Below are 71279 nucleotides of genomic sequence, written 5' to 3'. Positions count from 1 at the left end.
TAATGATAATGATCATGAAACTTCAGATCAAGTTACTACTGAACCTCGTAGATCAACCAGAGTAAGATCCGCACCAGAGTGGTACGGTAATCCTGTTCTGGAAGTCATGCTACTAGATCATGATGAACCTACGAACTATGAAGAAGCGATGGTGAGCCCAGATTCCGCAAAATGGCTAGAAGCCATGAAATCTGAGATGGGATCCATGTATGAGAACAAAGTGTGGACTTTGGTTGACTTGCCCGTTGATCGGCAAGCAATTGAGAATAAATGGATCTTCAAGAAGAAGACTGACGCTGACGGTAATGTTACTGTTTACAAAGCTCGACTTGTTGCAAAAGGTTTTCGACAAGTTCAAGGGATTGACTACGATGAGACCTTCTCATCCGTAGCGATGCTTAAGTCTGTCCGAATCATGTTAGCAATTGCCGCATTTTATGATTATGAAATTTGGCAAATGGATGTCAAAACTGCATTCCTGAATGGATTTCTGGAAGAAGAGTTGTATATGATGCAACCAGAAGGTTTTGTTGATTCGAAGGGAGCTAACAAAGTGTGCAAGCTCCAGCGATCCATTTATGGACTGGTGCAAGCCTCTCGGAGTTGGAATAAGCGCTTTGATAGTGTGATCAAAGCATTTAGTTTTATACAGACTTTTGGAGAAGTCTGTATTTACAAGAAAGTGAGTGGGAGCTCTGTAGCATTTCTGATATTATATGTGGATGACATATTACTAATTGGAAATGATATAGAATTTCTGGATAGCATAAAGGGATACTTGAATAAGATTTTTTCAATGAAAGACCTCGGTGAAGCTGCTTACATATTAGGCATTAAGATCTATAGAGATAGATCAAGACGCTTAATTGGACTTTCACAAAGCACCTACCTTGACAAAGTTTTGAAGAAGTTCAAAATGGATCAAGCAAAGAAAGGGTTCTTGCCTGTATTGCAAGGTGTGAAGTTGAGTAAAACTCAATGCCCGACCACTGCAGAAGATAGAGAGAAAATGAAAGATGTTCCTTATGCTTCAGCCATAGGCTCTATCATGTATGCAATGCTGTGTACCAGACCTGATGTGTGCCTTGCTATAAGTATAGCAGGGAGGTACCAAAGTAATCCAGGAGTGGATCACTGGACAGCGGTCAAGAACATCCTGAAATACCTGAAAAGGACTAAGGATATGTTTCTCATTTATGGAGGTGACAAAGAGCTCATCGTAAATGGTTACGTTAATGCAAGCTTTGACACTGATCCGGACGATTCTAAATCGCAAACCGAATACATGTTTACATTAAACGGTGGAGCTGTCAGTTGGTGCAGTTCTAAACAAAGCGTCGTGGCGGGATCTACGTGTGAAGCGGAATACATAGCTGCTTCGGAAGCAGCAAATGAAGGAGTCTGGATGAAGGAGTTCATATCCGATCTAGGTGTCATACCTAGTGCATCGGGTCCAATGAAAATCTTTTGTGACAATACTGGTGCAATTGCCTTGGCAAAGAATCCAGATTTCACAAGAGAACCAAACACATCAAGAGACGCTTCAATTCCATCCGGGATCTAGTCCAGGTGGGAGACATAGAGATTTGCAAGATACATACGGATCTGAATGTAGCAGACCCGTTGACTAAGCCTCTTCCACGAGCAAAACATGATCAGCACCAAGGCTCCATGGGTGTTAGAATCATTACTGTGTAATCTAGATTATTGACTCTAGTGCAAGTGGGAGACTGAAAGGAAATATGCCCTAGAGGCAATAATAAAGTTATTATTTATTTCCTTATATCATGATAAATGTTTATTATTCATGCTAGAATTGTATTAACCGGAAACATAATACATGTGTGAATACATAGACAAACAGAGTGTCACTAGTATGCCTCTACTTGACTAGCTCGTTAATCAAAGATGGTTATGCTTCCTAACCATAAACAAAGAGTTGTTATTTGATTAACGGGATCACATCATTAGTTGAATGATCTGATTGACATGACCCATTCCATTAGCTTAGCACCCGATCGTTTAGTTTGTTGCTATTGCTTTCTTCATGACTTATACATGTTCCTATGACTATGAGATTATGCAACTCCCGTTTGCCGGAGGAACACTTTGTGTGTTACCAAACGTCACAACGTAACTGGGTGATTATAAAGGTGCTCTACAGGTGTCTCCAAAGGTACATGTTGGGTTGGCGTATTTCGAGATTAGGATTTGTCACTCCGATTGTCGGAGAGGTATCTCTGGGCCCTCTCGGTAATACACATCACATAAGCCTTGCAAGCATTGCAACTAATGAGTTAGTTTTGAGATGATGTATTACGGAACGAGTAAAGAGACTTGCCGGTAACGAGATTGAACTAGGTATTGAGATACCGACGATCGAATCTCGAGCAAGTAACATACCGATGACAAAGGGAACAACGTATGTTGTTATGCGGTCTGACCGATAAAGATCTTCGTAGAATATGTAGGAACCAATATGAGCATCCAGGTTCCACTATTGGTTATTGACCGGCGACGTGTCTCGGTCATATCTACATTGTTCTCGAACCGTAGGGTCCGCACGCTTAACGTTACGATGACAATTTCATTATGAGTTTATGTATTTTGATGTACCGAAGGTTGTTCGGAGTCCCGGATGTGATCATGGACATGACGAGGAGTCTCGAAATGGTCGAGACATAAAGATCGATATATTGGAAGCCTATATTTGGATATCGGAATCGTTCCGGGTGAAATCGGGATTTTACCGAAGTACCGGGGGGTTACCGGAACCCCCCCGGGGGTTATTGGGCCTACATGGGCCCTAAAGGGAGAAGAGGAAACGAGGCAAGAGGTGGCCCGCGCCCCTCCCCTCCCTAGTCCGAATAGGACAAGGAGAGGGGGGCGGCGCCCCCCCTTTCCTTTCCCTCTTCCTTCTCTTTCCCCCCCTTCTCCTTCTCCAACTAGGAAAGAAGGGAGTCCTACTCCCGGTGGGAGTAGGACTCCCCCTTGGCGCGCCCCTCCTTGGCCGGCCGCCCCCTCCCCTTGGCTCCTTTATATACGGGGGCAGGGGGGCACCCTAGAACACACAAAGTTGATCTTCGTGATCGTTCCTTAGCCGTGTGCGGTGCCCCCTCCACGATATTACACCTCGGTCATATTGTAGCGGTGCTTAGGCGAAGCCCTGCGACGGTTGAACATCAAGATCGTCACCACGCCGTCGTGCTGACAGAACTCCTCCCCGAAGCTTTGCTGGATCGGAGCCCGGGGAGCGTCATCGAGCTGAACGTGTGCCAAGAACTCGGAGGTGCCGGAGTAACGGTGCTTGGATCGGTTGGACCGGGAAGACGTACGACTACTTCCTCTACATTGCGTCAACGCTTCCGCTTCGGTCTACGAGGGTACGTAGAGAACACTCTCCCCTCTCGTTGCTATGCATCACCATGATCTTGCGTGTGCGTAGGAATTTTTTTGAAATTACTACGTTCCCCAACAGGGGATTAATAGGCTAATCGGCAAGTTAATCGGCCATTTAATCAATCAATCGGACGATTTATCAGTTTATCGGCTACTCCGTGACCCTATGAGTAGGAATTAATCGGCAAGTTTACTGGTTAATCGGATGAATTCTTGAACAGGGCTTGTGGGTCATCACTCTCCTGCACCGAGCCATCCAAATTTCACGCATCCACATGTTTCATCGCCTTGCTCAACACATCCTCATCGTCATTGATATCTTTCTCCTTGCATCAATGGTCTTTTGCAGGGGCGACGTGCGTCTCCCTATTGTCGTTTTCAATATGTTGGTGTCTGACAAAATAGCCGGATATATGTGCTACTGAGACATAAGAAACTTCTAAAAATAACACTTCTCCTACCATTGAAATCTCGTCCAACGTGCCACATGAACATGTTGCATTGGGAATTGTCGATCTATCAGCGGGGATTGGTGAAACCTTCCTCTCCCTTTTACCCCGCTTGGATTGTTGGGTTTGAGCACGTGAAATTTACACCACTTCAAGTAAGGTCTAGCCGTATCATCTATAAAAGAGTGTGTCCCGTAATGATATTGGACCGAGAAACATAATCTAGGTAATCGGCTCATATGCGGTTTTGAGCCATGTCATGGAAATCCAAAACAACACATAGCTTGGATTTACTAGATGAGTAGATATGCACTTGATCTTAGCCAAAAGAGAGAAATGTATCAAATACATAACCCGGTTTACTCAGTAAAAAAATAAAAAATATTCAGTAGTTAGCTTAAACCAAAAGGGGAGTAACTAACTTAGCGGTACCTTGCCATTCGGGGGCAGCTGCATCGGACATCGTGGGAAGCACCCTAGCGCGCCATGTGTTACATTGGGCACACCCATGGGATCGGGTTTTTTTTCATGTGTTTTTGGGTTTTTTCTGGTTTTCTTGAATTTTTTGGATTTTGCTTGTTTTTTTCCCTAGATTTGTACTTGTGCTCTTTTGTGAAGCGTTGTTTGCTTCCCGAAAAGTGAAGACCACAACTACGATTTTGTGAGGAACATAGTTGTGCTTCTCGAAAAGTGAAACACACAGCCGCGCTTCCGCGTGAAGCACACATCTGCTTCTCAAAAAGATGAAAAAACACAACTGTGTTTCCGCGGAAGCACACATCTGCTTCCTGAAAAGGTGAAAAAGCACAAGTGCGCTTCTAGTTTTTGTTTTTAAGGTTTTATTTTTGGTTTCTGTTTTTTTCTTCTGTTTTTCCCTGGTTTTTGGTTTTTCCTATTCTTGGGGTTTTTTTTGAAAAAATCCGTCAGAAGCTTATCCACATGTGATCTAGTTTTAAAGATCTCAACTTGAGAAACCCAACGATGACTGGTGGATGCACGGTACAAGACATAAAACGTCTTGAAAAAATAAATCTAAAAAAAGAGCGCAAAACTCTTAGATTGCAACAAATGTCGCTCAACCCCACTTATCACAACAAGGGGAGGTTTTTTTTTTTTTTGCCTTTGCAAGAGTGCATTCTTATTTTATTTTTTGCAAGAGTGCACTCTCTCTCTCTCTCTTTTTCTCTTTTGAAGGGGGCAAGAGAGCGCACTCTAACCAGTGATTTCGGTGAACAAAACGAACTCGGCCTTCCAGTTTGTTGTGCAAGCGGCCCAGCAGCCCAGCAACGGCGAGCTCTCCCCAACCGACGACCCACGACCCCGTCACGGCCTCGCCGGCGGCGGCACGCTCACTGGCCTTGCCGTCGCTGCCTCGCCTCCGGCTTCGCCCCGTCATCCGGCGCTCGCCGACACCCCGCCTAGACCCCTCCTCCCCCTCCTACTCTCAAGTCTGACCCCCTCGCTCGTCCCCGGCTCCCCGACGCCCTGCGCCCAACGGCCGCCGACGCTCCCTGCCCTTTCTGGCAAAGCCACACAGGTAACGATTCCATCACCACTAACCTTAATCGTTTCACCGCTCACTGCTGGTGCTCCAGCATACCTCGATCGACGTCGATGCGCTCCGCCTGTGTGCCATGCACATGTCCTGTTTGCGGTTATGCCTCAAAGACCACTGAGAAGTGAACCTTGTAACAGATTGTGCTGTTATGCGTTGTTATGGGTGCGGCGGTCGTGCTGAGGCGAATGTGGCATGGCAGGTGCCTTCTCCGCGATGAGCGTTTGAAGGCTTCGTTTTGCATCCTGTGACGCGTGCCTTGAGCCGGGCGGCATGCTCTGCTCTCAAATACAGCTCTGTTTTTTTTTTGTACGGAGCCTGAAGTAGCAAGTCGGGTGGTTTTGTTTCTGGTGGAATTTGAACCGGGGAGCTCTGCTCCATGGTAATCTAAAACGAATCATGCCATAAAAGTTGTTGACACTAGACAGGAATGTACTCATCATATACGACGTGGAATTGCTCAAGGACTGAGATCCGTGTTTAGAGAGTAATTGATATGAAGATTTTTGGTCACGACATATAGAAACAGAATTAAAATATCGTTGCCTCCGTTTTTTGAATTCATTCTAACTCTGGTTAGTTTCGTACATACCTCTGTAACTAAATATAAGGCATTTTTGCAGTTCAAATTGAATTGCAAAAATGTCTTATATTTTAGTTACAGAGGTAGTACATACTGAAACTGAACTGTATTTTCATTCCATATCACATTTGCCAAAGTTTTGATCATATATCTTCCTAAACGAACTAACTGAATTAGCTGAATGCACAGGCCTAATCATATATAAGTCCAAAACCATTACCAGTTCTGCAACTCTTAGGTGAATTATATTTTGTAATTTGCATTGATTGTTTTCTTTTTTTTTACAATGCTCAGTTCAGGTGTAAATCTTTGAAGTCTCTGAGTATCAAACATGTTCCTACGTTATATTAGCATACCTGTTTGACGGAAATGCTGCACTGAAAACCCCTTCACTTTTGCCCTTTCCTGCAGGTGAGCACTATGCTGCGCAGCTTCCCCCAGGCCCATCGGCTTCTGAAGTAAGCGAGTTCGACTAGCCTTCCATAGCTGGCTTGCCCTGTCTACAGTTCTTTGGCTTTTGAACAGATTGATTCTTGATGATGTCTCTGTTCTTGTTGATTTGTGGGGTTCAGGAGGCTGGGTTTTGAGAAGGGGGACGCCTACTTCTTTAAGCAGATGGGCAAGGGCATGCTATGCACATACGCGCTTTTTGGCGCCGCGTGGTTCTGGAATGAGACATCGCCGCTTGGCTGGTGGACGCTCAAGCCACGGCCCAAGGTATGGCCGTTGGTGACCTTTAGTTTATTTCTTGGATGGGGCAGGCATGAATCGCTGAGGCATTTTGTTTTGCTGCACGATATGTGTTCAGTACAATAAGTTAATCCTGCTGTATGTTTAGTTTTTGGTGCTGCGGTTCAGAACTTGCAATAGATAATGTCCATACAGTGCATACTGTGACTTGAGACATGAATTGATCCAGCAGCGTCCATTCTACAATTTCGTTGTATGAGACTCGCATAATTGCAGCAGTATACATAGACTATAACTGATTTGCACCCGTGAACTGCCATAACTGGTTGCTGATTAAAGCATAGGCTGCAGCATATTAGACACTTGTATTATGGTTCTGAGATGCAATTTAGACGACCTTTATTGCGGGGATTATATTTTGTCTGCAAATATTTCATATGCCTCGTTATGCTTTACTGAAATAGTTCACATTTCCGGTTGTCCAATATCAACTAATAAGCACTCCTTACATGTCACATTGAACACTGAAAACATGGGACTGATATGAAAAGGAACTTAAGTTCTATCGGGTTATATGTTGCGACATCAAATGTGGCACGCTTGGTGTTATATGATCATCCATAGTGATCACTCAGAGGAGGTGAATCTCTCTTGTACAAGGTTGTTGAAAACAGCCCTGAGCAGTCATTTACGCCAATGCTTATGTTCCTTTCACCTGAATGTTGAGTTTATATTTCTTGCTTTTAAAATTCTATTTCCAAATCATTTACCTAGGAAGAGAAGGAGATGGCGCATCTGTACGAGCGCAGGGAGTTCCCGTACCCGGGTGACGAGGAGGCGGTGGAGGAGTTCATAAAGAGCGGGGGCGCCCTGGGCACGACGATCGGGCCCAAGGGGTTCGCGGACGCCAACATGGACTCGGACAACATGCAGAAGCAGCTGCAGTCGAAGAAGTTTGACCAGGAGGCGCGCAAGCTGTGGTTCCGGATGCGCAACGAGGTGGTGCAGGAGCTCCAGGAGAAGGGGTTCGACGTCGACTGAGGCTCCTGTGTCTGTTTGCTTGTTTGTCCCCCTGAAAGAAAGAAAGAAAGAAAGAAAGGATCAAGTAAGTGTTTTGCATTGCGAGGTGAATAATCAATCCCCTGTTGCTGACATCTCGAGACTGTTTGAATTTTGTGTCCCCTACTCTGTGCTGATCGCATATTTGATTTGAATTTCCTTTCCACATACATCAGTTACATCACCCATTTATTTTCTTATTGGAATTGTTATGGCTTCCGTTGGGATGAAGGGAAAGTGGTGGTTAGGAATTGGGTTGGCAGGGCTTGAGTTGGCAAATTGATTAGTGATGGGGACTAACCATTAACTAACCTGCTACTGCTACTACTACTACTAGTACTAGGTGTGTGTATATGCGAGGTTAGGTGGGGGAGCAGATCGGACGGCCACCGTTCGTCTGATCTGCACAAAAACACGTTTGGAGCGCACATGCATGCTTGCCGCCTGTTTTTTCTCATCAGAAAATTTGATTATTCACCTTGTTTTTGCGCGGAGTTTTGACCTCTCACGTTTTCTTTTTCGAGGCAAAATTTTGATTTCTCACGTTTTTTTGAGGGGTGTTTTGATGATTTCTCACGTGGCCGGCCGGTCGTCGCACGGGCTGGGCCTAGAAGCCCATCGTCGATGTCGACTGGGCCGTCCCGGGTCGCCGTTAGTACTTATACTCACTAATTAACCCGGCTTGACCAAAGTCAGAAACGATTAATAACTCGCAGGCAGCGAGAGGGAGCGACTAGTCGCCTATTCATACTCTCCTTGTCATCTTCTTCCTCCCCACTTGTTCCCCGAAGCTTCTCGTCCCCTCCCCTCCCCTCCTCTCGCACCGCCGGGCCGGAGGGAGGCGCCTCGCCGTCTCCTCGCCGCCGGTAAGCAGTCCCACCCTCCCCCCTGATCCGCCCCGCTCGCCTCCCCGCGGCCCGGGCCGGCCAGATCGCGCCCCCCGATTCGGATCTGCCGCCCGATTCCTCGTCCCGGCTCGCCGAGCGCCTCCCTGCGCGGGGCCCGTCCCCCTCGGATTCGGCCGCCGGGCTCGGGGGAGAGAGGAGCTTCTGGCCCTAGGTCTTTCCTGTGCCGCTGCCGCTGACGGTTTAGTCTAGCCTAGGTGTCTTCGTCGGAGTCGCTGCGCTGTCGGTGCTCCGGTCCGGTCCTGCCTCCGCGTGCTGGCGGGTGGCCGAGCTCCAGATCTCGTAGGTGGCGTGTCCCTGCCCAAAAGGGGTAAAGGGGAGGGTTGGGGATGTTTCTGTTTTCTCCAATGCATCGAGTAGATTCAAGTTGCCACTTCTGCAGTTCCGCTAGTCGCTCTCATTCATTCCTTGTTTGAGCAACCTTATTGTGACAGACCTGGTTGCTTATTTGCTGTCACGAATTTACACATAAATCTGACATGTAAACCTCTACCTGCGGATAGATTTGTCAGGGATTCCATCCTTTCTTGAGAAGATAGCGCCGCATCTGCCTAGTCTTGCTTTGGTAATCCTGTGCCTGTACATTGATAGATTTGTCAGCGATTCGATCCTTGCTTGGGAAGATAGCTGCACATCTGGCTAGTCTTGCTGTTACCGCACGTCTGGCCGTCGAAATACGCTGCAATTTTACAAGCTGTTGGTTGCTCTGCGTTGTTGAGTTGCTGATGACCATAACCATTTGATCCGTTGCAGCTCGTCGTTGGTGGTTCCTGGCGCGTGAGTGACGCCCAGCCGGCATGGCGGCCAACGTGGGGGAGTCCACGAGCGGGAGCAGCAGCGTGGCCGGCGACGGCGGGGGCAGCTTCGAGTGCAACATATGCTTCGAGCTGCCGCAGGAGCCCATCGTCACGCTCTGCGGCCACCTCTTCTGCTGGCCCTGCCTCTACAAGTGGCTGCACATCCACTCGCACTCCCCCGAGTGCCCCGTCTGCAAGGCCGTCGTCGAGGAGGACAAGCTCGTCCCGCTCTATGGCCGCGGCAAGGACCGCGTCGACCCCAGGTCCAAGGGCGTGCCGTCCGGGGCCGAGATCCCCAACCGGCCGACCGGGCAGCGGCCTGCCACCGCCCCGCAGGCCGACCCCAACAACCACTTCCCCAACGCCAACCCTAACCCCTGGTTCATGGGTGGAGGGGGCGTCCCTTTGGCCAACGCGCGGTGGGGGAACTACACCTTCTCGGCCGCGTTTGGCGGCCTGTTCCCGCTGCTGAGCTTCCAGGTGCATGGATTCCCGGACGCGACCGCGTACGGGCAGCCTGCCGGGTTTCCCTATGGGTACGGACATGGCCACGGCCACGGGCATGCTTTCCATGGTGGGAACGCCCACGCCGCCGCCCCCCGGCACGCGCCGCCCGGGCAGCAGCAGCAGCAGGCGGACGTGTACCTCAAGGCGCTGCTCATCCTGGTCGGCTTCCTCGTGATCGCAAGCCTCATCACATTCTAGGTTTGTCGGTTCCCACTATTGTCATTTGTCACCGTCATAATAAGAGAAACGATTGTCGTGATACTTCTCAGATGTTGTGTGCATTACCTTGGCCCCCCATACAAAGCCCTGGTCTAGATCTGAGTGGTGCGTTTTGAGCGAAAGTGTTCATAGAACTCCTGTATATATGTGCTATTTAGACGCGGTCCTGTGGGGGGCGCCTGTGTACCGTAGTGGTTTCGCGCTGATTCGCGAGTGATTTGGAAACCTCTGTTTGGGGTGGATGTACCAGACCAATTATATATCATGTGTAATTTTGATTCGACTGTCCAACTGAGTGGGGTGTGCAGCTAATTGGAGTCCATGTCTTTTCCTCCTCTTCTGTACTCTTATATGTTAAGATGCTTTGCGACGATGGCTGTAACTCTTGTCATGTCGGTGTTCATGTTAGAATACTGAATTCTTACCTTCTTTTTTTTTTGTACTAGTAAGTATAATTTTGGTTCGGCTGTCAAAATGATGAGTGGGGTATGCAGTCGTTTAGAGTCCATGCCTTTTTCTCTTATCTGCAATCTATGTAAGATGATGATAGTAACCTGCTAACTGCATCTTTGTCTGGAGACCAACAACCATGTTGGTGCTCATGTTAGAATGAGAACTGGCTCGTTCATATCTTGGTTCCTCTCTCTGCAGACCCGAAACCATAAACCATCGACTGTGAAGACCATATATCTTGTTCCCCAGAGGTCCGATTATAGAGAAATTAATGGGCAGCGTATATGGTCGGTCGATTTCTGAGGTCCTGTGTAAGCATTTTCCAGTCTTGAAACAGGCGTCGATGTTGTGAGCCCATCACCTGTTTTGCACTGCCTGGGATGCTTGATAGATAGATGTGGCCTGCTCGGCGTCACTTGTGTGATGTTTTGGAAGGGTAGGTCATCTGGGTATGTGGGAGACCTCTGGAGTAGCCTGGTCCAGCATCAGGAGAAACTCTTCTTGTTTTCAGCCAACAACCTCCTGGACAAATTTGAAGTTCACGGAGGCTGTTTATAGCTGCACCTGGTAGCTTTACAAATGGTTCAAAAACCATTATTAGATGGAATCCACGGACCGTCCCAAGGCCTGATAGAAGATCCATCCCCAACTCTTTTTATTAACCCTACTACTACTTTCAGACCCTCTCTGCCATGCAGGACGGCCCTCCAAATACGTGAAGACCCTTTTATGTTTTTAGCTTCCATAAAGTCATGATCATGAAACTATTTTCCTTTCGGAACTCTTGCACACAAAGTGTTCGGTGCCGTAATCAGGTTCCATCCTTGTTTTGCTAGCATCGCCTGGTTTAAAAGTTCAAAGTCTCTAAAACCCATACCTCCTCCTCCTTACCGAGCCACAATATTGGTCAGTTTCTTGCATAATTTCTAACGAACCCAATGTCACCTCACTGGGGATACGACGATGCGCAGCGCAAAAGTGATCATGCAAGATCAGCAAGGGGCCATCGGCAAGGAAACCCTCCAAGACAATGGCGCGGAGACAGGCCTAGGGCAGCTATGGCCGTAGCCCTCGGCCTAGTAACAAATGTCCTTTGTACTTCTTTTTTTATTTACTTTTCACATTAGTTATGTCTCGGGTCAAACTTTTTAAACTTTGACCAAGTTTATATAGAAAACAGAAATAACATCTGATATACCAAACCAATACTATTAAAATCATCATTCAGTACATTTTCATACCATATTTTATTATTATGAAATTTTAGATTGTTTTTCATAAACTTGGTCAAACTTTATAAAGTTTGACTCGGGTCAAACCTAACACGCCGAGTAAATAAAACGGATGAAGTAATTCGTTCTTACAAAGTACAGAAAACCACGAAATTTCATCGCTCAAGCTAGTTCAGCACTTGGCGTGATCCGTTGGCCATTGCTCGTAGACTCTAGGCTACAAAGAGCCTACACACACTAGAAGAAACAGACTCCAAACCCAAATCCTTACTACTCGAAAAGAGCAAATAATTGTTAATGACATTATATTGTTCATCTCACTATTTTCTTTTCACAAGGTTGATCTATTTGTCCATAGATTTCCTTTCGAAACAACGGCCCCATAGTCGATTACCCTTGACAAAACTATTTTAGGGCATCTCCAACGTTGACCTGCAAATTTGTTCCCGCATCCGTCTGCGGACTGGTACAGTGATGCGGGAGACGGCTATCCAAAGCTAGTCGCATATGTCAGGTTACATTTCAAATGAAATTTAACAAAAGTAAACAAATATGATTCAAACTCAAACAAACCAGACAATATTCATTCACACCGGGATGAGTTTTACATAAAACCATATGCTTTTCATCTAAACCAGAGCAAATTCATTACATTTAGACATATTTCAATTAGACCGGACTCTAAACTGAAGGAAATTTGCCCTAGAGGCAATAATAAAGTTGTTATTTATATTTCCTTATATCATGATAAATGTTTATTATTCATGCTAGAATTGTATTAACCAGAAACTTAGTAGATGTGTGAATACATAGACAAACAGAGTGTCACTAGTATGCCTCTACTTGACTAGCTCGTCGAATCAATGATGGTTATGTTTCCTAACCATAGACATGAGATGTCATTTGATTAACGGGATCACATCATTAGAGAATGATGTGATTGACTTGACCCATCCGTTAGCTTAGCACGATGATCGTTTAGTTTGTTGCTATTGCTTTCTCCATAACTTATACATGTTCCTATGACTATGAGATCATGCAACTCCCGAATACTGCAGGAACACTTTGTGTGCTACCAAACGTCACAATGTAACTGGATGATTATAGAGGTGCTCTACAGGTGTCTCCGATGGTGTTTGTTGAGTTGGCATAGATCGAGATTATGATTTGTCACTCCGATTGTCGGAGAGGTGTCTCTGGGCCCTCTCGGTAATGCACATCAATATAAGCCTTGCAAGCAATGTGACTAATGAGTTAGTTGCGGGATGATGCATTACAAAACGAGTAAAGAGACTTGCCGGTAACGAGATTGAACTAGGTAATTGAGATACCGACGATCGAATCTCGGGCAAGTAACATACCGATGACAAAGGGAACAACGTATATCGTTATGTGGTTTGACCGATAAAGATCTTCATAGAATATGTGGGAGCCAATATGAACATCCAGGTTCCTCTATTGGTTATTGACCGGAGACATGTCTCGGTCATGTCTACATAGTTCTCGAACCCGTAGGGTCCGCACGCTTAACGTTCGGTGACGATCGGTATTATGAGTTTATGTGTTTTGATGTATCGAAGGTATTTTGGAGTCCCGGATTTGATCACGGACATGACGAGGAGTCTCGAAATGGTTGAGACGTAAAGATCGATATATTGGAAGCCTATGTTTGGATATCGGAATGGTTCTGGATGAGTTCGGGCATTTTCCGGAGTACCGGGAGGTTACCGGACCCCCCCCCCCCCCCCCCGAGTATATGGGCCTTATTGGGCCTTAGTGGAATAGAGGAGAGGAAGGGAAAATGTGGGAGGCGCGCCCACTAGGGCCCGAGTGCCATGATTTCAGATCTGAACCTATTATGTTTTCATGAATATATGAGAGTTCTTGATCCTATCTTGCAAGTCTATAGTCACCTACTATGTGTTATGATCCGGCACCCCCGAAGTGACAATAATCGGGACCACTCCCGGTGATGACCGTAGTTTGAGGAGTTCATGTATTCACTATGTGTTAATGCTTTGGTCTGGTACTCTATTAAAAGGAGGCCTTAATATCCCTTAGTTTCCATTAGGACCCCGCTGCCATGGGAGGATAGGACAAAAGATGTCATGCAAATTCTTTTCCATAAGCACGTATGACTATATTCGGAATATATGCCTACATTACATTGATGAACTGGAGCTAGTTCTGTGTCACCCTAGGTTATGACTGTTACATGATCGATCGCATCTGGCATAATTCTCTATCACCGATCTATTGCCTATGAGCTTTCCATATATTGTTCTTCGCTTCTTTACTTTTCCGTTGCTACTATTATAATCACTGCAAAACTCAAAAATATTACTTTTGCTATCATTACCTTTTGCCACCGTTACCACTATTATCATATTACTTTGCTACTAAACACTTTGCTGTAGATATTAAGTTTCCAGGTGTGGTTGAATTGATAACTCAGCTGCTAATACTTGAGAATATTCTTTGGGTCCCCTTGTGTCGAATCAATAAATTTGGGTTGAATACTCTACCCTCGAAAACTTTTGCGATCCCCTATACTTGTGGGTTAACACCGGTGTTAGTGTTATGCCTCTTTATTTATATCGTAGACTTGATTTGAATAAGTTGACACCTACTGAAATATCTTTGCAAATGGCTGATAAATCAACTGCTATACCTGTCGGTATTTGTGATGATGTGCCTGTTGTGGTTGCAAACGTTACTATTTTAACGGACTTTGTTATTCTTGATATTCCCGAGGACGATAGTATGTCTATTATTCTTGGTAGACCCTTTAGACCCTTTTTGAATACTGCATGGGCTGTCATTGATTGCAACAAAGGCAATGTCACTTTTCATGTTAATGGTAATGAGCATACGGTACACTTTCCGAGTAAACAACCTCAAGTCCACAGTCTTCTATTGGAAAATTTTCAACGATTATTATTGGAGGTTTTGAATTTTCTCTTCCTACTGTCAAGAAGAAATATGATATTCTTATTGTTAGGGATGTGCATATCCCCGTTGAGGTAACCTAGTGTGATTCAAAAATTCTCCGGTTTCATGTTATTCGAAAAGAGTTTGTTAACAAGACTTGATCAACCTTATTAGTGGATTCCTTTTGATGAGCATGAGATGGATGAAGTTAGAAAACACAACTTTCTGTACCCTCCTTTTACTTTCTGTTATTTAGTTTAAATAAAGCAAAAATAGTATTTTCTGTCTGTTTTCTGAATTATCCTTGCAATAAAAAATACCTCAAAAATAAAAGTTCTCCAAATGCCCTGAAAATTTAATATGATTTTTTCTAGAATATTAAGAATTATTGGCACCGAGAACACACCAGGGGGCCTCACCATGTGCCCACGAGGGTGGAGGGCGCGTCCACCCCCCTGTCTCATGGACCCCACGTGGGTCCCCTCCACTTATTCTTGCACCCACACACTTCACCTTCCTCCAGAAAAAATCATCCACCAGCTCAAACCCGAGTTCTAGCTCATCTTGCTGCCATCTTCGATCTCCTTGCTCAAATCTCCATTCATAGAACTGCTTTGGGGGATTGTTCTTCGGTATGTGACTCCTCCAATGGCCCAATTAGTTTTTGTTCTAGTGCTTTATTTATTGCAATTTTTTGCTGCTTAGGTGACTCTATTCTTGAGCTTGCATGTCAAATTTATGTGGTCAAAAGTAGTTTTAATGCATGATATAGCCTCTAGTCACTTGTAGGAGTAGTTGCTATCAATCTTGTTGAGTTTGGTTCACTTTTATTTTGAGTTACTAAAAATTTCAGAAATTTTTCGAAGGAAGAAATATGTTTAGGAAAATGTACCAAGGTGGTTCCTCAAGAAAGCAAGGACCCAGGGCCACGATACGTGAGCCGGATTATGAACTACTAAGAGAAGCTCAAGTGAGGCCTTGTGAATGGCCGTCAGAAGATTTTATGGTCCAAGCAGGAATTAAGAAGGAATTTGACGCGTATGTGCGTACTGCTGAACTTGAGGGCTTCGTGTCAGATAAGTGCCCCCAATATTATCACCTAAATGATTCCTTTGTGAGAAGGTTTAAATTTACATCATCACGCAATTCTCACACTGTCCTATTTGATCTCTATGATAAATCTTATACCATGGACTTAGAAGATTTTAATACTGCTTGTAAACTCCCGTAGTGGGGGAGTGTTAGTGAACCTTGCAAATTTGAATTTAAAGAATTTCTTACTATTATCACTGTGGGAGAATCTAGAGAAATAACACAAGCTACCATAGGGAGCATTCATTTTCCTGCCATACATTATTTTGCTCTCTTCGTGGGTAGATGCATTAACGGTAAAGATGAGGCTTGCCACATGTGTGTTCCAGATCTTAGTGTCCTCAAGAGTGCGGTATTGGGCGATAAACAATATAACTTGGGGGCTAATGTTGCACGTAGGTTGCATCTTAATAGTTTAACTAGAGACTTGTTTGGTGGAATTTATGCAACTCGTGTAGCTAATTTTCTTGAGATACCCATACATGATAATGATATTGAATTGCCTCCTGCTTATCTAGATTATAATGCTATGGTCCGTCATCAGTTGTTGAGAGGAACGATCAGTTCCTCCAGTACCGACTAATCTTTGACAGACGGCGCACCGTCCATGTTGCTCTCCCTGCTCCTACTTTCTTTGACTTTCAGGCAAAAAGGGGATAATTTATAACCAGGGAGGAGGCGAATGAGTACGAGAGGAGGACGGAGGCAGCCCGCCTCCAAGCTGCAGCTCTTCAGGCAGTAGCTGCTGCATCTCAGTACCACCCCAGCTTCAACTTCGGATATCCACCAGGCCAGCCGTGACCATAAACCAAATTAGGACAAAAGACTAAGCTTGGGGGAGTACGTATTTCTCACAAACATTATATTCATATTCACACACTCATGCCAGTTGTCGGTGCTCTTACTTTTTCATTGTATCATCCATGCTAATTTATTTTCTTTTCCAACCTTCTTCTTGTGTGTTTGAAAAACCTTAAGAAAAACAAAAAAATAGTTGTAGCTTTTAGCTAGTTTACTTTCCATGCTTGTAGTAGTAGTAGTAATTAAAAAGAAAACCCAAAAAGATTTCTTGTTCTTCTTTTGCTTGTTGGGAGCTTTCTTGTGTAAATAGTTTTGTTTATTTTCTTTTCTTTGGGGGTCGAGAGGAGAAGACCTTAATGAAAATGTTTAGTGGCTCTCATATGCATTATTATTGATCTAGCAAAGAGCCCATATTTCCTTGTCTTCTCCCATGTATTGAATGCTTGCAGATTCCAGCTTAGTCCAATGCACGTGCACTATTATTATTATCCACACTATTTGGTTGTGCAAGTGAAATGCAATAATGACGATATATGATGGACTGATTGAGGTGAGAGAAGCTGGTATGAACTCGACCTCTTTTGTTTTTGTAAATATGATTAGTCCATCGTTTCTGATTCAGCCTATTATGAATGAAACATATTTGCAATGACAATTAGAGATTATAGTTGCTCATGCCATGCTTAATTTGCTAGGAGTTTATAATGGTTTACCTTGTGTGCCAACATGCTATTAAAATGGTTGCGATGTGGTATGATAGGGTGGTATCCTCCTTTGAACGATTCGAGTGGCTTGACTTGGCACATGTTCACGCATGTAGTTGAAACAAAATCAACATAGCCTCCACGATATTTATGTTCATGGTGAATTCTATCCTACTGATGCTTGCATTCAGTGTTGATTAATTTTAATGCATGTTCATGACTGTTGTCGCTCTCTAGCTGGTCGCTTCCCAGTCTCTTTCTAGCGTTCACTTGTACTAAGCGGGAATACTGCTTGTGCATCCAATTCCATAAACCCCAAAGTTATTTCATATAAGTCCACCATACCTTCCTATATGCGGTATCTACCTGTCGTTCCAAGTAAATTTGTATGTGTCAAACTCTAAACCTTTAAATGAAATTCTGTTTTGTATGCTCGAATAGCTCATGTATCAACTAAGGTTGTCTATATCTTCCATGATACGCGGGTTATTCTCAAGAGGAGTGGATCTCCGCTCCTCACTCACGAGAAAATGGTTGGTAACCGGGATGCCCAGTCCCATGCTCAAATCAAATCAAAATAATTGCAAACAAAACTCTCCCAGGATTGTTGTTAGTTGGAGGCACCCGTTGTTTCGAACAAGCCATGGATTGATGTTTGTTGGTGGTAGGGGAAGTATAAATTTTACCATTCTGTTTGGGAACCGCCTATAATGTGTGTAGCATGGAAGATATCGAGATCACTCGGTTGTTAATTTGACAATGAAAGTATACCGCTCAAAATATTATTCATCTCTATTTGAAAATCGAGCTCTGGCATCTCTACAAATCCCTGATTCCCTCTACGAAGGGCCTATCTATTTACTTTTATGTTGAGTCATCATCCTCTTATTAAAAAGCACCAGTTGGAGAGCACCGATATCATTTACATGTATTACTATTAGTTTACATTGATTATGACTGTGACTGGATCTCTTTTACCATGAATTACAATTTGCAGTCAGCCCTTGATCTTCAGAGGTGCTCTGCATTTATGTTTTGCGGTCTCAAAAAGGGCTAGCGAGATACCATCTTGTTATATCATATTATGATTATTTTGAGAAAGTGTTGCCATCCGAGATTTACTATTATTGCTCGCTAGTTGATTATGTCATTGATATGAGTAAACATGAGACCTAAATGTTATTGTGAATATGGTTAGTTCATAATCTTTGCTGAAAACTTGAATGTTGGCTTTACATATTTACAACAACAAGAGCAAACAGAGTTTGTAGAAGTTTTTCTTTATCACTTTTAGTTTGTCAATTGAATTGCTCAAGGACAAGCAAATATTTAAGCTTGGGGGAGTTGATACGTCTCCAACATATCTACTTTTCCAAACACTTTTGCCCTTGTTTTGGACTCTAACTTGCATGATTTGAATGGAACTAACCCGGACCGACGCTGTTTTCAGCAGAATTGCCATGGTGTTATTTTTGTGCAGAAATAAAAGTTCTTGGAATGACCTGAAAATCAACGAAGAATATTTTTGGAATATATATAAAATACTAGCAAAAGAATCAAGGCCAAGGGCCCCACACCCTGTCCACGAGGGTGGGGGCGCGCCCCCTGCCTCGTGGGCCCCCTGGTGCTCCACCAACCTCAATTCCAACTCTATATATTCACATTCGGGGAGGAAAAATCAGAGAGAAGGATTCATCACGTTTTACGATACGGAGCCGCCGCCAAGCCCTAATCTGTCTCGGGAGGGCTGATCCGGAGTCCGTTCGGGGCTCCGGAGAGGGGAATCCATCGCCATCGTCATCATCAACCTTCCTTCATCACCAATTTCATGATGCTCACCGCCGTGTGTGAGTAATTCCATCGTAGGCTTGCTGGATGGTGATGGGTTGGATGAGATTTATCATGTAATCGAGTTAGTTTTGTTAGGGTTTGGTCCCTAGTATCCATTATGTTCTGAGATTGATGTTGCTATGATTTTGCTATGCTTAATGCTTGTCACTAGGGCCCGAGTGCCATGATTTCAGATCTGAACCTATTATGTTTTCATGAATATATGTGAGTTCTTGTTCCTATCTTGCAAGTCTATAGTCACATATTATGTGTTTTGATCCGTTAACTCCGAAGTGACAATAACCGGGATACTTACCGGTGATGACCATAGTTTGAGGAGTTCATATATTCGCTAAGTGTTAATGCTTTGGTCCGGTACTCTATTAAAAGGAGGCCTTAATATCTCTTAGTTTCCAATAGGACCCAATAGGACCCCGCTGCCACGGGAGGGTAGGACAAAATATGTCATGCAAGTTCTTTTCCATAAGCACGTATGACTATATTCGGAATACATGCCTACATTACATTGATGAACTGGAGTTAGTTCTGTGTCACCCTATGTTATAATTATTGTATGAGGAATCGCATCCGACATAATTATCCATCACTGATCCATTGCCTACGAGCTTTTCATATATTGATCTTTTCGTAGTTACTTTTCCGTTGCCACTGTTACAATCACTACAAAACCAATACCGTTACTTTTGCCACCGTTACCACTACTATCATATTACTTTGCTGCAGATATTAAGTCTTTCAGGTGTGGTTGAATTGACAACTCAGCTGCTAATACTTGAGAATATTCTTTGGCTCTCCTTGTGTCGAATCAATAAATTTGGGTTGAATACTCTACCCTCGAAAATTGTTGTGATCCCCTATACTTGTTGGTTATCAGGCGCGAAGGTGCTGGCGGCGTCGTTGGTCTGCGTGAAGCCGACTTCTTTCTTCGCTGGTAGGGCACGGTTTCCGTGCGCATTGATGGCTGATGGCGTGGAAGGAGCAATACAACACTGCTTCTTCCACGCCAGCAACTTTGCCCATGCCGCCGTGCTCCATCGCGTGCCGGCCTAGAGCAACTCGGCGCTCCTCGGTGAGCTGGTTTGGAGCGACGAGTTGCTGAACCACGCGCTAGCTTGGAGTGGCCACTTGCCCGTCCGCATGCCAGCCTGCAACCTCGTCCATGGTGCTGATGGCCTCGAGCGACAGGAGGGGTGGAGCAGCAAGTTGCCTAGCTCATATCTGGCGGGCTTGGCGGGCCACCCAGTCGGCATTTATATTGGAGAACACCTCTTCCTGCACGCCGGATGCCATGTAGAGTGTGGAGAATATGGTGCAAGGAGGAGATGGGGAGCAGACGTGTGGTGCGGTTCTTTGCCGACGCTTGGGCTCATTTAAATAGCTAGTGGACGCAAGAAGCCACCTGACGTTGTGTTTAATGCCAGCCGGTTCACGAACGAATATGTGGTCGGAGTAGGTTTCTCGGCACACGCGTGGCTTTAATCGAGGCAGGCGAGGATGCGTTTCAGCGGGGCATGCAGCGGGTTGCGCTCTCTCAGCCACGTGCCGCTTCAATGACGACGCCGACGAGAGGTCGCGTCCGCTCTGGCCCATCATCAATGTGGAGCGGCCGCTTTAATGACGAAGCCGATGAGAGGCCGCATCCTCTTTTGTGCCAACATCAATGTGGAGCGGCCGCTTTACAGCGGCATGAATGCAGGCAACTGGCGCCGGACAGGAACGCACACGGGCGAGGGAGAAGGGTTTTGGATGGGCCACGGTTGCTAGACGCAGACGTGGTAGCGGTCCGGACGCCCGCAAACGCCCCTCCCTCACTGTCTCCGGTTTGCGGGAAAAAGCGACCGGCATGCAGACCGATACAACACCGCGTTGGATGGCAAAACACGTATGAGCCGTGCGGTCCGGACGGTTTGAGGGTCGGCATTGAAGACGTTTTTTTGATACAAGCATGAACCATCAAAGCTAAGGCCAACTCCACCACACGACCCATTTCGACCCCAAACGGATGTTCGCTTCTGTCCGTTTGGGGTGCGATTTGACGGACGTCCGAGGGCGTACAGGCAGACGAAAGTATCTGCGCCCAACGCGCAGGATGCATCCTGACCGCAAACGGACATGCCCCGCCCGTGCCGAGCCCCTCCGCCTTGCCTCGTGCTCTGCCTCGCCGGTGCGCGCCCGCCCCAAGCTCCTGGGCTATCCCGCGCTTGTCAGAGCGTGCCCGCCGCGCAGCCCCACCCCAAGCTTCCCGGCAGCCCCGCGCTGCGCGCCGCCCGGCGCTCGCCGGAGCGCGCCTGCCCCGCCCCGAGCTCCCCACCCGTTGCAACGCCGCCAGAGCGCGCCCCGAGCTCCCCAGCACGCGCGCCCGCCCTTTCCTCTGTCGTCGCCGCCGCGACCCCGTGCGGCGGGGGCGCGTCGGCGCAGCACGCGTGGCGGGCGGGCGGCGAAGCAGCGGCGGGGGCATGGGCGGGCGGCGGGGGCGTGGTAGGCGGCGGGCGGGCGGCGGAGCGTGCGCGCGGAGCAGCGGCGGGGGCGCGGGCGGCGGTGGGGGCGCGACAGGCGGCGGGCGGGCGGGCGGAGCGCGTGCGGAGCAGCTGCGGGGGCGCGGCTGAGCAGCGCGGGCAGCGCGGCGGAGCGCGCGGGAGCAACACGGGCAGCGCGGTGGGCGCGCAGGAGCAGAGCAAGCAGCGCGGCGGGCCTGGCGAGCAGTGCGGCGGGCCTGGCAGCGGGGCGGCGGCGGGGCCCATCCAGCCTCTCGGTCTCACTGATTTGTGGGCCAGAGGGAAGGCACGGGCCGACAGGAGCGGACGAGAGGGGCGAGGAGAGTGTCTGTTTTCTGTCCGTTCGGAAGCATTTTTGGACCAAGTTTGCTCCAGGTTTGGGGTTAGGCCGGAAAAAAAAGCGTCCATAAGACAACTATGTCCATTTGGATATTACCACTGGGGCGTGTTTTATCCCAAATGAATAAAAGCGGACCGGATGGGACATGGATAGGTCACGCGGTGGAGTTGGCCTAACGGATTTTCTCCCCCAACTGCCCGTCCAAGAAGTAGAAGCGGTGGCGTGAGGGAAGTTCAAATTTCGAAATTTGAATCGAAGAGGCAGAGCAAAAGGGGAGGGGTGAGGGCGCGCCCGTGGCTTGTGTCACGAGTGTCAGATCGTACGGTCAGCGGGAGGGCGCGTGTCGACCTCCCATTGCGTCCCCCACCCACTCCCTCCCCCGTTTCCCGCCCTTTTTATCCCCCCTCTCTCCCCGACTCCAGAAGCTTCCTCCCTTCCTCAGTCCCTCGCCTGGCTCTGCTCTGCCGCCCACCGCCATCTTCACCGCCGGCGAAGAGAGAGGGAGGATGGGGACCCGGGAACTGCCGCTGCCGATGTGCTTCGAGCTCCTCCTCGGCAAAGGTGACCGAATCCATCGTTCTGTCTGTGCCTCCCTTCGCCGGCCGGCCGTACGTCTCACCGTTCGATAGATTTTTCTTGTTATTCTGCAGAGCGTGACCGGTGGCCGCTGGAGGCCAGGCTCATCTGCGCCGCCCACAACGGCAGCGTCCGCAAACTCAAGAGTAAGCCCCCCCCCCCCCCCCCCTCTGCCCCCGCCGCCGTCCGTCTGCTCTAGATCTGTCCGGGCCGGGCGCATAGGGTCGATTCAGCCACCGTACGTGCGCGCGCCGGCCGCTGCCTTCCCATTTCGTTGGCCGACATGCGGCGGCTCCGGGTGCCTGATGCTGGGGTTTTCTAGCTGCAGACCAGTGCCGATTTCTTTCTTTTTTTGCTACGGGATTCTTGCTGCGATTTCTACGATTAGCAGCGAAGCTGGGAACTTGGGGGGCTTTTCTAGTTGCAGAGCAGTGACATTTCTTAATTAGTACTCCAATTTGATGGAACTGCAGTATACCATGGGATTCTTGCTACGATTCGTAGCTAAAAAAAGTGCCCCCTTTTTCATGTCTGAACTGCAGAGATCGCAAAGGAGCTGGACGTGCATGGGCACGGCATCCCGGCGACGGTGGCCAACACCACCTACATGGGAATGAACGTGCTGGACGCGGCCGGCGGCTGTGGCAGCCTGCCGGTCTACCGGTACCTCGTCGAGGAGCTCAAGATGGACGCCGGGAAACCCGACACCGCTCAGGGTAATCTGTGCTAATGAACACGTGCATTTCCTTTCTCGTCTTAGATAAAATGTACTCCCTCTGTGAAGAAATATCAGATCGTTTAGATCACTACATGGTGGGTACTTACTACAATGTGAGAAAATGGGTCTAATTTATGACTTAACCATCAACTGGCTTCTAGGTTTTACGCCCTTGGAGTATGCTGTCCAGAATGGACACCTCCCTGCCGTCAGGTACCTTCTTGACCACGGCGCCGATCTGCACCAGGAACGTTCCACCCTCACTCTTCTTCATACAGCTGCAGTTCATGGTACAGACAAGAGGATCTTTTCCCTTTGTTGTTATATATCTGGCCTTCCTTCAGTGCCAGGATTGGTTTCTGAGATATCTGTCCTTGTTTTGCTTCAAGCTGTTAAAAGCAGTTTACACCTACCTAAACGAGCATTCATGACTACCAACTTATGGTAACTGATAATAGTAATTCTTCGCGTTCCGAATGTTTGCTCAGTCAAATGTGAACCAACAAAGCTTGAAAGTTGCTTTCCCCCCTCTAGCTACTGAAACTTTGTTGCCCAAAAACAGTCGTAGAACTGCACTGTGTAGCAGCAGAGGTTAGTTGAATGTGGAGACGAATGATGTGGCGATGAAGTGAAATCATTTTACAAGGGCTAAGCTAACCTAAGATAAACAATTTTCCTACTGCTGTAAACCGAACACTTTTTCTTTTCTTGTTGCTCTAAATTAAAACAACTCTGATCTTTTTGGCTTCTCATGTTTATCAGCATCTGCATAAGGGCCAATCTTGTAAAATTTTCTGCTGCTCTCAGATATGCGAAAATGAAAATCCATGTGCCATCATATTGCTACCAGTTTTTGAAGGCAGTATATTTACCACATTTGTCGGTTGATGTACTTATATGCCATATTTTATTTTGTTCTAGCGGCCACTGAAACTTGCTAATGTCTGTTTTCTTCTTATATATATATATGTCATATTTCATTTTGTTCTAGCCATTGAAACTAGTAAATGTCTGTTTACTTATTATGTTTCTTATCGATGTTATGAATGTCTGTTTCTGAAATATATGTTGTTAGCAGCAGCATAGATGAGACCTGAGAGGTATAACAACAAAAGTATGAAATCCCAAGTTGTGGTAACTGCTCATAGTAATTCTTCGTATTCCGAATGTTTACTCAGTGAAATGTGAACCAACAAAGTTGCTTCCCCCCTCTAGCAATTGAAACCTGGTTACCCAAAAACAGTTGTAGAATTCTACCATGTACCAGCAGGCGTTATGTCGGAGAGCCTTCTGTTGAATGTGGAGATAAATGCTGTGGGGATACATTTACTTTACCAAGAGCTAAGCTATCCTAAGATATAAAAAAATGCTGTCGAAAAAGAATAGTTTCCTTGTTGCCATAAATTAAAACAACTCTGATCTTATTTGCTTCTCATGTTCATCAGCATCTGCATATTGAGTCTTTTTAGCCGTAAACTTTTAACATAGTCGTCACATTAATTTGGGTTTCTATCTCTCACAAATGTAAAATACTCCATTGTCATCATGGTGGTACCAATTTCTTTAGGCATTGTATATACCTTATTTGTCTGTGGATCTTCTTGCGGAATATCTATTTCACATACTATTTTGTTCTAGCCAGTGAAACAAGTTCCCAAAAAATGTCTGTTTACTTAGTATGTTAACTGTCTATTTATGCAAGTCTTTCCGGATAACTATTTGATACACTATCTTGTTCTGGCTGTTAGAAGTAGTTTTCCCTCAGATGACTGTTTATTTACTATGACTATGTCTTATGGTAACCGATGATGGTAATTCTTTGTTTGCCATATGCTTATTCAGGGAATTGTGGAGCAGCAATATTGCTTATCCCTTCTACATACTGAAACTTTCTTGCCCAAAAACATTTTCATGTACTGTTATTAGTGGTATAATCTTTGTTTTCCTTCTTTTTCTCCAGGGCGGTCTGAAATAGTAAAGTTTCTTCTTTCTAAAGGAGCTGATGTTGATGCACTATCAGATGCTGGGACACCACTCACTCTTGCTTCTCTTAGAGGACATGCTAGTATTCTGAAGATCCTTTTGCAGCACAATGCAGATGTACTTTTCAAATCTTTTGTTATGTCATCTTTTAACTCCTGTTCTCTTTTTTGCTGGGTTTTTGCTATGCTGTCCAATTGCCCCACCTGTATTTGAGGGTCTTTTTGGTTAGTGACTTTGACTTAGTTACTTACCTGTTTGTTCGACATCTGCGCTTGCCGCATTATTCTTTTCCTGCAACATGTGTCCTATGTTACTGACTCCAAAAAAGTGTGGTCGGCTTCCCTTAGGCTTGGCAAAGTATGACACTCATTTTCATCATCGACATGCTTAGTAAAAAGTATGGCAAATATCAGCAACCTTCGCAAACCAGTCAAGCATGCTCTGCTAATAGCTGTTATGTGTGAGCCACACCAGGCGTGGTGGCACTGGTGACCCACACAAGAACTCTGAAAAATCACTGGTGACCCACACTATATAAGCTATGCTCTTAGAAAGAAGTATCAGCTCAGCTTTTTTTTCCCTTACAAATGTTGTCTTTCTCTTGGGTCATATTTTGACATGGCATTAATTTATTTTATTTATTTTTCCAGCCCAACAAGGGTAATGGTGTGTTTGTACCTTTAGACGTGGCATTAAACAAATCCTTTGTCTCCTGTGTGAAGCTATTGGTTCAGGTACAGTATCCTCTGTTTATTAATTATATTTCAGTAGGAATATAGGATTTCTATAAACCGATGTTTGATTTAGTTATCTCTGTATTAGCAACTAGAAAATTGTTTGATGGGCTTGTCTTCTATGTTTGCATCTGATAGGGTGGGACTAATGTGAACGGCGATAATCCTTTGGCAAAGGCTGCAGAGAAGGGCCTAACTGAAGCTATTAAGTGTTTGGTGGAAGCTGGTGCAAACCCAAATGTTATTGACAGGGTGAGAATGCTCTCTTTTTGCCACATATTCTTGTGTCTTGCTTGGCTTTGTAGTTTCAGTATACATGTCTTAAATTGATATGCAACATCCTTACCAGTTATGACATAAGTACAGCAACATTATGCTAAGCTGCATTTTTTTACATAAGCTTGTCGCTGTTTCGCCTTTCCCCCTTTGTGCCATGTATTTTGTTAATTTGGTCAGTTGAGTAATACGGTTTTAAGTAGTAGTGTCGACAACATTGCTTATTTCCTAAATGTTGAAAATCTCTTTGCTAAAGCTTCGCTTGTCCCTCGCCAGTTTGGTAGATTGCCAATAGAGTTGGCTGCTGAGTATGGTACACGAGAAGATGTCGAGATTCTCTTTCCTTTCACCTCTCCCATTTCAACCGTGGCCAATTGGACTGTTGATGGAATCATTAAGCATGTGGAGATGGAAATCAAGCAACTCGAGGTACGTAGTTGTGGCAAATTTCTTGCATGCCCATGGCAATTTTGTCCACCTTAACTCTCTGGACGATGTTGGCATCGAGTAGGCATTTAACTAAAACTTCATAGAACAAGAATCTGAATTTCCCGAAGCTTAGTTTCCTATTCCTGCTCGTCAAACGCACATGTATTTTCTTGCATCTGCATCACTGTTTAAGCTCTGTTCTGAAAACTCATTTTATTGGATATCTTGTTTTTCTCATATGTCACTCTGCTCAAATTGTAATTCATGAAGTCTGTTTTTTTTTTTCAAAAATAACAAGGAGGCAGATTCATCTTCTTAAATAGTTCTCTCCATTTCCTGTCTGCTTAGCAAGTGAGAACTGATTTTTTAAATCTTGCATTGATTACAACTATTTCTTGGATTCATTCACTTCACATTAACATCTTAGTAGAGTAATGATTCTTCCTCAAATGCATCTGACCTCCCAAGTTGAATATGTATATAAGAGGTCTGACTCAAGTTATTGTGAGTTGTCCAGGATGGTAGTTTTGTGAAAAAGAAGATGTCTGACTTAAAACAACAAGGGGATGAAGCATTTAAGAAGCAGGATTATCAAAATGCATCAGTGTTCTACACACAGGTATATTGTCAGGCTATTTTTTTCTTTCTAGACTGGAGGTACAGCCATGAAACATGTTCCTCCATTACAATTTGGCTGATCCATATTATTAAAATTGATTGACCTTTGCAATGTGTAAAAACTGACCAGTTATCTTGTAATGCTATCACATGAACTTGTTGAGAGATTAGTCACTGGTGTGTGCATCTTGTCACAGTATGTAGTATTAGCTAGACAGCATAGTCTTGAGAAGTTCCATTCTAGAGCTAGTGGTAAAAAACAATGGGGACACTTTCATTGAAAATAAAACAAGAATGCATTGATGTCGATCTTCCATTTCGTCGGGAGGAATTTTGTTGGAATTAAACCTGACTCATACTATGTGTCGATTAGAACTCCGAATAGGTAAAGAGCTAGACGAGCCTGTGGCAATAAGCCAAGCCTCCGTGTGTGTGAGTACTAGTGCTACTGTTAGATCGATACTTCAATTGATCAGTTAGCTATACGTACGTGAGCTTCTGCCGGACTAATCAATCTGGTGCGCTGCTTTTGCTGTTTACGTGCACGACCAACAGCGAGGTTGATCGGTAGCGGAATAAAGCTCAGCGTTCGTTGTCTTTCGTGTCGGTCGTCGCGTGTCATCGGAAAGTATTCGGTGGCGTTGTCTGGGCCAATAAATTTCAGGTGGCAGATGGCCTTCTATCACTGTTTTCGTTTCTTGGTCATTGTACGAGGACAAATGACAAATGATTGGTCGTGTAAAGTGATCCAAGCATTTCTGGAATGTGGCAACTAGAGCAAGTTTTCACCGTATCATCTGGTGTAGGCACTGAAGATGGATAACTTCGACACCAAGCTGTTATCAAACAGGAGCCTCTGCTTGCTTCGCATGGGTGAAGGGCGAAGGGCTTATGAGGATGCAGCTGACTGCACAAAGCTGCGCCCGAAGTGGGCAAAGGCGCACTATCGGGCAGGGGCAGCTCTAATGTTCATGAAGGTGCATGCAGTGGGGGGGTTGAAACTGACGATTTCATTGCTGCTTTCACATGTGTCACGTCATTTGATTCCACCGTGCTCTTGTGTTGCGCAGGAGTATGATGCTGCGTATTCCTCACTGTCGCGGGCTCTGGAGTTGGACCCGGAAAGCGAAGAGATCGAGAAACTATTCTGGTAAGGAATCCATCTTCCATCTTGTGCTTTCTTGAGGTTAACACTGCTAGCTGCTGCAGATTCTTGTTGTTGCTGTAACTGGTAGAATCTGTTCCTTGCTTAAATGTTTTGGTCAACCGAATTTTGCAGGGAGGCGATGGAGCTGAAGTGATCATCGTGCAACTGCGGAGGGAAGCTCAGGCAGAATGGGAGCTCTTTCGTGTGTGTGTGTGTGTGTGTGTGTGTGTGTGTGTTCTCAGACAAAATACTGGACTTTAAATTATGGCGCCTTTCTGTGCACGATTCATGGAGGACCTTAGCAGATGCTTAGGGCAAATCATGTTGCTGGCTACTTATTTTGAGTTCTCTGAAACTTGCATCCTGTTAGTATGCCGAAGTGTGGCAGCAGTGGATGATGAAATTCCTAACTGCGCTAGAGTGAAATGTTTGGCAGAAGATCAGTATATTCAGACCTTATTGTGTTCCGTTATCTTTTGGTCCATTTTGGATCGCATGGGAAAAAAATTAGACCTTATAGCGACAAGCTGAAAGTTGTAGGGCAGATGCTAGTTAAGTAGCTTGTTGTACAGGGTTATCTGGACAGCACAAACTGGACAAATTGCATGCCTAGAGTCAGTGGTATTAAAACATGGTGATAATTTTGTTCAAAGTAAAATAAGGATGCATTGGTGTCGGTCTGCCATTTCATTGGGAGAAATTTCAGGTGGGAGATGCTATTTTTACCAGTTTTTGTTCTTGGGTCAGTATACTGTGGACAAATGACAAATGATTGGTGGTGTAAAGCGAGGACCGTATTGGTGTTTTTTGGGTACAAGGACAAACCTAGTATGTGCCAACAAGTTTTTCATTTCCCTCTTTCTCCCTTGGCCTTCTTTGTAAATACTTTCTGTAATACAAAAATCAATAAAATGAGTTCAGGATGGCTTTGCCCGCCCTAGTTCCCTCAACAAGAAAAAACGTGTAATTTTTTTCCAGCCACTAGTGACGATGAGGAGGCCCGTTTCTCTAAATAAAAAGTAGTCTTTGGACGAATATATCAGGTTTGTGCAATGAAAGCAACAAGATGAGTATCACAACATAATTTTTATTTTCATTACTCTCTCCTTATAAAGATTTGAGAGAATCTTCCTATTTTCCTCCCGCTATACAAATTCGCCCAACACCCGTCCCTCCAATCTTCACGCCAGCCTGGATTAGAGTTCAAGTCCAACAATGGCTACCTTCATTTGTGCCAAAAGCTTGTCGAATCTCGAGAGCGAACCTTCGTACCCAAGCCTACCAAGGTGGCTCATGGGCGTGCCCAGCATGCCCGCGGCCATATCCCTAGGGAACGTCCCAAACGGCAGAAGCCAAGGTTCCAAAATCTATGAACGGATCAATGGCAATGGTTCGAGCAATCACCTCTTGTGCATGATTTTCCAGCCTCAGTGGTGATACATCAGGACCACTTACACAAGATTTGGGGGATGGCAGCATTTAGGGATGCCCCTTTAGTCGGTACTGAAATCTCTAAAAAGACCTATATTTAGAAACGGAGGGAGTACATTGCTACACTTTTCATAGGATAGGTAGTCAGTTCATCATCCACTGTCACACTTCCATACTAACAGGATGCGAGTTTCAGAGAACTCAAAATAGGTAGCCAGTAAGATGTTCTGCTCTAAGCTGCTGCTACAATCCACAGATCACGTACAGAAAGGCGCCATAATTTGAAGTTCAGGGTTTTAATCCGAGAACACACACCCACAAAAAAAGGAGCTTCTCTCCGCAGATGCATGCGGGGTTGATCATACCAGTTCCACCTCAATAGTCTCCCTGCAAGAATCAGTGGATATAAACATGTAATATACCTGTTAAGAATCCGAAACAGCTGACAATGTTATCAATCAGTCAAGGAAAAACAAGATTAAAGATGAAATCTCTTACAAGAGTAATTTCGCAATCTCTTGACTTCCCGGGTCCAACTCCAAAGCACGCAAGAGTGAGTGATAAGCATCATCATAATCCTACGGAACACAAGCGCACGGTGGAATCAAATGACACGGCACATGTGAAAGGAGCAATGAAATTGTCAGTTTGAACCATCCCACTGCACCTCCATTAAAATTTGAGCTGCTCCTTGCCGATAGTACGCCTTTGCCCACATTGGCTGCAGCTTTTTGCATTCAGTTGCATCATCATAAGACCTTTCTCCATCACCCATTCGAAGCCAGCAGAGGCTCCTGTTTGATAACAACTTTGCGTCAAAGTTATCCATCTTCAGTGCCTGCAACAGACAAAACAGAGGAAAATTGTTGTTGCTGCCACATTCCAGAAGCACTGATCAGTTTAGACATTCCAGACTAGACACTAGTGTGTGCGACAGGATGCACACACTAGTGACTAGTCTTTCAACAAGTACATGTGATAGCATTACAAGGTAACTGGTCATTTTTTACACATGGTTAAGGCCAATCAATTTTCATAATAAATCAACTAAATTGTAATGGAGGAGCATGTTTCATGGCTGTGCCTCCAGTCTAGAAACAAAAAATACTTCAGCAGCGTACCTGTGTGTAGAACACTGATGCATTTAGGTAATCCTGCTTCTTAAATGCTTCAGCTGCTTGTTGCTTTAGGTCAGAGATCCTCTTCTCCACAAAATTATCATCCTGGGCAACTCGCAATAACATGAGTCAGATATATATACATAACTTAAGAGGTCAGATGCGTGTGAGGGAAAAATCAGTACTCTAGCAAGATGTTAAGGTGAAGTGAATGAATACAAGAAACAAATGTTCTAATCAATGCAAGATCTGAAAATCCAGTTTTCACTTGCTACTCAGACTTTAGAAGGAGATCACTATTTAAAAAATGAATTTGTCTCCTCGTTATTTTTAACAGAATCAGATTAAATGAACTATAATTCAAACAAAATGTTATTTAATAAAGCGTCATTCAAATAAAACGACTTTGCGAATTACCATTTGAGCAAAATAAGTAAAATAAAAAAGAGTTTTCAGAACAGAGCTTTAACAGCTATGCATATGCAAGAAAATACATGTGCATTTGACTAGCAGGATGAGGAAACTAAGCTTGGGCAATTCTTGATCTATGAAGTTTAGTTAAACATCGACTTGATGCCAAAACTTCTCAGAGAATTAACATGGAATCAAAATCGCCTTGGGTGTGCAAGAAAATTGCTACACTGACATACCTCAAGTTGCTTGATTTCCATCTGCACATGACTAATGATTCCATCAACGCTCCAATGGGCCACAGTTGAAATGGGAGAGGTGAAAGGAAAGAGAATCTCGACATCTTCCCGTGTACCATACTCAACAGCCAACTCTATTGGCAATCTACCAAACTGTTGAGGAAAAAGGTAAATAAGCAATGTTCCAGGCACGATTAATGCAAACCATATTATTCACCTGACCAAAATAACAAAGACACGACACCAAGGGGAAAAGGCGAAACAGCAACAAGTTATGCAAAAAAAAAAGGTAACTTAGCACAGCCTTCTATTGTTATTTTGCAGATAGCATGATGCAGCTGTACTTACATCATAACTCGTATGGTTGTTGCACATCAGTATAAGACGTATACTGAAACTATATAGCTAAGCAAGACACGAGAATATGTGAAAAAAAGAAGCATTCTCACCCTGTCAACAACATTTGGGTTTGCACCAGCTTCCAACAAGCACTTAATAGCTTCAGTTAAGCCCTTCTCTGCAGCCTTTGCCAAATGATTAATACCGCTCACATTAGCTCCACCCTATCAGATCAAATATAGAAGGCAAGCCATCATACCGTTGTCTAGTTGCTAATACAAAGATAACTAGATCAGAGATAAGTTTATAGATATCCTACATTCCTACTGAAGTATAATAAACAAAGGATGCCATACCTGAATCAATAGCTTCACACAGGACACAGAAGATTTGTGTAATGCCACGTCTATAATTCCAAACAGACCAGCAACCTTGTTGGGCTGGAAAATTTAAACAAAGTACTTCATTTTCATGACAAAATATGACACAGTTTCAAGAGAAAAATGAATTTGGAAGGGAAAATGGGCTGAGCTGATACTTCTTTTCTAAGAGTATAGCTTATATAGTTATATATCCCTTTGTTCCCAGTGATTTTTCAGAGTTGTTGTGTAGTTCACCAGTCCCACCATGCCTGATGTGGCTCAAACAGTAACAGCTACGAGCAATTTCTGCTTAGTTGGTTTCTGAAGGTTGCCAAAATTTGCCACTCTTCTGAAGGTTGCCAAAATTTGCCACACTTTTGCCTAAGCATGTCTATGGTTGGATGATGAAAATGATTGCCATACTTTGCCAAGCCTAAGGAACCCTACCCAATTTTTGTGAGTCAGTGACACGTGGTACCCATGTTGCAGCAAAGAATCTTGCCACAAGTGCGGTTGCCAAACAAATTGTCTAACTTTTGGCGTGGCATGGTTAGTTACCGGCCAAAAAGACCCTCAAATACAGGTGTGTGCAATTGGAGAATGTAGCAAAGACCCGGCAAAGAGAGAACTGGACTAAAAAGACAACATATCAACAAAACATTTGAATAGTACATCTGCACCGTGCTGCAAAAGGATCTTGAGAGTACTAGGATGTCCTTTAAGAGCAGCAAGAAGGAGTGGTGTCCCAAGATCTGATATTGCATCAACATCAGCTCCTTTAGAAAGGAGAAACTTTACTATTTCAGATTGCCCTGGAGAAAAAGAAGGCAAACAAAGATTATAACAGTGTTAATAGTACACGAGAAAACATTTTTGGGCAAGGAAGTTTAAAATAGCTAGGAGGGAAAAGCATTATTGCTGGTCCACATTTCCCTGAATAAACTTATGGCAAACAAAGAATTACCATGATCAGAGTACCATAAGATGTAGTCATACTAAGTAAACAGTCATTTAAGGGGAAATTACTTCTAACAGCCATAACAAGATAGTGTATCAAATAGCTATCCCAGGAGATTTGCATAAAAAGACAGTTAATCTACTAAGTAAACAGACATTTTTTGGGAAATCCGTTTCAATGGCTAGAACAAAATAGCATATGAAATAGATATCGTGCAAGAAGATCCACGGAATAAAAGAGTATATACAGTGCCTTAAAAAATTGGTACCAACCTGACGGCACAGGGACTATTATCACATTTGTGAGACAGAAACCCGAATTAATGTAACAACTATGTTTAGAAGTTTCTTAAGACTGAAGAATATGCAGATGCTCATGAACATGAGAAGCAACTAAGGTTGGTGTTGTTCTGATTTATGGCAACAAAAATCTGTTTCTTTTTTACAGCAACAAATAAAATTGTTTATCGTAGGTTAGCTTAGCTCTTGGTAAAATAAATCCACTTGCATCGCTACTGCATTCCTCTCCACATTCAATGGAAGGCTCTCTAACATAATATCTGCTACTACATTGTAGTGTTCTACGACTGTTTCTTGGCAAGAAAGTTTCAATAGCTAGAGGAGGAAAGCAACTTTGATGATTCACTTTTCACTGAATATAAATATACAGAAAACAAAGAATTACTATGATCAGTTACCATAAGTTGGTAGTCATACTGAATACATACTCATTTAGGGGGAAACAGACTACTTTTAACAGCTTGAACTAGATGGTATATTAAATAGTTACTTATCAAGCAAGACTTACATAAGAAGATAGTTATATTTAAATACCAAGTAAACAGACATTTTGGGGTAACTAGTTTCAATGGCTAGAACAAAATAAAATACAACATATAAGAAGATCAGCGGACAAATTCGTAAATGTAATGTCTACAATGTTTTTTCATTCATAACTGAGCAGGATTTCGAATTAATGTGACATGCTTAAACTTTCTTCCCCGCAAAAGAAAAAACTATGCTCAACACATCATTAGACTGATTGATATGCAGACGTGGAAGAAGAGATATTTATCACAGCAGCAATTTCATATTTGTTTGTACCACGAGATGTAGCTGAATGAAGAAGAGTGCCATCTCCGCGTTGCAGATGCAGATCAGCACCATGGTCAAGAAGGTACTTGATGGCAGGGAGGTGGCCATGTTTGACAGCATGCTCCACGGGCGTAAAATCTAGCAGCAAGATCCACATGGCCAGGTCAAAGTCGATGGTCAAGTCATCATAATCATAAGTTAAAGCCACGCAAATTGTCCAAGTGGAGAGGACAATGCATTTTCATTAGGATCAGGAAGCAGATTACCAACAAGGGTGTCAGGCTTGTGGATGTCCATCTTGACCTCCTCGACGAGGTACCGGTAGACTGGCGGCCTGCCGAGTCCACCGGCGGCGTGGAGGGCATTCATGCCCATGTAGGTAGTGTTGGTCACTGTCGCTGGGATCCCATGCCCCTCCACGTCCAGCTCCTTTGCAATCTCTTCAGTTTATACAAAAAAGGGGGACACTTTTAGTTACCAATTGGGACAAGAACGTGGTATGTGAATACTGCAATCAGAATCGGAAAAAAATCGCAACTGATTCTTAGGAAGGGGGCCAAGAATTTGGTCTGAAAACCCCCATTTGCGACCAGAAAAAACCCCAAGCCCCAGCACTCCAGCCTAAATCACAAGCAAAATTGAGACCCCTGGAGCCGTATCTCGCCCACAATCTGCGGTAAATCGGAAGCGGAGCACACAAGGCAGCCAAACCCTAAGCCTCCGGCCAGATCTAGCGAGCGAAATGACCCGGGACGCCGGGGAGAGAGAGGGAGGGAGGGAGGTGCGGGGATTTGGTGAAATGCGGCGCTTACTCTTGATCTCGAGGACGTCGCCGTGGTGGGCGGCTTCGATGAACCTGGCCTCCGGCGGCCACCGGTCGCGCTCTGCACAGCAAGCGAAATCGAACGATGAGACGGCCGGCGGAGGGAGGGTCGACGGTCGATTGGGTTAGGTTAGGTTGGGGTGTCAGTCGCCTTTACCGAGGAAGAGCTCGTACAGGCGAGGCAGCGGCCACTCCCGGCTCCCCATACTCCCCTCACTCTCTTCCTTCGCCGCCGCCGGCGGCGGCGGCGGCGGCGGCGGCGGTGGCGGAGGAAGGCAAAGGACGAGGGAATCTTCTGGAGTTTGGGGGAATCTTCTGGAGAAGGGCGGGAAAAGGGAGGGGTTGGGGTTGGGTGCCGTCGTCCCTTCCCTTCCCTTGCTTTGCTTTTCAATTCAAGTTTTGAATTCTGAATTTAAACTTGATTTACTGATTTCCTCTTCGACGGCGATTATGTATGCCCCCTTTTGGGAAGAAATGCATCCACTATCCTACCAAGTTGAGTCCAATTTTCAGAAGACGAATCCCATTAATAAAATAACTAAAGAGATCTCTACGCAAAAACAAAGTAACTAAAGTGATGCCTCGATAAATGCTGGCGTGAAGTCATGGCATGAGCCTGAGACAGGATCAAGGTGCATGAATATTCCGGTGGTGGAAGCACAGCGGTGCCGCTCAGCCGACTAGAGTTTGAACCGTTGTCAGTCGAATTCCGTGTCTCACATTCTCTCTTATATAATTGTCGCGGGGTTCCTCCCTGCTAGTCCCATGTAAATCCATCCCCGCCAAATATGAATAGGTTTTGGATTCCATCTAAGAGAAGGAAGAAGTAGCCTAAGTTGGAGAAAAGTTGACATTCATCAAACATAACCTACCAAACCATCTTTTATTCTAATGAGAGGTGATCACCCAGGCGACTAGGATTTACAGGTCCACATCGCGCGGCTCCCGGTGAAGGCATTGGTGTTGGCGTTCTTGTTCCAGGGCGGCGACCTTGTGTCGTCGCGGCTGGTTCTCCAATCTCTACTGCAAAATTCCATGTTGGTTTTGCACCATGTCCCAGGAGTAGACTATTTCACTGCTTCCTCATCTTCGGCCGATGAAGCATGTGTTGTGGGATTTGTTGCTGGATCGTGAAGTTGTGATCGGGCCTAGTCCGGGTTTGATGTGGTGAGAGCGATTGGTGATCTTCGGTCGCATTATGGATCTTCGGAGGCAATCAAACTCCGATGTGATATTCCTGTCTAAATCATACCTTGGGAAGACCAAGGCGGGAAATGATGCACAAACATAAGTTTGATGAGATGCTAATCCATGAGAGTGATGGAAGAAGTGGAGGTTTGTTACTGTTGTGGAGGAAGAAGGATTGCAAAATAGTGGTGAAGACACTATAACAAAATTTATTGATGCGATTGTGAACAATGGGACTGAATGGCTGCTCACGAGGTTCCAGTGGCAGAGCCAGAAAATAAATATAGAAGGGGCCAAAACATGTTATATAATGTTAGAGGGGGCCAAATCACCTAAACCTAGCTAATTTTGTTTGACAAATGGAAGATTAGGAGTACATATAGATGCATTTGTGAGAGCATAGGGGGGGGGGGGGGGGGGCTTGGCCCCTGCCAGCACCCCCTGCCTCCGCCACTGTGAGGTTTTTCGCGGAGCCCAAGTGGGAGGATAAAAATAAATCTTGGGATTACATTTGTGATTTGCAGGCTAGGATGGACATGGCATGACTGATCTTTGTGGAATTTAATGAGATCTTGTGCTCGAAAGAGGAGGCTGGCGCTCCTAGGGCACAACAAAGCAGATCGAAGCAAGGTGGCCACATAAATTTCTTTATAGTAATTCTTTTGTTCTCTTTTTTTCTTTCAAGAACATTAGATCTGTATGTGACGTTAATTTTGAGAAAACATTCTTCCAATTTGTATAAAGTGGTAATATCATACTCCCTCCGACCCAAATTAATTGTCGCAACTAAAGTTGCGACAATTAATTTGGATCGGAGGGAGTAATAATTATTTACATCTTTGTACATGAACCTGAATGCCAATGCTAGAAGTTGTCCAGACAAATGGCAAAAATTGTTGCTTGTCTTCAAAGATTCTATCATTGCACAGTGCACAAAATAAAACCTTGCAAATTGTAAAACATCTATAGTTATATGTGTTTCTTTGAGGATTTGCTCATCTTATGGTTTCATGCTTTTCTAGATTTGGATTGGCTCATAAACGCACGTGTCGCCTTTTGAAACCAGTGACTGTAGACATGTACAAAGAAGAGACCGGTGATCTAGAGCAAGCCTCCAACTCTTCCTCCGACAATGTGCCGAGAAGCAAGAAAAAAGTGCCATCTTCATAAGAGATTTGAAGACCTAAAGGGCGTTATGGCTTGGGTTTGCGATACCAGCCAACTAAATGAGTCGAGAGCTAGCTAGTATTGGGACTATGAATGTTGGTCAGGTGCCTGTTGGCTTCCAGAACGAGTGGACCAGATGATGATTGCTGACGCTGGGCCTACAACACCCCGGCATTAGCCTCTCAGTTCTGAATGCCTATGCAAACTTCCTCCGCGTCAACGACGATGACATCTATAGTGTCGGTGCCCCTCTCAATGACAACATGACATCTTCGGACTATGAATTCGTGAACCGGATGACTAGATGATGGTACATCTGATCCAAGACCACTAACACATGATTTGGTGGGGGTGATATCATTTGTAAAACTCATAGTGGCAGAAGAATAACATGCCTTAAAGAGGTTGGGGTTATAGCTTATAGTTTGACATTTGATACATGAGAGGAGGTATAGCAGGAAATGCAATATAAAGCTTAGATGGTGGGTGATGGGGTCGAAGAAGAAATATTTTGTAAGGATAAATGCAATTACTATATGTGTTAGCTTGTGATTTGAGCATAATATTCTAAAGAAGGGCCACTTTAAAGTAATAATATAGGCCTTACCAAATGCGGGTGTCCCAAAATTATCGGCAAGCGAATTCGCCGCCAAGAATTGGCCTGGGCACAAAATTAGGAGTGGCAACAAACATATTGGCAAGATCAGAATTTTTGGGTAACATCCAAGCAAAGGCATAGTCCATCAGTCAATGCTCATAATTTGGTAGGGCGGCTGTGGGCTACCATCAAAACAGCCCCTATATATTTGTTCACATACATATACATTTTTATGTAAATACATTAATCTTGTGCCAAACATTTAACTCTAACATGATTATGAAGTTCAATTCATCGTCCATATCGTACAAGTTGCGAGTCTCACAAAACTCAAATGAAGTAGCTAGATTCTACTATAGCCATGTTCCTTCCACGTTCCATGAATTACATTTAAATAGGAACCATGATTCTAAAATTTTGACTGAGGATACACAAATAATTTGAAAATTATGCCTTTAATTGGCATTGTGTTAATTCCATCTGCTTCATGAAAGAATCAGTTAATCGAATGTATGTGTTGATTCACTCATTTCCAAAGGCCATCAGTGATAGGGTAAGTGCCTACACAAATAAGAACATCAAGGTTCAAACAAATACGCGCAGGTATATTGGTGATTATCACATTTATATTCAATGAAGCAAGGGGCAGGAAGAATTCAAGAAATTTAAAAAATTATAATAAAGGCTCAGGGAAATTGGGGGAATAGACAAATTGAATCGACACAAGAGAGAAATGTGATGACTTAAATTCATCATAACCAAAATCTACTACTACATTAGGAAGATGATTACCTTCTATGATATTCTCTCCACAATCCGATACAATTACGGTCAAGTTTCTAACTCTTCGGCAAAGTTTCGTGGCACAAAATATTTGAATCTGTAAAGTCAACAATATTATTTCAAATTTCTATGGTCGACATAAATTTAAGCATTCCATAGTTAAAGCATAATAGTAACTTACTCGAACACCTATTTCAGCATTTAAGACTTTTGCTTGATCAAATTGGTCCCCGCCTATATCCAGCAACATCTTTTCCAACTAACAAGGTACAAAAGTCGAGAGCATAAAGTGTCACATAAAAAAAACTATTTTCTCCATTTTACCTAAAAAATACCTTACCTCGGTTGTACTAGAAATATACTCTCCACTGAAACGTTCAATAATATCACCCTTGCGGATTCCAAGTTTCTCAACATTCGATTCTTTTGACACCTAATGTTTAATTGACCATCATTAAACCATAATATGCACGAGGAACATTTTTTTATGAAAACTAATAGCAAGTGTGACAATATATAGATAGTGTTAAACAACACAATATACCTGTTCAACAATAATACCGGATGCAATGTTATGCTTACGCCTTATCCTCTCAATACAAATAGGATCTAGAAGCTTGATGGAAGTAAAGGTCATTCCAAGGTGGGCACGAGGGACGCACCTATAAAAAATATAATCACTAAGATTGTAATTGTCTTACAAGCTTATGTTAGAAGTAAAACAACATATTCATTAGAAACATATTCATTAGAAAAGATACCAAAATGAGTATCACACAAAACTTAGGCAAGACCACTATAGAATTAATACCATAATAAGACATTAGTTCACGCCCTTCTCAAAGAGGATTAAGCTTGAAAAATAAGTCACCAGGTTAAATAGAAAAACTAAATCTTTACACCAAATTGAGTTCCTATACCCTCATAGGAATAGTTGGGAAGGCACGCATAATTTGATAAGGTGATCAACACACATTTTCTCTGTAATGTTAGACCCATTTTATATATAGCACCTAGGCCTAAACATAATGATTTTTATAAACCATATTTTAGCAATTCTTTCATAATTTGATAAGGTGGTCAACACACATTTTCTCTATAATGTTAGACCCATTTTATGTATAGCACCTAGACCTAAACATAATGATTTTTATAAACCATATTTTAGCAATTCTTTCAAACGTAGTAATTGTTAAGCAATCTTAATCCAGACATAATAACTTTGTAGTTGTTCAATCGTAATCTAGAGTATAAGAGAATGCATTATCTTAATTAACAACACAAAAAAGGAATTGGGAATAAGGGTCGTACTTCAACTTTCTCCATGAATTCAAGCACTTATGCAATATAGAAGAGGGTAAAAAGGTCTCATTGATTTGATTGTTAACAATTCCTACAACCTTCCCTTCTAAGTCAATGACGGGGCCTCCATCGTCACGGAACTACAACATGGTAACAATAACAAACATTATAATTTGTACTAGGAAAATAGCAACATTGAAATAGAAAACATAAATTTAGAATTAAATCATAGTACGTACTCTATGTTCATCATTGGAAAAATACATGTAGTGACATCTCTCATGACGGATTGGAATCCTATATTCCACCCTACCATGGGTTATCCTTAGATCAAGATTTTCATCTCTTCCAAGTCGGAAAACGTCTTGACCAGAGTTTACATTGTCGTTAAAAGTGGATAGCTGAACCGGTTTGTCCACTACAACCTCATAAAGAGCAAATTCATAATGCTCCTGTAGGTAGAGGAGACTGGCTTCTGCAGTTGTGTCGTCCAACAAGCGAACAATGACCTGGAAATACAACCGCAAAAATTATGACACGATGATAGAATTTTCATAATATTTGATGAAACCATTTTCGAGAGATGAACTATTAAAAAAACGCCACACCGAATCAAGTCTATTATTGGAAGTATGGAGTGTGCATACATACTAGCTAGCTAGTTCATTTTTCTTCTACGAAAATTGGGGAGACCACAATTAATGGTAACCGTTGTGGATTGAGGCATTGCAAATGATTAAATTTTGAGATGAAAGGAAAAAGGGCAACAACAAAAAAAACTAGTGAATGAAGATGACATATACTTAGAATAGTGAGTTAGTGTTAGGAAGCTCACCTCAGCCTCGCGATGATATTCACCCGTCCACTCATTCTTCCACTCATCGTATTCCTTTGCGCGAATGAGATGCGCAGACGTCAAAACCACGGCGGTATTCTTCTTGTCGTCCCATTGAATCCACAAACCAGAACACCTATTCAGCGGCTCATCGTCTGCAATTAAAGCAAAACCGAAAGTCACAACACTCGGTCGATGTCCTAGAAAAATATTACCAATATTTATGTTTAGTTATGTACCAAGATAGGACGAGAGGGTGACGACAGAGTTGGCGTCAAAAAGCACGGCATCCTTTGCAGGCTCACGGATATGAAGAAGGCTTCGGTCGTTGGACAGGCACGAACAGGGAGAGTAGCGATCCAAGGTGAAGACAAACCGACAAGCTACATACACATACACAAAAGAAATTAGCTATGTTAGTGTCTTGGTAACGACGATGAGGAGGAAAATTTCGAACCAACTGGGGAAAAAAATTCAGCTAGATTAGTGTCTTGGTAACGACGATGATAATGACGAGAAAAAGAGGGATCAATACATTTGCCTGCTCGGTATTCGGCTTCGGCGTGCTTGTAGGCGGCACGTATGTCCGGCCTATGAGCTAGCTCGTCGGGGATGTAGGGTTTGTGGAGCAGAGGGCTGGGTGGATAAGAGGATTCCTCCGCCGAGGACTCGACCACATCATCGTCGTACGCACGATCTGCATGCATACATACAGAAAATATAAGCACCAATACTGCTAGTAGTAGTACTACTCATGTCGTGATTAGGAGGGGAATCGGGCGGAGGTTGGGCACCTAATTTTGGTTGGGGTTGGGCTTTTTCACTCTCAAAGGCCGCGAACATCACTGCCAGTGCCAGGCTTCTCTTGGTCTTCTTCTTCTTCCTCCTCGCTTCCGTCTCCGTCTCCGTCCCCGGATTCCCCCTCCTGCGCCGCCTCCCGGCCTTCGGCATCTTCCAACGGTTTGGGGTTGAGGCGGCTGCGTCTGCGTGCGTGTCTTGATTTTCAATCTCTCCTCTTCTTTTATAGACTGCCGCGACGAGAAGCTGTACCAATGGATGCGGGACTTGTTTCCGTCACTGACTCGACCTGGGCTGCCCGTGGACCCTGGCCCAGCAAACCCTATTTCACGACAATGACCGCAATGGGTCGGCCCAGCTAGAGTGTTCCAAGCCCCCGACAGGGTAGTTCGAAATATACATGTTACAAAAAACACTTCACACAAGTTTTAGAAAAAAATGTTACAGTGCATCTGAAAAGTGTTTAATGTGTGTAGAAAAAAAATACCTGTATACAAATAATTCATTTTTTAAACCTTTACAAAAAAATGTTTCACATGCAAAACAAAAAATGTACGATGTGCACAACAAAAGTTAGACATCAAAACCACTATTTGAAAAAGAAATGTTAATCATGTATATGAATTTTTTAAACCTGTATAAATGTTTTTAGATGTATACCCAAAATATACAATGTGTACCAAGACAAGATATTAAAACATTGAACTTGTGTAGAAAATGTTATCATGTAGTTAGAAAATTTAAACATGTACACAAAAAATTAAACTTGTGTAGAACAATGTTTTAAATGTGTAAGAAAAAAATGAATGATGTGTACTGTAAAAAGGAGAAGTCAAAACATATATTTGAAAAATATTAATCATGAATATGAAAAATGTTAAACATGTATAAAAATGTTTAGGTGTATACCAAATATGTACAATTTGTACAAAAACAGAATATATAAAAAACATATATTTGAAAAAAGCATTTAATTGTGTATTAAAAATTTGTTCTTGACGTATACGAAAAATGTACAATTTGTGAATGTGCTAAAGAAAAATAAAATAAAAAGATAAAAAAGTAAAACCAATGAGAAAAAGAAAACAAGAAAACCAGAGAACAGCCAATATAAAAAAATGAAAAAGAAAGAAAAGAAAAGTAAACAAGAAAACCAAGAAAAAAACAAAGAAACAAACCTGGAAAGAAACCAAGAAAACCAATGGAAAAAGAAAACGAACAAAGAAAACCAAAGCAAATCGAACTACAGCAACAGGGGGAGTATAGCTAACGCGACGACCCATGTGCGAGCCTTTCAAGCGAGCTAGATGGATATCTCGCTGTAACCGAGACATAGCATTCGCGGTCCTGTACGGTGGCGTGATGGATATCTCGCTATAAGCAAAATATAGCATTCGTGGTCTTGTAGGGCGACCTGGTTGGCTGCTCGGTCATTTTTTTTTTGAGAAACAAAAATGCATTGATCATCGGATTTCTTTTAGACAGTCTTGTGAAGCTTTTATTAAGTCGTCATAATGTTTGCATGGATGAAATTAAGGGATCCAAGCTGACCTAATCAAACATGACAGACATCCCTTAAGATAACGGTAATGTAAAAAATCTGCCGTCAGACTTTTAACTTTTCAGCATGGCAAATCTAATGCTTCTGATGGCAAGTTTAGTTGGCACGAGGGTGGCAAACTTAGTTTACAAGAACGACAATTTCCTAACAAAAACAATATGGACTAATAAGACGAATTTGCCATGCATATCAACTAAACTTGTCATCCTCGATAGACATAAATCATCATAAAAATGTTTGATTTTCCATAGTTAAAAAATCAATCTAGTTGGCCAAACCAAACGGATAGATCGGAGAGAAATACAAAGATATAACAATCATGCATAATAAAGTTCAGAAAAGACTCAATTACTTTCAGTGAATAATCTGATCATAAATCCACAATTCATTGGATCCCAACAAGCATACCGCAAAAAAAGATTACATCGAATTGATCTCCCAAGATAACATTGTATTGAAGATCAAAGATAGAGAAGAAGTCATCTAGATACTAGCTATGGACCCGTAGGTCTATGATGAACTACTCACACATCATCAGGAGGGCAATAAGGTTGATGTAGAAGCCCTCTGTGATCTATTCCCCCTCCGACAGAGTACCAAAAAAGGCCTCCAGATGTGATTGCGGAAGAACTGGGACTTGTCGTGGCGGAAAAAATGTTTCGGATGGCTCTCTGTTGGCAAAACTTAGTCCCTCAACTCTTCAAACTGGATAAGTTTAGTCCCTCGTCTCAGCCCACAAAGTCCTCACCCTATTCACCTTAACATACATCCAATCCGGGTGAAGGGCCGCATTGCCAACACGAGACCTCCAGATCTAGATGAGGGAGCCGCCACCACTGAAGCCACAACAATGCCAGGATCACTCGCCACCCCTCCCCTTGCTACCCCCATAGCCAAGAGATGGCGCCACCGCCACTGACGCATTGCTCGCCGTAGAGCCAGGCGCACAGCCTCACCATCCAGGACCACCGCCCCGGCATCCAACTAAAGGAATATTTAAATAAACTTTTTTTGAGCAACGAATATTTAAACAGATGTGAGTAACTTAAAGGAAGGATTGTGTGGGCTCAGTAGAATATTTAAACATGTGGGCTCATTAAAAAAAGCAAGATTGTGGGCTCTATTATGGTGTGGGGCCTACTAATTAATAGGTTGATTGTGGGCTGAATGTGTAAATGGTTCAGGATTTTGGGTGGTTTGAATTACAGGACCAAATGCCTGTAATGATTATGTGAATATGATGATGCCCTTATGGGTGATTTGGAAGGCTAGGAGGGATGTGGTAAAACATTTCTAGTCATCCTTTGCGACTAGCAGTTTCATCTCAAAGATTTATGGAACTGGAGGCGGACACCATAAGGACTGTGAGTCAACCAATGGTCCAGCCGCCACGACAGCGACTAGGCTGGATTCCTCCTCCTAGGGGCAATGCGAAGGGCAGTGTTGACGGGGCCATTTCTGAGATGCACCGGAGGAGTGCTGTTGCAGCAATTTTTCGGTCAGATGATGGTAAGTTCTTAGGGGCTTCGGTGCTGGTCATGGCTGGGATCCTAGACCCTGGAACCGCTGAAGCAATTGCCAGTAGAGAAGCTCTTTGTCTGGCACAAGATGTACGTCCGAATTCTATGACTATTGCATCCGACTGTGCTGGAGTTGTCCAAAGCATTGAAGAAGGAACACTGAGAATGCTATGATTATAAGGAAGAGAATGTAATGGGGATGCCCATACCATTGTTATAAATTCGTTAAATCTAGAGGTTGGACTTCATGTCTAGCTTTTGGAGCCCCCAAGTTAAGTTAAACTTTCTTTCATTGATTAATAAAGTACGGTGGTGTTTCGCTAAAAAAAGGTAATCAAAGGGACGTAGTTTGCGATGGATAAAATATCCACATCCTATTTATTTTTAATGCATGCATTTCTTTAAGAGCATTGACTTATGGTTATGCTTGCCCATTTGAAATGTCAATTAATACTAGGATCATTACAAGTCTGCAAAAGTATGACTAGGTGGGGGAAGGGAGACTCGTGAAGCGGTGTGAGTATGATGATCAAATTTGTCGCTGTGATTTAATCATGTTTGTCATGAATAGGTGGACAGAGTGACCACCATTGATGATTGTGACAAAAAGGAGAATTAGCAACAACAATGGGTATCTAGGAATGTACAAGAATTTGTTTCTCCGGGTTTCAATGCACGGCGACATGTTGTATGGGCGCTAACAACAAAATTCTTTGAAAATATATAGGACCTCTAGAGCTTGCTACTGGCCTTTTTGTTTTCTAGAATTATTTGTCTAAATGCCAAGATTTCCATATTATTGTTTTCTATTTTGTTAATATTGTGTGACAACGGCACGGATTGATGACAACTAGCGCTCGCTCGACCAACTAACACATGCCAGCACCAGCTCTGCTACCATCATGAAATATATTTCAAGCTGGGATAAAAAATAACCATTTCTATTTTTACTTAAATATAATGATGAATTATAGATGTATGTAAACACATTTTAAGTCCATCTGTAATCAGTATATAACTTGCTTTTCTGTGGGTCCACGGATCTGGGTAAGCAGTACTTCGCATGAACCATCATTGTGTTTTGCCCATATAATTCTGACTAAATTTAAATACACATCAATTATGTGTCTCCTGTTGCAACGCACGGGCATTTGTGCTAGTATACGCAATGGAAAGTAATGTAAATATATCAATCTAGTTCCAAGCATTTCACTCTAGCATAATTAACCAGTTGAATTGATCATCCACAGTACATGCATGATATAAGTCCCACAAAAATTCAAAATAAATAGCCAATAGTATGGTCCATGAACTACATTTAAAGAGGCACAGTAATTTGAAGTTCTTGTCTGAGGACACACACACACACACACAAATCTATAGAACATCGGTTAATTCTGTTGGCTCCATGCATTAATCAGTTGTTAGAATGAATTTGTCAGTAGACTCATCTTCGAAGGCTAGTAGTGATTGGGTAAGTGCCTACAAGAATAAAAACATCAAGCTTCAGTTAGATACATTTACATTTTTGCTCCTGTAGAAATATGGCAACATAAACAAAAACAAGAATGACTATTTGTGTGCAGAAAATGCATTAGAGGGAATGGGGGAAAAGTACAACCTAAAATGGTAGTAAGAGGTATGAGTTTTACATATCTTCAATCATTTAGTATTCCTATATGCTCGGAAAACACGTATGGAGATTGATGACAAACCAAAATGTTTGTGTGATACAAATTTAATGAGTGCTAAAAACAAAGGAGCAGTTCGCATGTTTGGCAATCAATCTTGAAGGGCGCTACAACGATGAAAATTGGATTAACTAAACGTATAGGTGAGACGCCAGCCCTAAAAATTATATCTAACAAATAAAGTACGGGACAAGTCAAAAAAAACTACAAGTAGTAGGCGTGGCTGCCGGCCGAGCACGGAAGTGGAGGCCTAACGCCACGCCAGCAGAATTTAGATGAGCAAGCCGACCTGGCAATGGCTTACATGGTGTTGCATAGTACGATAGCAAGGCATGGTATTTTGCTCTTTTTTTTGAGAAAAATGTATTTAGCTAGTACTATATTATGATATGTTTTCTATAATTACATTTTTCCTCTATATAAGCGTAATTTAAGATTCCACATCGGGCCCAAAATTTCCTCTACAACCTTCGAATTTGAGTTAAAGCATACTGGATTTTACACAAGAGGGAAATGTGATAACTTAGGATTTACAGCAAAAATCAACCACTATGTTAAAAGAAGAGATGTTTACCTTCTATGATGTCCTCTCCACAATCCGATATAATTACAATCAAGTTTCTAGTTCTTCGGCAAAGTTTCGTGGCACGAAATATTTGAATCTGTAAAGTCAACAATATAATTTCAAAGTGACATTATTGGCATAAATTATACAATCAATAGTAAAAACATAATAACAACTTACTTGAACATCTATTTCGGCATTTAAGCGTTTTGCTTGTTCAAAATGGTCGTTGCCTATGTCCAACAACATCTTCTCTAGCTGACAAGTTAGAACATTCAATAGCATAAAAAATTACATCAATAAATTAGACATACGCAGGCACGACGCATACACAATCTCTTCTAATTTTAAAACACCTACCTCAATTGTACTAGAAATATATTCTCCATTGAAGCGTTCAATAATATCACCCTTCCTGATTCCAAGTTTCTCAGCATTCGATTCTTTTGACACCTAATGTTTAATTGAACATGATTACTCCATAATATGCATGTGAGTAACAGTTTAGAGACAACTAACAATAAATGTTAAAATAAAAATGGTTAAGCACCACCATATACCTCTTCAACAATAAGACCAGACTCAATGTTATGCTTACGCCTCATCCTCTCAATACCAATTGGATCTAGAAGCTTGATGGAAGTAAAGGTCATTCCAAGGTGGGGTCGAGGGATGCACCTATACCAAATATAATCATTAAGATTGTAACCGTTTTACAGACTTGTTTTAAAATAAAACAACATATTTCATTAGAATCAATACCAAATGAGTAATACACAAACTTAATCAATAACATTATAGAATTAATACCATAACAAGACATTAGTTCACGCCCTTCTCAAAGGAGGATTAAACTAGAAAAATAACTCACCAAGTTAAAAAGAAAATAAAAATGTTTACACCAAATTAAGTTCCTATACCCTGCGAGGAATAGTTTGGAAAACATGCGGAATTCGATAAGGTGACCAACACACATTTTCTCTATAATGTTAGACACATTTTGTAGCACCTACGCCTCCCGTAATGATTTTTCTGAATCATACTTTAGCAATTCATTTAAACATAGAGTAGTAATTATTAAGCAACCACAATACGAACATAATTTTGTAGTTATTCAATTGTATTGCATGAGTTACATTATATAACATAATGCATTAGCTTAATTAACAACACTAAAAACGAATTGGGAATAAGGGTCGTACTTTAACTTTCTCCATGAATCCAAGCACTTGTGCAATATAGAAGAAGGTAAAAAGGTCTCATTGATTTGATTGTTAACCATTCCCACAACCTTCCCTTCCAAGTCAATGATAGGGCCTCCATCGTCACGCAACTACAACATAGCAATGATAATAATATTATAATTTATCATTTGTACTAATAAAATAGCAATATTAATTAAAATAGAAAACATAAAGTTAGGATTTGATCATAGTACGTACGATATGTTCATTGTTGGAAAAATACATGTAGTGACATCTCTCGTAAGGGACATTAATCATGTATTCCACCCTACCATGGGTTATCCTTAGATCAAGACTTTCATCCCTTCCAAGTCGGAACACATCTTGACCAGAGTGCACATTGTCATTAAAAGTGGACAGTTGAACCGGTTTGTTCACTACAACCTCGTAAAGAGCAAATTCATAGTGCTCCTGGAGGTAGAGGAGACTGGCTACTGCAGTTGTGTCGTCAAGCAAGTGAACAATGACCTGGAAAAGACAACCACAAAGATTATGACACTGCAATAGAATTTTCGTAGTATTTGAGGAAACCATTTTCGAGAGATTGACTATCAGAAAAACCGAACGCCACACCGAATCAAGTATATTATTTCAAGTACACAGTGTACATACATAGTAAATTGAAGAGAAGGCGCATCTAATTGGTAAACGGGTGTCGATGAGGCACATTGCAAATGATTAAGTTTTGATACGAAAAAAAAGGAAAACAAACAAGCACCAGTGAGTGGAGAAGATAAATAAATAGAATAGCGAATTAATGTTAAGAAGCTCACCTCAGCGTCGCGATGATATTCGCCCGTCCACTCATCCATCCACTGGTCAGGATCCTTTGCGCGAATGAGATGCGCGGACGTCAAAACCACGGCGGTATTGTTCTTGTAGTCCTGTTGGATCCACAAACCACAACACCTATTCAGCGGCTCATCATCTGCAATTAAAGCAAACCAAAAGTCACAACACACGGTCGAGCAAAGTAACTTATATGTCCTAGGTGGGTGATATCCTTGGATGAAGTGTTCAGTCACGTACCAAGATAGGACGAGAGGGTGATGATAGAGTTGGCGGCAAAAAGCACCGCATCCTTTGCAGGCTCACGGATATGGTGAAGGTGTTGCTCGTGAGACAGGCACGAAAGAGAAGAGGAGCGATCCAATGTGAAGGCAAACCGACAAGCTACATACATACAATAAATACAAACAGAGAGAGAGAGAAAAAAAGCTAGGTTAGTGTCTTATAACGATCGACGATGATGATGACGAGGAAAAGAGAGATCAAGACCTAAATCTGCTTGGTATTGGGCCTTGGCGTGCTTGAAGGCGGCACGTATGTCCGGCCTATCAGCTAGCTCGTCGGGGATGTAGGGTCTGTGAAGCAGAGGGCTGGGTGGATACGAGGATTCCTCCAACGAGGACTCGGCCACGTCGTCGTCATGCGCACGATCTACACACATGGAGAAAAAAATGAGCACCTAATTTTGGTCGGGGTTGTGCTCTTTCACTATACTACTGCTACTCATGTCGTGATTGGGAGGGGGATCAAGCGGAGCCGAGGGGAGGTTGGGTACCTAATTTTGGTCGGGCTTGGGCTTTCTCACTCTCGAAGGCCGTGAACATCAATCCTCGATCCTCTGCCAGGCTTCTCGCCGTCTTCTTCTTCTTCTTCTTCTTCTTCTTCTTCGCTTCCCGCTCCGTCTCCGGATTTCCCCTCCTGCGCCGCCTGCCGCCCTTCGGCATCTTCGAAAGGTTTGGTGTCTGGAAAAGAGGAGCGACTCGCGTCTGTCCGCGTCGTGCGGCGTGTGGCGTCTGGCGTGCGTGCGTGCGTGCGTTTCTTTTTCTCTTTCTTTCTACGCCTGATGCATCTTCTTCTTCTCTTATAGAAAACGGCCGCACGAGGAGCGGTGCTCCGGATTCGGGAAGGGATCCTTTCCGTCACGGACTCGATCTGGCCTGGCCCATGGGCCCTGGCCACGACGCCTCTCTAAAACTGGATCAAATCCGCGGGAGCTCCTAACCGGCGCCTTAAGCGCCGGTTCAGGAAGCTGGCGCTCGCACGCCGCACCTCATGGGCCGGCCCACCACACGCTGTAGAAGGAAAAATGTCTCGTGAATAAAACACGCAAAAAACTGCCGGTACCATCACTTGAACTCACGCCTTGAAACTACAAGGGAGGAACCATTCCGCTAACCACTACAACAAGGAACCACTAGTTTGTACAAATGAACGCGAAGTGTATAAGAACCAATAAATTAGCGCTATTTATTAGATTTCCTAATTATTTTAAAAACACTTATTGAACTGTGAAAACAGGTTCACGTTCTTTATTTGAAGAACTGTGAAAGATGCTCACAATCACCAAAGCTTGTTGTCCCCGGTGGTTACTGCGCATGTAAAGAGACTGTGGGGTGAAGGGTTCGAATCCTCCCCCCAAATCTAAAACCGGTTAAATCACCCCAGCCCTCAACTCTGCAATACCGGATCAATTAGGCCCTTGGTTGGTTTTGCTCCAAAACATAGGTGGTTTTGATCTGATCTTCTATCTCCTCACTTGCGACGTCAGATAGTTTTTTACTTTTTCTTTTGCTCATTGTCTCTCCTACAGTTCCGGCGACCGGCAGAGGGGTAACGCCTTGTCACCCCCCACGCATCCCATGAAGACACCTGCGCTTGATGGCCCTTTCTTTTAAGCGTGCAAATCCGCAAATCCCAGTGCACCTCCCAGCTCCATTTACGGCAGCCGCGCACCACGAGCATGTGCAGCTACTCCAGCACAAGGAGCACCTCTTTTTTTTTAAAACGAAGGTTCAAGTTGAGCCCGACTTTGAATTAACAAAGCCATCAATCGGCTAGGAGTACAGCAATCGCCAACTTACAAAAAAAGAACAAAGAAACAGCTAAAAGGATACAAGGAGCACCTCTGAAGCAGAGCCTAAACGCAGGAGTGAACTCGATCATCTCCATGCCTCGAACACGTACAGGGAGGAATTCGAAATCGACCACCAATCACGTAGTACAGAACTTGCGAATTTGTTATGGAAATCGGCAACAAAAAATGGTCACTTCCGTCTTCCGAGATGCCCGACACGCACACATGACACATGCAAGCTGCTGCTTGCACGTCTTGACTATGTGACTGGAGGATGAACGGCGCCGCTCCGTTTTGGCTCCTCCAACTGCCCTGCTCGGATGCGCGATGCCACCGAGCTAAGCTATGGCTCTGCAACCACGCGCTTGTGTCGTCGGTGCCGCCGTGCGTGCCGTTTGGCCGCGCCCTCGAAGACACAGCCGTACAGCGACTTTCATTCGGTCAGCCTGTATTTTTTTTTCTTTTCATCATCTTCTTGCCCAGCCGCCGTGCGGCCCGTCAGAGCCGCATGACCTCGCTCTGCCCGGCCCCCCCTACTGGTCTCCACGCGCCGCGCTGTGGGTTGCCTCGCCTACTGTGCATGCCCGCGTAACGGCCTCAACTGCCGCAAGCACCATGTGGTCTGACCGCCGCAGCGTGCGTGCGCGCTGCTATTCCTCGCCACCCCACCACTGCACGGCAATTGTGGGCGACTCCTCGTCAAATGACAAGTCAACATGTCCAATCATCAATCTTTAGTCAGAAAAAAAAACCCGCCTAAAATCCTCCCCAAAACCACTCAAGGGCCTAATTGACGCGGTATTGCAGAGTTGAGGGGGTGATTTAACCTGTTTTACACTTTGGGGTCAACATGGCACCCGCCGAGTTCTGGTGCGGGTAATGGTCGCCCAAAACCATACCTGTCTCATTATTTTTTTGCCTATACCTGTACACGTTTCCGCATCTTGGGTTTCAAATTGTTTTCATACCCGTACCCAGCCGGGTGTAGGTAATACCCATGGGTAAAAATACCCATCTCGGTCACCTTACCCAATTCATACTTCATCATATATTTTTTGACATTTACACATATATACACAACATTTCAACATGTATACTTCAACATTTAGTACATATATACCACATTTTAGCATTTTAGCACATATAGTTGATGATTTGTTGTGCGATGGATTAAAAAGAATGATATTAATTATTGGAAATGGATAGCAGTAAGCACAAAATAGATGGCACAAAACAATGTCCAGTTATATACATGGGTGAGTAGCATGTACGTGAACTTTTAGAGAAACATTCACATCTATTCTTTTTTTTTTCAATTGCAAGACAAACGCAATTTTCTCTAATTTTCTTTTATTGAAGGTACTTCTGCAGTCTCTACTTCGAAATAATCAACCGAAGGAGACTATATAATAAGATCAATAAAACCGTGAGTTCGCAAAACAAGATCAACACATTAAACACAAGATTATGCATATGCGTAAGGGGAGAGGATTTTGGGTCAAGGTTAGCGGTTGCGTTAGCCTAGGGTACAATGGCTAGGTTCCTTTAGTGAATGACACATGAAGCCTACTCTTAAAAGAAATTAGTATATGTGTATGCGGCTACACGGGAGCGCAGATATGGGTATTGCATTCCCATACTCATACCCCGGCTTATCCGATGGGTATAATTTTTTCTCATTTATAAATCCATGGGTATTTTTTTTGTCCCAAACTCTTTGTTGGAAATATGACCTAGAGGCAATAATAAAATGGTTATTATTATATTTCTTTGTTCATGATAATTGTCTATTGTTCATGCTATAATTGTGTTATCCGGAAATCGTAATACATGTGTGAATACATAGACCACAACACGTCCCTAGTGAGCCTCTAGTTAACTAGCTCGTTGATCAAAAGATAGTCATGGTTTCCTGACTATGGACATTGGATGTCATTGATAACGGGATCACATCATTAGGAGAATGATGTGATGGACAAGACCCAATCCTAAGCATAGCTCAAAGATCGTATAGTTCGTTTGTTGTGGCTTTTCTGAATGTCAAGTATCATTTTCTTAGACCATGAGATTGTGCAACTCCCGGATACCGTAGGAGTGCCTTGGGTGTGCCAAACGTCACAACGTAACTGGGTGACTATAAAGGTACATTACAGGTATCTCCGAAAGTGTCTGTTGGGTTGGCACGAATCGAGACTGGGATTTGTCACTCCGTATGACGGAGAGGTATCTCTGGGCTCACTCGGTAATGCATCATCATAATGAGCTAAATGTGATCAAGTGGTTGATCACGGGATCATGCATTACGGTACGAGTAAAGTGACTTGCCGGTAACGAGACTGAACAAGGTATTGGGATACCGACGATCGAGTCTCGGGCAAGTAACGTACCGATTGACAAAGGGAATTGTATACGGATTGATTGAATCCTCAACATCGTGGTTCATCCGATGAGATCATCGTGGAGCATGTGGGAGCCAACATGGGTATCCAGATCCCGCTGTTGGTTATTGACCGGAGAGTCATCTCGGTCATGTCTGCATGTCTCCCGAACCCGTAGGGTCTACACACTTAAGGTTCGGTGACGCTAGGGTTGTTAGGAAGACTTGTATGTGATTACCGAATGTTGTTTGGAGTCCCGGATAAGATCCCGGACGTCACGAGGAGTTCCAGAATGGTCCGGAGGTAAAGATTTATATATGGGAAGTTGTCATACGGTCGCGGAAAGGTTCAGGGGCATATCGGTATTGTACCGGGGCCACCGGAGGGGTTCCGGGGGTCAACCGGGAGGGTCCACCTCTTCCGGGGGGCCTTATGGGCTGTATGGAGAAGGGAACCAGCCCAAGTGGGCTGGGGCGCCACACCCCCCTAGGGCCCATGCGCCTAGGGTTGGGGGGGAAACCCTAAAGGGGGGCGCCCCCTTGCTTGGGGGGCAAGCCCCCCTCCCCTTGGCCGCCCCCCCTCTAGATCTCATCTAGAGGGGGCCGGCCCCCTTCCCCCTTCCCCTATAAATAGAGGGGTGAGGGGAGGGCTGCTTACAACATCCAAGGCGCAGCCCCTCCCCTCCCCAACACATCTCCTCCTCCATAAGAGCTTGGCGAAGCCCTGCCGGAGGATTGCAGCTTCACCACCACCACGCCGTCGTGCTGCTGTTGGAGCCCTCTTCCTCAACCTCTCCCTCCTCCTTGCTGGATCAAGGCGCGGGAGACGTCCTCGCTCCGTACGTGTGTTGAATGCGGAGGTGCCGTCCGTTCGGCGCTAGGATCTTCGGTGATTTGGATCACGACGAGTACGACTCCATCAACCCCGTTCTCTTGAACGCTTCCGCTCGTGATCTACAAGGGTATGTAGATGCACTCCTCTCTCCCTCTTTGCTAGATGACTCCATAGATAGATCTTGGTGATGCGTAGAAAATTTTAAAATTCTGCTACGTTCCCCAACAGTGGTATCAGAGCCAGGTTTATGCATAGTTACTATGCACGAGTAGAACACAAAGTAGTTGTGGGCGTCGATATTGTCAATTATCTTGCCGTTACTAGTCTTATCTTGATTCGGCGGCATCGTGGGATGAAGCGGCCCGGACAAACCTTACACGTACGCTTACGTGAGACCGGTTCCACCGACTGACATGCACTAGTTGCATAAGGTGGCTGGCGGGTGTCTGTCTCTCCCACTTTAGTCAGATTGGATTCGATGAACAGGGTCCTTATGAAGAGTAAATAGAAATTGGCAATTCACGTTGTGGTTTTGGCGTAGGTAAGAAACGTTCTTGCTAGAATCCTATAGCAGCCACGTAAAAACTTGCAACAACAATTAGAGGACGTCTAATGCAACAAGTGCTTTGTGATGTGATATGGCCAAAGGATGTGATGAATGATATATGTGATGTATGAGATGATCATGTTCTTGTAATAGGAATCACGACTTGCATGTCGATGAGTATGACAACCGGCAGGAGCCATAGGAGTTGTCTTTATTTATTTATGACCTGCGTGTCAACATAAACGTCATGTATTTACTTTACTTTATTGCTAAAGCGTTAGCCATAGTAGTAGAAGTAATAGATGATGTGACAACTTCAAGAAGACACGATGATGGAGATCATGGTGTCATGCCGGTGACAACGATGATCATGGAGCCCCGAAGATGGAGATCAAAGGAGCAAATGATATTGGCCATATCATGTCACTATTTGATTGCATGCGATGTTTATCATGTTTTACATCTTATTTGCTTAGAACGGCGGTAGCTTAAATAAGATGATCCCTCGAATTAATTTCAAGAAAGTGTTCCCCCTAACTGTGCACCATTGCGAAGGTTCGTTGTTTCGAAGCACCACGTGATGATCGGGTGTGATAGATTCTAACGTTCGAATACAACGGGTGTAAGCCAGATTTACACACGCAATACACTTAGGTTGACTTGACTGTTGGGGAACGTGGTAATTTCAAAAATTTCCTACGCACACGCAAGATCATGGTGATGCATAGCAACGAGGGGGAGAGTCTGATCTACATACCCTTGTAGATTGCAACGGAAGCGTTGACACAACGTAGAGGAAGTAGTCGTACGTCTTCTTCCCGATCCGACCGATCCAAGCACCGTTACTCCGGCACCTCCGAGTTCTTAGCACACATACAGCTCGATGACGATCCCCGGGCTCCGATCCAGCAAAGCTTCGGGGAGGAGTTCCGTCAGCACGACGGCGTGGTGACGATCTTGATGTTCTACCGTCGCAGGGCTTCGCCTAAGCACTGCTATGATATGACCGAGGTGGAATATGGTGGAAGGGGGCACCGCACACGGCTAAGGAACGATCACGAGGATCAACTTGTGTGTCTATGGGGTGCCCCCTGCCTCAGTATATAAAGGATGGAGGAGGAGGAGGCCGGCCAAGGCTATTGGTGCGGCCAGGATGGGAGTCCTACTAGGACTCCAAGTCCTAGTAGGAGTCCACCAAGAGGGGAGGAAGGGAGAAGGAAGTGGAGGAGTAGGAAAGGTGGCCGGCCCCCTTTTTCCCTAGTCCAATTCGGACTACAGGGGAGGGGGGCGCAGCAGGCCTTTTCTTCTCTTCCCACTAAAGCCCATCAAGGCCCAATACTTCTCCCAGCGAATTCCCGTAACTCTCCGGTACTCCGAAAAATACCCGAATCACTCGGAACCTTTCCGAAGTCCGAATATACTCGTCCAATATATCGATCTTTACGTCTCGACCATTTCGAGACTCCTCGTCATGTCCCCGATCTCATCCGAGACTCCGAACTCCTTCGGTACATCAAAACTCATAAACTCATAATTAAACTGTCATCGAAACCTTAAGCGTGCGGACCCTACGGTTCGAAACAATGTAGACATGACCGAGACACGTCTCCGGCCAATAACCAATAGCGGGACCTGGATGCCCATATTGGTTCCTACATATTCTACGAAGATCTTTATCGGTCAGACCGCATAACAGTATACGTTGTTCCCTTTGTCATCGGTATGTTACTTGCCCGAGATTCGATCGTCGGTATCCAATACCTAGTTCAATCTCGTTACCGGCAAGTCTCTTTACTCGTTCCGTAATACATCATCTCGCAACTAACTCATTAGTTGCAATGCTTGCAAGGCTTATGTGATGTGCATTACCGAGAGGGCCCAGATATACCTCTCCGATAATCGGAGTGACAAATCCTAATCTCGAAATACGCCAACCCAACATCTACCTTTGGAGACACCTGTAATGCTCCTTTATAATCACCCAGTTACGTTGTGACGTTTGGTAGAACCCAAAGTGTTCCTCCGGCAAACGGGAGTTGCATAATCTCATAGTCATAGGAACATGTATAAGTCATGAAGAAAGCAATAGCAACATACTAAACGATCGGGTGCTAAGCTAATGGAATGGGTCATGTCAATCAGATCATTCAACTAATGATGTGACCTCGTTAATCAAATAACAACTCTTTGTCTATGGTTAGGAAACATAACCATCTTTGATTAACGAGCTAGTCAAGTAGAGGCATACTAGTGACACTCTGTTTGTCTATGTATTCACACATGTATTATGTTTCCGGTTAATACAATTCTAGCATGAATAATAAACATTTATCATGAAATAAGGAAATAAATAATAACTTTATTATTGCCTCTAGGGCATATTTCCTTCAGTCTCCCACTTGCACTAGAGTCAATAATCTAGATCAAATCACCATGTGATTAACATCGATAGTTCACATCATCATGTGATTAACACCCATAGTTCACATCGCCATGTGACCAACACCCAAAGGGTTTACTAGATTCAGTAATCTAGTTCACATCGCTATGTGATTAACACCCAAGGAGTACTAAGGTGTGATCATGTTTTGCTTGTGAGAGAATCTTAGTCAATGGGTCTGCCACATTCAGATCCACATGTATTTTGCAAATTTCTATGTCAATAATGCTCTGCATGGAGCTATTCTAGCTAATTGCTCCCACTTTCAATATGTATCTAGACCGAGACTTAGAGTCATCTAGATTAGTGTCAAACTTGCATCGGCGTAACCCTTTACGACGAACCCTTTTTTTCACTTCCATAATCGAGAAACATATCCTTATTCCACTAAGGACAATTTTGACCGCCGTCCAGTGATCTACTCTTAGATCACTATTGTACTCCCTTGCTTAACACAGTGTAGGGTATACAATAGATCTGGTACACAGCATGGCATACTTTATAGAACCTATGGCTGAGGCATAGGGAATGACTTTCATTCTCTTTCTATCTTCTGCCGTGGTCGGGCTTTGAGTCTTACTCAACTTCACACCTTGTAACACAGGCAAGAAACTTTTTCTTTGACTGTTCCATTTTGAACTACTTCAAAATCTTGTCAAGGTATGTACTCATTGAAAAACTTATCAAGCGTCTTGATCTATCTCTATAGATCTTGATACTCAATATGTAAGCAGCTTTACCAAGGTCTTTCTTTGAAAAACTCCTTTCGAACACTCCTTTATGCTTTGCAGAATAATTCTACATTATTTCCGATCAACAATATGTCATACACATATACTTATCAGAAATGATGTAGTGCTCCCACTCACTTTCTTGTAAATACAGGCTTCATCACAAGTCTGTATAAAACTATATGCTTTGATCAACTTATCAAAGCGTATATTCCAACTCCGAGATGCTTGCACCAGTCCACAGATGGATCGCTGGAGTCTTGCATATTTTGTTAGCACCTTTAGGATTGACAAAACCTTCTGGTTGTATCATATACAACTCTTCTTTAATAAATCTATTAAGGAATGCAGTTTTGTTTATCCATTTGCCAGATTTCATAAGACGCGGCAATTGCTAACATGATTCGGACAGACTTAAGGATAGATACGAGTGAGAAACTCTCATCGTAGTCAACACCTTGAACTTGTCGAAAACCTTTTGCGACAATTCTAGCTTTGTAGATAGTAACACTACTATTAGCGTCCGTCTTCCTCTTGAAGATCCATTTATTCTCAATTGCTTGCCGATCATCGGGCAAGTCAACCAAAGTCCATACTTTGTTCTCATACATGGATCCCATCTCAGATTTCATGGCCTCAAGCCATTTATCGGAATCTGGACTCATCATCGCTTTCTCATAGTTCGTAGGTTCGTCATGGTCAAGTAACATGACCTCCAGAATAGGATTACCGTACCACTCTGGTGCGGATCTCACTCTGGTTGACCTACGAGGTTTGGTAGTAACTTGATCTGAAGTTACATGATCATCATCATTAGCTTCCTCACTAATCGGTGTAGTAGCCACAGGAACAGATTTCTGTGATGAACTACTTTCCAATAAGGGAGAAGGTACAATTACCTTATCAAGTTCTACTTTCCTCCCATTCACTTCTTTCGAGAGAATCTCCTTCTCTAGAAAGTATCCATTCTCAGCAACGAAAGTCTTGCCTTCGGATCTGTGATAGAAGGTGTATCCAATAGTTTCCTTTGGATATCCTATGAAGAAGCACTTCTCCGATTTGAGTTTGAGCTTATCAGGATGAAACTTTTTCATATAAGCATCGCAACCCCAAACTTTAAGAAACGACAACTTTGGTTTCTTGCCAAACCACAGTTCATAAGGCGTCATCTCAACGGATTTAGATGGTGCCCTATTTTACGTGAATGCAGCTGTCTCTAATGCATAACTCCAAAACGATAGTGGTAGATCGGTAAGAGACATCATAGATCGCACTATATCCAATAAAGTACGGTTATGACGTTCGGACACACCATTATGCTGTGGTGTTCCATGTGGCATGAGTTTGTGAAACTATTCCACATTGTTTTAATTGAAGACCAAACTCGTAACTCAAATATTTTACCTCTGCGATCATATCGTAGAAACTTTTATTTTCTTGTCACAATGATTTTCCACTTCACTCTGAAATTCTTTGAACTGTTCAAATGTTTCAGACTTATGTTTCATCAAGTAGATATCCCCATATCTGCTCAAATCATCTGTGAAGGTAAGAAAATAATGATACCTGCTGCAAGCCTTAATATTCATCGGACCACATACATCAGTATGCATGATCTCCAACAAATCTGTTGCTTGCTTCATTGTTCCGTAGAACAGCGTTTTAGTCATCTTGCCCCAAAGGCATGGTTCGCAAGCATCAAGTGATTCATAATCAAGTGATTCCAAAATCCCATCAGTATGGAGTTTCTTCATGCGCTTTACACCAATATGACCTAAACGGCAGTGCTACAAATAAGTTGCACTATCATTATTAACTTTGCATCTTTTGGTTTCAATATTATGATTATGTGTATCATTACGATCGAGATCCAACGAACTATTTTCATTGGGTGTGTAACCATATAAGGTTTTATTCATGTAAACAGAACAACAATTTATTCTCTTACTTAAATGAATAACCGTATTAAAATAAACATGATCAAATCATATTCATGCTCAACGCAAAACACCAAATAACACTTATTCAGGTTCAACACTAATCCCGAGAGTATAGGGAGTGTGCGATGATGATCATATCAATCTTGGAACCACTTCCAACACACATCGTCACTTCACCCTTAACTAGTCTCTGTTTATTCTGCAACTCCCGTTTCGAGTTACTAATCTTAGCAACTGAACTAGTATCAAATACTGAGGGGTTGCTATAAACACTAGTAAAGTACACATCAATAACATGTATATCAAATATACTTATGTTCACTTTGCCATCCTTCTTATCTGCCAATCACTTGGGGTAGTTTCGCTTCCAGTGACCAGTCCCTTTGCAGTAGAAACACTTAGTCTCAGGCTTAGGACCAGACTTGGGCTTCTTCACTTGAGCAGCAACTTGCTTGCTGTTCTTCTTGAAGTTCCCCTTCTTCCCTCTGCCCTTTTCTTGAAACTAGTGGTCTTGTCTACCATCAACACTTGATGTTTTTCTCGATTTCTACCTTCGTCAATTTCTGCATTACGAAGAGCTTGGGAATCGTTTTCGTTATCCCTTGCATATCATAGTTCATCACGAAGTTCTACTAACTTGGTGATGGTGACTAGAGAATTCTGTCAATCACTATCTTATCTGGAAGATTAACTCCCACTTGATTCAAGCGATTGTAGTACTCAGACAATCTGGGCACATGCTCACTAGTTGAGCGATTCTCCTCCATCTTTTAGCTATAGAACTTGTTGGAGACTTCATATCTCTCAACTCGGGTATTTGCTTGAAATATTAACTTCAACTCCTGGAACATCTCATATGCTCCATGACGTTCAAAACGTCTTTGAAGGCCCGATTCTAAGCCATTAAGCATGGTGCACTAAACCATCAAGTAGTCATCATATTGAGCTAGCCAAACGTTCATAACGTCTGCATCTGCTCCTGCAATAGGTCCGTCACCTGGCGGTGCATCAAGGACATAATTATTCTGTGCAGCAATGAGGATAAACCTCAGATCACGGATCCAATCCGCATCTTTGCTACTAACATCTTTCAACACAATTTTCTCTAGGAACATATCAAAATAAACACAGGGAAGCAACAACGCGAGCTATTGATCTACAACATGATTTGCAAAATACTACCAGGACTAAGTTCATGATAAATTTAAGTTCAATTTAATCATATTACTTAAGAACTCCCACTTAGATAGACATCCCTCTAATCCTCTAAGTGATCACGTGATCCAAATCAACTAAACCATGTCCGATCATCACGTGAGATGGAGTAGTTTCATCGGTGAACATCATTATGTTGATCATATCTACTATATGATTCACGCTCGACCTTTCGGTCTCCGTGTTCCGAGGCCATATCTGTATATGCTTGGCTCGTCAAGTATAACCTGAGTATTCCGCGTGTGCAACTGTTTTGCACCCGTTGTATTTGAACGTAGAGCCTATCACACCCGATCATCACGTGGTGTCTCAGCACGAAGAACTTTCGCAACGGTGCATACTCAGGGAGAACACTTCTTGATAATTAGTGAGAGATCATCTTAAAATGCTACCGTCAAACTAAGCAAAATAAGATGTATAAAAGATAAACATCATATGCAATCAAAATATGTGACATGATATGGCCATCATCATCTTGCTTCTTTGATCTCCATCTCCAAAGTACTGTCATGATCTATATCGTCACCGGCATGACACCATGATCTCCATCATCTTGATCTATATCAATGTGTCATCACATGGTCGTCTCGCCAACTATTGCTCTTGCAACTATTGCTATCGCATAGCGATAAAGTAAAGCAATTATTTGGCGCTTGCATCTTATGCAATAAAGAGACAACCATAAGGCTTTTACCAGTTGCCGATAACTTTTAACAAAACATGATCATCTCATACAACAACTTATATCTCATCACATTTTGACCATATCACATCACAACACGCCCTGCAAAAACAAGTTAGACGTCCTCTACTTTGTTGTTGCAAGTTTTACGTGGCTGCTACGGGCTTTAAGCAAGAACCAATCTCACCTACGCATCAAAACCACAACGATAGTTTGTCAAATAGACTCCGTTTTAACCTTCGCAAGGACCGGGCGTAGCCACACTCGGTTCAACTAAAGTTGGAGAAACTGTCACCCGCTAGCCACCTTTGTGCAAAGCACGTCGGGAGAACCGGTCTCGCGTAAGCGTACGCGTAATGTCGGTCCGGGCCGCTTCATCCAACAATACCGCCGAACCAAAGTATGACATGCTGGTAGGCAGTATGACTTATATCGCCCACAACTCACTTGTGTTCTACTCGTGCATATAACATCAAACCATAAAACCTAGGCTCGGATGCCACTGTTGGGGAACGTGGTAATTTCAAAAATTTCCTACGCACACGCAAGATCATGGTGATGCATAGCAACGAGGGGGAGAGTCTGATCTACATACCCTTGTAGATTGCAACGGAAGCGTTGACACAACGTAGAGGAAGTAGTCGTACGTCTTCTTCCCGATCCGACCGATCCAAGCACCGTTACTCCGGCACCTCCGAGTTCTTAGCACACATATAGCTCGATGACGATCCCCGGGCTCCGATCCAGCAAAGCTTCGGGGAGGAGTTCCGTCAGCACGACGGCGTGGTGACGATCTTGATGTTCTACCGTCGCAGGGCTTCGCCTAAGCACTGCTATGATATGACCGAGGTGGAATATGGTGGAAGGGGGCACCGCACACGGCTAAGGAACGATCACGAGGATCAACTTGTGTGTCTATGGGGTGCCCCCTGCCTCAGTATATAAAGGATGGAGGAGGAGGAGGCCGGCCAAGGCTATTGGTGCGGCCAGGATGGGAGTCCTACTAGGACTCCAAGTCCTAGTAGGAGTCCACCAAGAGGGGAGGAAGGGAGAAGGAAGTGGAGGAGTAGGAAAGGTGGCCGGCCCCCTTTTTCCCTAGTCCAATTCGGACTAGAGGGGAGGGGGGGGCGCAGCAGGCCTTTTCTTCTCTTCTCACTAAAGCCCATCAAGGCCCAATACTTCTCCCAGCGAATTCCCGTAACTCTTCGGTACTCCAAAAAATACCCGAATCACTCGGAACCTTTCCGAAGTCCGAATATAGTCGTCCAATATATCGATCTTTACGTCTCGACCATTTCGAGACTCCTCGTCATGTCCCCGATCTCATACGGGACTCCGAACTCCTTCGGTACATCAAAACTCATAAACTCATAATATAACTGTCATCGAAACCTTAAGCGTGCGGACCCTACGGTTCGAGAACAATGTAGACATGACCGAGACACGTCTCCGGTCAATAACCAATAGCGGGACCTGGATGCCCATATTGGTTCCTACATATTCTACGCAGATCTTTATCGGTCAGACCGCATAACAGTATACGTTGTTCCCTTTGTCATCGGTATGTTACTTGCCCGAGATTCGATCGTCGGTATCCAATACCTAGTTCAATCTCGTTACCGGCAAGTCTCTTTACTCGTTCCGTAATACATCATCTCGTAACTAACTCATTAGTTGCAATGCTTGCAAGGCTTATGTGATGTGCATTACCGAGAGGGCCCAGATATACCTCTCCAACAATCGGAGTGACAAATCCTAATCTCGAAATACGCCAACCCAACATCTACCTTTGGAGACACCTGTAATGCTCCTTTATAATCACCCAGTTACGTTGTGACGTTTGGTAGCACCCAAAGTGTTCCTCCGGCAAACGGAGTTGCATAATCTCATAGTCATAGGAACATGTATAAGTCATGAAGAAAGCAATAGCAACATACTAAACGATCGGGTGCTAAGCTAATGGAATGGGTCATGTCAATCAGATCATTCAACTAATGATGTGACCTCGTTAATCAAATAACAACTCTTTGTCTATGGTTAGGAAACATAACCATCTTTGATTAACGAGCTAGTCAAGTAGAGGCATACTAGTGACACTCTGTTTGTCTATGTATTCACACATGTATTATGTTTCCGGTTAATACAATTCTAGCATGAATAATAAACATTTATCATGAAATAAGGAAATAAATAATAACTTTATTATTGCCTCTAGGGCATATTTCCTTCATTGACGAGCCTAGCATGTACAGACATGGCCTCGGAACACAGAAGACCGAAAGGTCGAGCATGAGCCGTATAGAAGATACGATCAACATGAATATGTTCACCGATGTTGACTAGTCTGTCTCACGTGATGATCGGACACGGCCTAGTTGACTCGGATCATGTTTCACTTAGATGACTAGAGGGATGTCTATCTGAGTGGGAGTTCATTGAGTAATTTGATTAGATGAACTCAATTATCATGAACTTAGTCTAAAATCTTTACAATATGTCTTGTAGATCAAATGGCCCACGTTGTCCTCAACTTCAACGCGTTCCTATAGAAAACCAAGCTGAAAGACAATGGCAGCAACTATACGGACTGGGTCCGGAACCTGAGGATCATCCTCATAGCTGCCAAGAAAAATTATGTCCTAGAAGCGCCGCTAGGTGACGCACCCGTCCCATAGAACCAATACGTTATGAACGCTTGGTAGACACGTGTTGATGATTACTCCCTCGTTCAGTGCGGCATGCTTTACAGCTTAGAACCAGGGCTCCAAAAGTGTTTTGAGAGACACAGAGCATATGAGATGTTCGAAGAGCTGAAAATGGTTTTTCAAGCTCATGCCCGGGTCGAGAGATATGAAGTCTCCGACAAGTTCTTCAGCTATAAGATGGAGGAAAATAGTTCTGTTAGTGAGCACATACTCAAAATGTCTGGGTTGCATAACCGCTTGACTCAGCTGGGAGTTAATCTCCCGGATGACGCGGTCATTGACAGAATCCTTCAGTCGCTTCCACCGAGCTACAAGAGCTTTGTGATGAACTTCAATATGCGGGGGATAGAAAAGACCATTCCTGAGGTATATTCAATGCTGAAATCAGCAGAGGTAGAAGTCAAAAAGGAACATCAAGTGTTGATGGTGAATAAAACCACTAAGTTCAAGAAAGGCAAGGGCAAGAAGAACTTCAAGAAGGACGGCAAGGGAGTTGCCGCGCCCGGTAAGCAAGCTGCCGGGAAGAAGCCAAAGAATGGACCCAAGCCCGAGACTGAGTGTTTTTATTGCAAGGGAAGTGGTCACTGGAAGCGGAACTGCCCCAAATACTTAGCGGACAAAAAGGCCGGCATCACGAAAGGTATATGTGATATACATGTAATTGATGTGTACCTTACCAGTACTCGTAGTAGCTCCTGGGTATTTGATACCGGTGCGGTTGCTCACATTTGTAACTCAAAGCAGGAGCTGCGGAATAAGCGGAAACTGGCGAAGGACGAGGTGACGATGCGCGTCGGGAATGGTTCCAAGGTCGATGTGATCGCCGTCGGCACGCTACCTCTATATTTACCTACGGGATTAGTTTTAAACCTCAATAATTGTTATTTAGTGCCAGCTTTGAGCATGAACATTGTATCAGGATCTCGTTTAATATGAGATGGCTACTCATTTAAATCCGAGAATAATGGTTATTCTATTTATATGAGAGATATGTTCTATGGTCATGCTCTGATGGTGAATGGTTTATTCTTAATGAATCTCGAGCGTAATGCTACACATATTCATAGTGCGAATACCAAAAGATGTAAGGTTGATAATGATAGTCCCACATACTTGTGGCACTGCCGCCTTGGTCACATAAGTGTCCAACGCATGAAGAAGCTCCATGCAGATGGACTTTTAGAGTCTCTTGATTACGAATCATTTGACACGTGCGAACCATGCCTCATGGGTAAAATGACCAAGACTCCGTTCTCAGGAACAATGGAGCGAGCAATCAACTTATTGGAAATCATACATACTGATGTGTGCGGTCCAATGAGTGTTGAGGCTCGCGGTGGCTATCGTTATGTTCTCACCCTCATTGATGACTTGAGTAGATATGGGTATATCTACTTAATGAAACACGAGTCTGAGACCTTTGAAAAGTTCAAGGAATTTCAGAGTGAGGTTGAGAATCAACGTGACAGAAAAATCAAGATTTTGCGATCAGATCGTGGAGGAGAATACTTGAGTCACGAATTTGGCACACACTTAAGCAAATGTGGAATAGTTTCACAACTCACGCCGCCTGGAACACCTTAGCGTAATGGTGTGTCCAAACGTCGTAATCGCACTCTATTGGATATGGTGCGATCTATGATGTCTCTTACCGATTTACCGCTATCATTTTGGGGCTATGCTTTAGAGACTGCCGCATTCACTTTAAATAGGGCTCCGTCAAAATCCGTTGAGACGACACCATATGAATTATGGTTTGGAAAGAAACCTAAGCTGTCGTTTCTGAAAGTTTGGGGATGTGATAACGTAACTGGGTGACTATAAAGGTACATTATAGGTATCTCCGAAAGTGTCTATTGGGTTGGCACGAATCGAGACTGGGATTTGTCACTCCGTATGACGGAGAGGTATCTCTAGGCCCACTCGGTAATGCATCATCATAATGAGCTCAATGTGATCAAGTGGTTGATCACGGGATCATGCATTACGGTACGAGTAAAGTGACTTGCCGGTAACGAGACTGAACAAGGTATTGGGATACCAACTATCGAGTCTCGGGCAAGTAACGTACCAATTGACAAAGGGAATTGTATACGGATTGATTGAATCCTCGACATCGTGGTTCATCCGATGAGATCATCATGGAGCATGTGGGAGCCAACATGGGCATCCAGATCCCGCTGTTGGTTATTGACCGGAGAGTCATCTCGGTCATGTCTGCATGTCTCCCGAACCCGTAGGGTCTACACACTTAAGGTTCAGTGACGCTAGGGTTGTTAGGAAGACTTGTATGTGATTACCGAATGTTGTTCGAAGTCCCGGATGAGATCCCGGACATCACGAGGAGTTCCAGAATGGTCCGGAGGTAAAGATTTATGTATAGGAAGTTGTCATACGGTCGCCGGAAAGGTTCGAGGGCATATCGGTATTGTACTGGGGCCACCGGAGGGGTTCCGGGGGTCCACCGGGAGGGTCCACCTCTTCCGGGGGGCCTTATGGGCTGTATGGAGAAGGGAACCAGCCCAAGTGGGCTAGGGCGCCACACCACCCTAGGGCCCATGCGCCTAGGGTTGGGGGGGAAACCCTAAAGGGGGGCGCCCCCTTGCTTGGGGGGCAAGCCCCCCTCCCCTTGGCCGCCCCCCCCTCTAGATCTCATCTAGAGGGGGCCGGCCCCCTTCCCCTTCCCCTATAAATAGAGGGGTGAGGGGAGGGCTGCTTACAACATCCAAGGCGCAGCCCCCCCACCCCAACACATCTCCTCCTCCATAAGAGCTTGGCGAAGCCCTGCCGGAGGACTGCAGATTCACCACCACCACGCCGTCGTGCTGCTGTTGGAGCCCTCTTCCTCAACCTCTCCCTCCTCCTTGCTGGATCAAGGCGCGGGAGACGTCCTCGCTCCGTACGTGTGTTGAACGCGGAGGTGCCGTCCGTTCGGCGCTAGGATCTTCGGTGATTTGGATCACGACGAGTACGACTCCATCAACCCCGTTCTCTTGAACGCTTCCGCTCGTGATCTACAAGGGTATGTAGATGCACTCCTCTCTCCTTCGTTGCTAGATGACTCCATAGATAGATCTTGGTGATGCGTAGAAAATTTTAAAATTCTGCTACGTTCCCCAACACTCTTACCCTAATAGGGTTTTTACCTGTCGTGTTCACGGGTTGCGGGTACCCATTGCCATGATGACTTTGGGGGGAATTTGATCCAGCAGGAGGGATTTGAGGGGGGGGGGGAGTATACTTTGATGGTCAGGGAATTTTTACGTTCTTTCGACTAATCCCCTTATTATGACTCTTTCCTCATCTGAAACCAGGGTGTCGTCGAAAGAATCACCGAAGCAGATAGCAACTAACTCGAGGTTACCGCTTGCAGAGACCTCTATGGGTCACTATCGGTGGCCTCGAAACACGTCAAGTTGTACGTTCCAGCCGCCGCCACATGTCGCATGTAGGACGCTCCCTCTGAATTTTACTTTTCTATTTTCCTATACGCGTCTTCGGGTTTAGAGTTGGGGAGGTTCGGCTTTTCGGTTTTCGCGTGGTAGTCCCTAGGTTTTGGAAAAAAAACATTAGCGCGATTTTATTTGCTCCACGAGAAGCACATATTTGTTTTTGTGGAGGCACGGATTTGCTTCCGTGAGAGACACAATTGTGCTTATCGGAAAGGGAAAAACTTGTGTTTTCACGGAAAATATAGATTTGCTTCTCGTGCAGGCACGAATTTAATTATGTGAGATGCAGATGTATATGCATTTCTGAAAGAGTAAAAAAATGTGCTCCCATGAAAAGTGATTTTTTTTTGAAAAAACGCGATTGGGCTTTCGAGTCTCTGGTTTTAGTTCTTCTGTTTTTGCTATCGAGTCTCTAGTTTTTCTATCTTCCATTTTTCCTCTGTCATTTTTTTTCTGGATGCCAGTTTACTTGGTGTTTTTTTTTGGTATTTTTTTCTTTTAATTTTTTTGGTATTTCTTTTCTCTGTTTTTCTATTTTTTCAGGAAAAAAAGTTCGTCAAAACATATAAACATGGGATCTATTTTCGACGATCTTAATAGAAGAAATTCAATGATGAAAACGGTTCAGGATTTTGACGCACGGTCAAGAGATAAGCCGTTTTGAATAAAACGAACCTATGAAAAAGAAAGAAAAAACTATCAGGTTATGACAAGTGACGCATATGCAGTCCACCACTTGTCAACCAGTGAGAAGTGGGAGCTAACTTTGCAAAGGGTAACCCTTAACTAGTGATTTCGACCAAAGCGACACTAGCCAAGGCCAACGCCAAATCTTGCCTGAAAAAGCCAGTCAAATCAATACCTGGTTTGTGAGTTTCTTATCTTGCCTTAAGGATTGTTTGGCGAAATCACTAGTTAAGGGGCATGCATTGCAAATGTTTTTTTTCACATTCTCTAATGGTGGCAAATGACGCATCGTATGTGTCCCACCTATCGTAATTTGGGAGTTTTGTCTTTTTTTATAGATTCATATTTTTTAAATGTGTTATCCCTTAAACTGTGCGTCCAAATCAAGAATCATTCATAGCGCAAAAAAAAATCAAGAATCATTGTTATCGTTAGATTTCTCGTGTCGAGATTATTGAAAATAGATATCATGTTAATAGGTTTCCATGAACTTTCTTCACGAAAAAAGACCCATTAGGGCTAAGCATAATGTGAGCCGACCCATTTCATAAGTGTGGCGTGTGCCTGGGCCTAAGGGCAAGGCCCACGTGCCAGCACGACACAACTCACTTAAAACATGCCTAGGCGAGTTGTGTCGTGCCTGGCCATTTAAGCGTGGGCTGGGCCATGCTGGCCCACTTGGCCAACTTTGGTGACTATACTACTTTTGCTTTTGAGAAAAAGGTGACTATACTACAACGATTCTATTTGGGGAGCAACTAACGAAGGCGTACTCCTTCGGGAGCCTCACCACGGTCACCTAGGGTGGGCTGAGAATCCGTCATATGGCACGCTCTCAACCGCTGCCATGTGTCGTGGTGTGGGCGCTCCCTTCGAATTTTGTTTTTCTATTTTTTTGCATAGGTTTTCATCTGTTTAGATGATTTTTTTTACTTTTTGATTTTTCACCGATTTTTCTTAGTTTTTGAACAAAAAAGGTTGTGCGAAAAACATTTTTTTTGCTTCCGTAAAAGGCATGACCGTGCCTCTTAGGAACGAAAAAATGTGTGTTTTCCTTTCCGCGAGATGCACGGTTTTTCTTCTACGAGAAGAATGAATTTGCTTCCACGAGAGGCATGGCTGCGTCTCTCGAAAATGAAAAAAAAATATTTTTTCCTTCCACGAGAGGTATGTTCGTGCCTCTCCGAAAACGAAAAGAATAAATATGTTTTCTTTTTTTCCCTCCCGCAGGAGGCATAATTTTGCTTCCGCGAGAGACATGGATTTCCTTCTGCGAGAGACATAGCCGTGCCTCTCGGAAACAAAGAAAACACATTTTTTCTTCTGCAAGAGGCACGGTTTTACTTCTCGTGGAGGCATGGATTTGCTTCTACGAAAGGTACAATCGTGCCTCTTTCGAAAAATCAAAACAAAAAGTTCTCCCGGTTTGATTTTTTCGTGAAAAAAGTTCGTCAAAACCTATCAACATGGTATCTAATTTTGACGATCTCGACGCTAACGATGAAAATGGTTCAAGATTTGAACACACAATTTAAAAGATAAAATATTTTGAATAAGGAAACCTATGAAAGAAAGAAAAAACTTTCAGGTTGCGACAAGTGGAGTACTTGTCGCAACCTGGAAAGGAGGGAGTGACATTTGAGAAAGTGCTCCTTAATTAATGATTTCGTCCTACAAACGCATGCGTTAGTTAAGGAGCTGTGGCTTCGCTGAAGGTGCCCAGCCCTCGTCACCCAGTTTGGGCCGGCCCACTGTCGAGGTTCGCTGTTTCTAAATTTTTTCCTTTTTCTTTTTTCTATTCCTGTTTATTTGTATTTTCTTTTGTTTTTTCCATTTTATTTTTCTATGTTTAATTTATATTTTTTAGTATTATGCAAAACTTCAGTGTGTACAAAAATGTTCAATGTGTATACAAAATGTTGATCATATATTAAGAAAATGTTCATGGTATATTACAAAAAGTTCAGTGTGCATTATAAAAATGTTCATCAATTAAGAATTTGTTCAACGAAATACTATTTTTTTTCTATATATTTGGTTTTTGTTCAGCATATATTACACAAAATATTTAATGTGTATTCATGAATTTTTCAACGTACATTAAAAATGTTCAATGCGTATACGAGAATTGTTCAACGCACATTACTAAATGTTTGATATGTATTTGAAAACTGTTCATCATATATATTAATATTTTCAAAAATGCCAAAATACGAACAGACCAACTAGCGGGAG

The 71279-nt window shown here is 43.6% G+C and overlaps 5 protein-coding genes across 5 annotated transcripts; 3 read left to right on the top strand and 2 right to left on the bottom strand.

The window, feature by feature from the left end:
* The first annotated feature begins 5071 nt into the window (after nt 1-5071).
* LOC125506876 (uncharacterized) lies at nt 5072-7717 on the top strand. The gene is made up of 4 exons (XM_048671587.2): nt 5072-5385; nt 6398-6444; nt 6559-6703; nt 7451-7717. Exons 2-4 carry the CDS (start codon nt 6407-6409, stop codon nt 7715-7717), a joined length of 450 nt encoding a protein of 149 aa, XP_048527544.2. The 5' UTR covers nt 5072-5385; nt 6398-6406.
* A 1720-nt stretch (nt 7718-9437) lies between these two features.
* On the top strand, nt 9438-10454 carry LOC125506875 (uncharacterized). The gene has a single exon (XM_048671586.2). It carries the CDS (start codon nt 9438-9440, stop codon nt 10140-10142), a length of 705 nt encoding a protein of 234 aa, XP_048527543.1. The 3' UTR covers nt 10143-10454.
* A 12004-nt stretch (nt 10455-22458) lies between these two features.
* Nucleotides 22459-29015, top strand: LOC125506874 (uncharacterized). The gene is made up of 12 exons (XM_048671584.2): nt 22459-22623; nt 22713-22784; nt 23181-23354; nt 23518-23646; nt 25317-25456; nt 25990-26073; nt 26212-26325; nt 26626-26778; nt 27296-27397; nt 28203-28373; nt 28467-28546; nt 28676-29015. The coding sequence occupies exons 1-12, from the start codon at nt 22569-22571 to the stop codon at nt 28695-28697; spliced, it is 1296 nt and encodes a 431-aa protein (XP_048527541.1). The 5' UTR covers nt 22459-22568; the 3' UTR covers nt 28698-29015.
* A 1072-nt stretch (nt 29016-30087) lies between these two features.
* Nucleotides 30088-35671, bottom strand: LOC125506609 (uncharacterized). Its single transcript, XM_087525309.1, has 12 exons — nt 35476-35671; nt 35308-35379; nt 34762-34935; nt 34505-34633; nt 33116-33255; nt 32438-32521; nt 32192-32305; nt 31743-31895; nt 31096-31197; nt 30642-30812; nt 30473-30552; nt 30088-30361 (listed from the first exon to the last, which is right to left on the bottom strand). The coding sequence occupies exons 1-12, from the start codon at nt 35522-35524 to the stop codon at nt 30334-30336; spliced, it is 1296 nt and encodes a 431-aa protein (XP_087381435.1). The 5' UTR covers nt 35525-35671; the 3' UTR covers nt 30088-30333.
* Nucleotides 35672-38797: 3126 nt separating this feature from the next.
* On the bottom strand, nt 38798-42142 carry LOC125506608 (uncharacterized). Its single transcript, XM_048671401.2, has 11 exons — nt 41986-42142; nt 41727-41888; nt 41431-41574; nt 41192-41346; nt 40596-40865; nt 40366-40496; nt 39599-39716; nt 39395-39487; nt 39236-39313; nt 39064-39151; nt 38798-38832 (listed from the first exon to the last, which is right to left on the bottom strand). Exons 1-11 carry the CDS (start codon nt 42140-42142, stop codon nt 38798-38800), a joined length of 1431 nt encoding a protein of 476 aa, XP_048527358.2.
* Nucleotides 42143-71279: the final 29137 nt, after the last annotated feature.

The sequence above is a fragment of the Triticum urartu genome, chromosome 5A, assembly GCF_056163025.1.
Source record: "Triticum urartu cultivar PI428250 chromosome 5A, HENAU_Tu73, whole genome shotgun sequence".
NCBI lineage: Eukaryota > Viridiplantae > Streptophyta > Magnoliopsida > Poales > Poaceae > Triticum > Triticum urartu.
Note: the sequence above shows the minus strand (reverse complement) of the source record. Positions and strands in the feature narration are given on the sequence as shown.

Excerpts from the sequence above, each read along its gene's own strand:
- LOC125506876 (XM_048671587.2), top strand. The coding sequence starts at position 6,407 with ATGCTGCGCAGCTTCCCCCAGGCCCATCGGCTTCTGAA. Across the intron at positions 6,445-6,558 it reads CAGGCCCATCGGCTTCTGAA|GAGGCTGGGTTTTGAGAAGG; the intron begins GTAAGCGAGTTC and ends TGTGGGGTTCAG. Across the intron at positions 6,704-7,450 it reads CGCTCAAGCCACGGCCCAAG|GAAGAGAAGGAGATGGCGCA; the intron begins GTATGGCCGTTG and ends TCATTTACCTAG.
- LOC125506875 (XM_048671586.2), top strand. The coding sequence starts at position 9,438 with ATGGCGGCCAACGTGGGGGAGTCCACGAGCGGGAGCAGCAGCGTGGCC.
- LOC125506874 (XM_048671584.2), top strand. The coding sequence starts at position 22,569 with ATGGGGACCCGGGAACTGCCGCTGCCGATGTGCTTCGAGCTCCTCCTC. Across the intron at positions 22,785-23,180 it reads CAGCGTCCGCAAACTCAAGA|AGATCGCAAAGGAGCTGGAC; the intron begins GTAAGCCCCCCC and ends TCTGAACTGCAG. Across the intron at positions 26,779-27,295 it reads TGGAAATCAAGCAACTCGAG|GATGGTAGTTTTGTGAAAAA; the intron begins GTACGTAGTTGT and ends TGAGTTGTCCAG.
- LOC125506609 (XM_087525309.1), bottom strand. The coding sequence starts at position 35,524 with ATGGGGAGCCGGGAGTGGCCGCTGCCTCGCCTGTACGAGCTCTTCCTC. Across the intron at positions 34,936-35,307 it reads CGACGTCCTCGAGATCAAGA|AGATTGCAAAGGAGCTGGAC; the intron begins GTAAGCGCCGCA and ends TATAAACTGAAG. Across the intron at positions 30,362-30,472 it reads GAGATTGCGAAATTACTCTT|GGAGACTATTGAGGTGGAAC; the intron begins GTAAGAGATTTC and ends TGATTCTTGCAG.
- LOC125506608 (XM_048671401.2), bottom strand. The coding sequence starts at position 42,142 with ATGCCGAAGGCCGGGAGGCGGCGCAGGAGGGGGAATCCGGGGACGGAG. Across the intron at positions 41,347-41,430 it reads CACCCTCTCGTCCTATCTTG|ACGATGAGCCGCTGAATAGG; the intron begins GTACATAACTAA and ends CTTTAATTGCAG. Across the intron at positions 39,152-39,235 it reads ATGCTGAAATAGGTGTTCGA|ATTCAAATATTTTGTGCCAC; the intron begins GTAAGTTACTAT and ends TTGACTTTACAG.